The 72,089-nt window shown below is 39.1% G+C and overlaps 2 protein-coding genes across 3 annotated transcripts; both read left to right on the forward strand.

Annotated features, from left to right (window-relative positions):
• The first annotated feature begins 24,670 nt into the window (after nt 1-24,670).
• On the forward strand, nt 24,671-36,424 carry simc1 (SUMO interacting motifs containing 1). The gene is made up of 11 exons (XM_028460539.1): nt 24,671-25,034; nt 27,633-28,538; nt 28,635-28,882; nt 29,007-29,076; nt 30,904-30,969; nt 31,274-31,434; nt 32,295-32,387; nt 32,521-32,652; nt 33,210-33,363; nt 33,500-33,584; nt 35,316-36,424. The coding sequence occupies exons 1-11, from the start codon at nt 24,918-24,920 to the stop codon at nt 35,525-35,527; spliced, it is 2,244 nt and encodes a 747-aa protein (XP_028316340.1). The 5' UTR covers nt 24,671-24,917; the 3' UTR covers nt 35,528-36,424.
• Nucleotides 36,425-44,023: 7,599 nt separating this feature from the next.
• Nucleotides 44,024-64,837, forward strand: LOC114470923 (CCR4-NOT transcription complex subunit 6). Of its 2 annotated transcripts, none has more exons than XM_028459333.1 (12): nt 44,024-44,224; nt 45,195-45,316; nt 48,009-48,195; nt 48,431-48,516; nt 48,602-48,703; nt 48,894-48,962; nt 49,871-50,028; nt 56,789-56,943; nt 58,638-58,792; nt 58,997-59,230; nt 59,989-60,191; nt 60,332-64,837. In XM_028459333.1, the coding sequence occupies exons 2-12, from the start codon at nt 45,205-45,207 to the stop codon at nt 60,545-60,547; spliced, it is 1,677 nt and encodes a 558-aa protein (XP_028315134.1). In that variant the 5' UTR covers nt 44,024-44,224; nt 45,195-45,204; the 3' UTR covers nt 60,548-64,837. The 2 variants fall into 2 exon arrangements, with proteins under 2 accessions (XP_028315134.1, XP_028315133.1); XM_028459332.1 differs by having other exon boundaries at nt 44,025-44,224; nt 48,602-48,706.
• Nucleotides 64,838-72,089: the final 7,252 nt, after the last annotated feature.

Raw genomic sequence — 72,089 nt, forward strand, 5'->3', positions numbered from 1 at the left:
CTCTTCTTCTGTCTAATTAAACAGTGTCTTCTGTTGGTATTTAACGTCTGTGCTTCTGTTCCAGGGGGTCCTGCTGACTGCTCTCTCTGTACATGCCTTTCCATGTATCTTATAAAAGAGTGAGGGGGAGCGCCCTTCGCTTCGGACTTTCCACTCAGCTGCTGGAAGGGCAGAGAGGTGCAGAACAAAGCCTTGCCGCCAAATTTAAACTGCATGGTAATAAACAATTTGACTTAAGTGATCCTGACTGAACTATTGTGTGCACAATTGTCATGCTGCTCCTGGGGGCGGCTAACGCCCCCCTGTAACGGTGCATAACCATATCCCTGATATTTTTTAAGCTTTGAACACTCAGCAACCAACACCCGCAGGCGCAGACATCAGCTGCGTGTGCATCAAGATTGCTTTTGTGAGCGTTTTCTGTCACTCCGACATTTACAAACCACAGCATAAACCAATTAGTATATTTTTCAGGAGATGACAGCTGCTTTCACTCAACAGGTCAACGCAAACTTTAGGCGGCAGGCCTCCAAATCCTCCAATAGCGCAAGACAAGCCATAGTGCTCACATTCCAAGTTTTCTTTTCGGCTTGTCCTGTCACACGCTGTTTTATAACCCGTTAAACCAAATATTCAAATGGTGTAGTAAATTATTAATAAATTCCTTTTAATAATTAGGGGAAAAGAAAACATTCAAGGTTTGTGATTGCTGAAGACTGTAATTTCACTGTTCTACAACTAGATTTTGTGTGTGCGCATGGTCAGAGCTGTGTGTATATTTACACCTGTTTCTATGGTCACCTCTTTGACCACGATTACTTTTTCAATTACATCAAACTCTCGAAGATCAGCGGTTCAGCCAAGCCAGCTGTCACTGTTTAAGTAATTTGCGCTTCCACAGATTTCATTAGCAGACCTGTGGGGTTGATCATAGATTTACTGATCACTGATCAGAGACGTGAGAATGCATGTGTTACAAGTATTAGTTCTACCAGGGGGAGAGCAACTGTCAGTGATCAAAGAAGTGAGACAACAATGGTTACAATTTTACAATCAGTCCAGGGTTTATTAAAACGACACAAGAGAATGTAGCATTAAAAATAATGTCCTAATTTAAAATATCTTTAAAAACTGTTAAAATGGGCTCCCACACACAGTTTAGAAGGGGCAAAAACTATTTAAAAAGGCATATTGAATTGATTAAAAAGACGATTGTGTAGTCCGGATCCAAGTCCTTTGCCTTGTTTGATTGATCTTCTCGAGCTCATCAAAATCCTTGGTATTTGTGTTCCAGTCAAGTCGGTTCACTCCATGCAGCCACACACCTGCCAAAAGATGACCAGCACCTCACAAAAACCTGATTTAAGGTTCAGCGTCAGGACCTACGCCGGGGGCATGCTGTCAACATGACGCGGAGGTTGGCCCTTTTACTTCTATGCTATGTGATTGGCCGTCCTGCCGCTAAGGGGTTTTGTCTGTGTGTGTTGAGTTATAAATGTGTTGTCGTTTCTCTTCCGGGAACATTTCTCACAATGGCGTCCCAGATGCAGTTGTTGTTTTTGCAGTTGGAGCTCGTCGATGTTGAGCAGCAAATTCTTTTATTGTGAAAAGAGACTTCCAGGGACTGGAGTTCAGATCCCTCATGTTGTCGTTGCGGATGCTGCCTTCCCCCTGCACTGAAACATGATGCGTCTCTGTCCAGGTATGTAACAGTATTCCAACTGAAAATGACATTAGTATCTATATGTAGACAGCAGGTGAAAAAAACCCAACTCTTTAACAAACTGCAACATGACAAATTATCAATGGTATAAATGTCATAGTAACATTTTAAGGAGCTATCTTTGACATATTACCACATAAAAACATGAGTTCTATGTTATACCACATTTTCAGGTTGTGCTATGATAAAAATATATTGTAAAAAGATGCTTTTGCTCAAGTTATAATTTTAAACTGGTATTGTAACTTGGGATGTCATTTGTTTGTTGACAACACATTGTGATATGGCTTCACAATCGTCTGTAAGATCTGTGGTACATTCATGTCGTCATTAATTTGCAACTAGTTTAGTGTGTATATGTGTACATTCTGTTTTTTATAGTTTAATCGTTTTCATAGATTTGCACATGTATATATTCTGTGTTTTTTGTTTGTACTGTGCAATTTCCTCTCTTTCAACATGTTTTCCCTCTTTCTATCTGTACTGTGTACATGCCCTACATGTATATATTTATTTCTGTTTTTCTGCTACAGAAACTCAAATTTCCCCTTGTGGGACAAATAAAGGACCTCTCATCTCATCTCATAATATTGTGCTTTCCTAAACAGGAGTCGGCCTGAGCACGGACAAGCAGGTCTACAACTACCGCCATTCTAGGGCCAGACGGGTGAGAGAGAACACGATCAAGAACACGTTTGGCATCATGGCTGCGCAGTGGAGAGTTCCTGCCTGAGAAAGCAGTGGAGGTAGTAAAAGCCTGTGTGATCCTACACAACTACCTTACCTACACAGACGAGACCAGCACCTCAGAGAGCAGAAACCTCCCACTGAATAATTGAAAAACAATTGTTTAGTACTCTTTTCTGTGTGTTCAGCTCCTGAGTTATAGCTGCAAGTTAAATACACACACACACACACACACACACACACACACACACACACACACACACACACACACACACACACACACACACACACACACACACACACACTGCTGCTGATGGGTAAATTACATCAGGCTTCTTGTTTATGTTCAGTACTTGTATAGTTAAATTGTACAAATGTTGCTGCAATATGTGGATTTCCACAATGGGATCAATAATGGTGTTTTGTCTTCTAATAAATTAAAATATATTCTTACTATTGTCAGCACTAATTAAATTTCATATGCATATACTTGTAAAAACAGAAGTTGGGGGGAAAAACTATAAAACAAGATTACAAGCATTAGTTTAACTTAAAAAACGAGCAATATGTTATGTTCATAATACAGGATACAGTATTTGGATCACACCGAGCCACTATTCACTGAATCAAAATCACTCACAATGGCAGAAAGTGTAGCTTTTGAAATAAGGCAAATATCATTTAAAGTACAACAAAAACTTCTCCCCACTGTGTTCATGTTTGAAATATAAAATTACCTAAAATCGAAATGCTGTGAGAGTTTGGAAACAAAACTAAAAAGCATAAAAGCACAAATTTCGGTACATGATTAGCTCTACAAATAAAGTGCACTGTAACAATTTTTTTAGCGCTCCATGTGAGCCCTTTATCACTTTCAGCTCCTGCATTTGTGTATTCGGTAGGAAATAAAGTCAAAACAACTGTTTAAAAACACACACATAAACTTTACTTACATATTTACCTATTGTCCCTGAAAAGGTCCAGTGTTTTGTACATCATTTCGTCTCTCCGGTCTGGGGAATATTTCCTCAACAGCTCCCCAATTGTTTGAAAAAAACGAACACAGTCATTGTTCCCAAAGTAGATTTTTTTCTTGGAAATCTAGCCGGCGCTCCTCCAGGTCCGCGATCTTGAAATCCACCTCTGTGTCGTGCCTCTTACTATTTTTCCCCTGAGCCACGGGGCTTTCACTTGGCCCTGGAGCTGCCGAAGTGAATCGTAGAGGTTGAGGTGTTGCCAGCGGATTCGGTGGACAGAGGAAGGATTGTAAAAATGATCATACTTTCTAACCTCCTCCATCAAATGCTCGTTTAAATCTATCTGCTCCATTGTTGATACAAGTGCTATCTCGCTACAAAGACTTTAAAAATGGTTGTGTCCGGGCGCGAAAGACCGGAAAAACAAACAGCCGAAATTAGGTTTTGAGCTGACCAAGACACCTTTTCGCGTGATGTCAGCACTTGACCCTGCAACGCGCGGCGCCATTTCAAGAGGTATACTTTTGCTTGACAACCGCCATGGACCACTGACAACACGGTGGAGATCTTGCAGTCTGGCAGATTTTTATCGTAGAACGTCCAAATCTTGCGTAGTATTTGACTGTCATAACAATGCCTGGCTGAATGAAAAGACATAATTTTACAGTATACCTATAGAAAAAGGCCAGAAACTGAAATTATGGATTCAAGCACTGAGGCAAACGACTGACGGCAGAACTACATGGAGCCCAAAATCAAAGTTGTCGTATGTTTGCAGCAGACATTTCATTAATGGTAGGATCTTCTGCTTCTTGACAAAGGACCCATGTCCAACCCCCACCATCCCACAAGCTATACTGTGACTGTGTGCTATCTTATGTGTTTTTGTATTCAGTTCATAATCTGTTTTTTTCTGAACAGAGCGTCGGTTGTTGGCATTCGCGTGAGTTGTGCCGTTAATCTTACGCATGGTAACAGGCCAGGGTGGACTGGTTTACGGGGACATCAGGGATTTCCCCGGTGGGCCACTGAGTCGGGCCATTAAAAAGAGAATAAGAAATTGGGAATAAACTAACCTGTCAAGTATCCCGTTTTGGCTGGGAAAATCCCTTAATTTACCCCTCTTTCCCGCCATTGTCCCGTATTAGTATTTTCCCGTAAATATCCTGTATTTTAATGTAATAATAATTAAAAGATTAATGAATAAAAACATTCCTCTGCCTTACTAAACTTAATGCTGTCACTAGCCTCACGAGAACTGCCACCTTAAATGTCCTGAGTGGCAGATCTCGCTAGATTAGTGCCAACAGCAGGACCACCCAGGAAACAATGGATGGATGTAAGAAGACGTTACAGCAAAAAAAACAAAAAATGCTGCTGAAATAATTGTAAGACATTGAGTAAAACCTTTGTGTTGTCCGCAGTAAATAGCGTAAATAGCATTTGTCAAGTGGCGACGGGGGTGTCCCAGATGCTGATGTCACCGCGAAAAGGTGTATCACGGCCCCAGCTGACTACACGTCGAGGAATCGCCTTGACGGATGGTCAGGATTTTTGGGAGGCACACGTAAGGTTATGGGGGAGGGGGTCTACGCCTATGTGCGCCTACGTGCGTCTACGGCAGAGGATTTTACGTAGAACCTTAAATCAGGCTTAACGTGCGGATGATGCTTGACGCTCTCGTTGCCAAGCAACGGAGTGTCACAAAATGAATATCAGGTACTCACACCGCAGGCAGAGCTTCCCACTCTGTCGCTGAGGTTGCTTCAATCTGTGACACTCCTCGCCCATGATCGCTGTTGTGTATATATTATGCCAAAGTCCATGTCTGTGTATATACTATGTCTATGTATCTTTTATTGTCATTGTCTTAAATGTATGACTACAGATGGAAAGTAGCTCATGGCTAAATCTGACACGAAGTATTGCGCTGGTGTTCATTAATGTGCTCTGTCCTCTCCAAATAAACAAATATACAAATAAAGTAAAGTAAAGTAAGAGTATTTATAGGCATAAATGATTCATTGAAAATACGTAAGAGACTGCAATCATGAAAATGGTACAGATTAAACATGTATTCAAGTAATAAGACAATGATTCTATGATTTAAGGTATTAACTATTATACATTCATTTTAAAACCAAGATGTTCCGTTTGATTTCCTTTTAAAAGACAAATGTATAGAGAACAGTTTGTATCAGTCTTTTTTACTCTTTTTTCCATATATTTTTGTTGAGTATTTCAAAGCATCACATATTGGGATTGAATTATTTTAAATTACTTATTTCATAAAAGACGTTGCAGTTTTATATGGGTGAAAACAGAAACAAACAAAGAAAACAGGACTGGGGAATGTGAGATGACAGCTGAGCTATTAAAATTCAATTTTCTCCTCTGCTGTTGTTAGATTCTTTACACGGTGAGATACGTTGAAATCTTCCATTAAGTCATCAAAAGTATTTGAAATCCATTTCTTGTCTTGACTTTGAAGGCAGTTAAAGGCTTAATTACTGTCACAACTTTCCACATGACTCACACATTGATCTGACTGATTAAACATGAGTTTGTTCGATGATAAATACAAGAAAATTGAACAGCGATGTGATGAGGCTTACTCATTTTTGAATGAAGTGTATTTACACAAAAAATAACATAAAATGACTACCACGTCAGTCTTTTAGAGACTAAATCTGCTGACGTAAAACTCTTTAAGAACACAAATCACTGACTGTGCAGGAAGGTTGTTTGTGTCTACAACTACAATGCTTTATACATCAATGTGATACTTATCCAGCAAAGTTTGCACATATGAGTGGGATTCACTGTGGGTGTCAGTGGTGCATCAAAACAAGCAAAGTGAATAGGAATTTCAAAGCAAAATTATTTGACTGTTTCTAGTTTGTTTTGTGTATCACATCCTGATCTGACCTCACGTAGGACTTCTGAACATCAACCCTTGCTCAATCCTCCAACACCTCCACATTCCCACTGCGGTTGCGAGTTGGCTGAAGCCTGAGCTTTTCTTCAAGCAGTGGCTTACCTGACTGAGCCAAAAACAGTTTATGACTGAGATTGTCGAGGTTTGTGATAAAAACAGACTTTTTCCTGTTTTTTTTATGCTCCACGTCTTAAAAACACAAGCCACGGCTCATTGTTTTATCCTACATTTATTTTAAAGCACATAAAACAGGTCATTTCACAATTAAATGTTTCTTATATGAGGCCAAGCACTCAGTTTTTGGGAACCCCTAGTGGCTCACGGACCCTTGTGCAATTGTGTAGTCCGCCTATAGCCAGAAACACTGATATGTCTCACTATTGTAACAGTCCTCTAACTTGTTGGAGCTCTGAATTAGAATTGGGCTTACATTGGTTATTCTCCAACAATATCTTATATTGGATTTGACAGTAAGTAGTATTATTCTAGTTATTCATTAGTTATAAGTACATAAGCTTATTGAAGCAATTATTTTGATTGTGAGTTTATTTATGTGAGCAGTTTTTATATGCGATGCCTTTTTCTTGCTCAGTTTAATATTCGTAGACTTCAAAACAAGAGGAGAGAACATGCTGGACTTGGTGCCTTCAAACTTCCCTCATACAGTACATGCATACAAAGCAACACCCAGCCCCCACCTCGGCCGCTATGATCATCTTTCTGTTATGCTGGTGCCTGCTTTAAAACCCCTATTGAAGCACAGCAGGCCAGTTAAAAAAAACAAGTCAGCATCTGGCCAGAGGGTGCATCCTCAGCACTACAAGACTGTCTTATTAACACTGACTGGGTGGTTTTCCAGACAGCAGCCCCCCAGGGTGATCAGGCTGATGTTGATGAGTATGCTGAGGTGGTAACCAGGTACATTGTAAAGTGAACAGAGGATGTGCACGCTGCACATGGCAACCAAATGCCCCTGATGACTACAGAGGTGCACTAATGGCTGAAGGCCATAGATGATGCTTTCAGGGCTGGAGACAGGGCTCTTTATTCATCCAGATCTGCACTCTTAAAAGGGATCAAGGCCATGAAATGCACCAATACAGAGATAATCCAGGGACACCTCTGTGACACAGGAAACACCAGACAGATGTGGCAGGGAGTCCAAGTGCTGACGAACTACAAGACCATGAGGGCTCAATGAAAATTATCTTCCAGACAGGCTCACCAACTTCTTTGCATGGTTTAAAGCTACAAACCTGACATTCAGAGAGAGGGCTGGTCCTTCTCCTTCATCTGTCGGACCCTGACCAGGGTCAACCCACAAAAAGCAGCAGGTCTGGACAACATCCCAGGATATGTGCTCAGGGACTGTCTTAACAAGCTGGCAGATGAACTGATTGATATTTTCAGCAATTCCCTCAGTCATGCCATTGTTCCCAGATGCTCCAGGACATCCACTATTGTTCCAGTGGCAAAGAAACGAGTTCTGAATTGCTGGACCCCCTTTAATTTGCAAATTGTCCTAACCGCTCCACAGAGGATGCAATATCCGCCACCCTGCACTCAGTCATCTCATGGGATAGTAAGGACACCTACACCAGACTCCTGTACATTGATTTTTAGCTCAGCATTTAAGACAATTATCACCCATTACTAATGGAAAAACTCCTACTACTCGGCCTGGACACCGCAACATGCCTCTGGGTCCTGTATTTTCTGACTGAAAGACCCCAGTCTGTCTGGATTAGAAAGAACATTTCCAACTTCATCAAGCTGAGCACTGGATCACATCAAGGCTGTATGCTCAGTCCACTGTTGTTTACACTACTTACACACAAGGGGATCTAGATCTTCAAGGTCGTAGGATTCATCTGTGGAAACGACGAATCAATGCACAGGGACGAAGTCAAATAATCAGTGACATGTCGTCAGGGTAGGCAAGGTAGGCAGTGCCTACCCAAGGGTGAATTGATATTTTGATTATTTGTTTTAATTATAATTATAATTATAAATTATTAATTTTTCCATTTCCAATAGCCTACAGTACCTATAAGGTTGAAAGTGTCCGCATTTTGTGCGTTTCATAGCCCAAATTACCAAGCGCTATTTCCTGGAACAGCTGCACAGTCTCACTCCGCTGTAAGGCAGAGGGAGACCACGCCCCCTCCCAAAGGCACGTTGCTTCTCTGCCTCCATTCCCATTGCGTGTTTTTATGTGTTTGCGCAGTCAGGTCCCCAAGATGACAACCATTTACGTCCAAAGGTAGCGTAGAGTGCTGCCTTTGGACGTAACCGCGCTATGCTACATGCTATACCTTCACAGTATAAGTTCACAGTACATTAGTGAATAGATGCCATGTGACCGCTGCTGCTACATTCTCTAGCGAGTGGGTGGGATAACACTACAGGCAGGATGACAGCGCCAGAGATGATAAAGAAACTTTTTTTTTGAGGAAAAACAACAGCTTTTAAAAGATGGGAGACCAACACCTGAGCTACCAGAGCTTCAGCAAAGGTAAGGTCAGAACATTGTTGGTATTTTCTACAGTGAATGGAACAAAAGGAAGGATTGGCTTTGTGGATGCTCCTCACTGAGGCTGTTCTGAGTTGTTGTTGTTGACATTTTCTCCGTGTTTCTGTGTTTCCAACACAAACAACGGATGTGCTGCCGTGTCATGAGATATATCTTGTTGGGAGAGTATGGAGGCTATATTAAATAATTGTTTATGTTTCTTTAATGGTGTTTATGATGTTGATTTTGTTCGATGGCTAAATGCTTGTTCACGTGGATTTTGTTGGGTTTTTTCTTTCTTATTATGAATTTTATTTTTTGATAAGCGCATTGAGATGACTTTGTTGGAAATTGCTTTATACAAATAAAATTGATTTGAATTGAATTAACACTTGCCAGCAGAGACATATGAAATTGTCATTGGTGGTCTCGATTTGCAACGTGCCTACCTAGCTGCCTACCTACCTAGTGGTTACGACACGTCACTGCAAATAACTAGAGGGTTAGTGCAGAGAGAACAAGCTGCTACTTAACATGGACAAAACAAAGGAGAGGATCATCGACTTCCGGAGGTCACAACCTAAACATGCTCCCAAAAGCATCAGTTGCTGTGCAGTGGAGAGAGTGGAGAATATTAAGTTCCTCCAGATCTCACAGGACCTGAGCTGGAATAAGAACACCTCAGCAATCGTCAAATGATCCCAGCAGAGGCTGCACATCCTGAGGAAGCTGAAATAAGCCTTTCTCTCCACCAGCATCCTCAGGATTTTCAACAGATTTGTGTGGTCGAGAGCGTCCTGACATACTGTAATTCAACATGGTACTCCAGCTGCAGTATATCAGATTGAAAAGCCCTGCAGAGGATAGTCAGGTGAGCTAAGGGGGTCATCAGAATTATCCTCCCCTCTGTCCAATAACTTTTCCAGAGCCACTGCAGGAGCAGGGCACTGAACATTGTCAGGGACTCCTCACATACTGTCCATAAATTCTTTGAAGTGCTGCCATCAGGCAAACGTTTCCAGAGCATCAAAGGCAGAACCACAAGACTGATCAACAGCTTCATTCCACAAGCTGTCAGAATGCTGATCAAAACGGTGGATCCAGATTTGCACACACTTGTTTTAGTCCGAGTATTTAAATTATTATCCACACATAAGTGTGTGTGTGTGTGTGTGTGTGTGTGTGTGCGTGTGTGTGTGTGTGTGTGTGTGTGTGTGCGTGTGTGTGTGTGCGTGTGTGTGTGTGTTCTCTTAACTAGATCTTGGAGAAACGTTTTCATCTTGTCTGCACTGCTGGTCTTGCCTGACATGATTTGATATGAAATATTAATGAAAGTGAAAATATGAGAGGTCTTTTTTTTTTTTTTCATCTACAGAAATGTCTTTCACTGTTGTTTTGCTTTTGCAGAATTATAAATTTACAGCCAAAAAAAAACTTAAGATTGCAAATCATGAGAACCACGCTTAAAGAATGAGGATCCTGATTAGGTCTGATTACTTCAAACAGTGTTCATTACCTATTTTCGTTGTAATTTAAGTACTTGGAGCCATTTACTTTAAGTCAAAGTTAGAGGTGCCATCTTTTTCTTATTTAGTGGAGAGTTTCTTTTTTTACTACCATCTTCTGTGCACTGCCTGCTGAATGGCCAAAGTTCAATGGATTTAACCAGACAGTCCGTCCTCGACCACTTCATCTGTCACACCTTTCAATGACTCGCTCTGCTCCACCATCAGCCTCCCTTGTCTGTTATTCTGCCCTGTTAGTCAAATGTCTCTGATTAAGGAGATCGAGCAGCTCCACTTGCAGAGAAAAAAAACAATTACATGTGACAAACACACTCCTGGATTTAATGACACTGTGGAGAGACTGAATTAGTGGCAGGCATGGCAAACCGCTACATAACGTGATGTGAGGAGAAAGAGAGGTATGTGAACAGGTGGATGCTGGTTTCAATAACCATCATGTCACTATATATTGTTTTTTTCTGTCTTTTTAGTGTTCTGGTGATCCCAATAGAGTTCCAGTTACTTCTGCTACTGCCCTGCTCTCTCCACGTATTTTAATGAGAGCGCACTCTCTTCACTGGTCATTTGTTGAAGCTTTTCAGGACACACTGAACAGTTAGTGTTTGTCAAGTTACTTGGAAATAGTAATTAGTTAGTGATTAGTGAGTACTCCTCTGAGGAAATTATCCAGTTACTTTACTGCTAGTTATTTTAAGCCCAAGAAGGAGGACTGCTGCAATATATAGTGAAGCGCGTGCACGGTGCAAACTGTTGTCAGTCTTGGACTAACTTTGGACATGCAAGTTGCTGTTTTCCTTCTAGACCGGTAATCTAATGTTCCATTTTCCTATATTTTGTGTGCATCCTTTTGCGTGGCGAAGTGTTTTACCGGGAGTGCACGTTCAGCTCTCGTGTGCGATTTTGTGAGAGAAGGAGACTAGGAGGAGTTATCAGAGTTATCAGAGAATTCAGCCATGCCCCTCTGTGTAGTGCAGCTTTAATTACTTTAATTTATATTATTAAGTTACTTTTCAAAGTAACTTAATAATATAAAGTGCTCCACATTAAAAATTTAATCAAATGAAACAATCTCTTTTAAAATCTTGTTTTATTAAATTTTTAACACTATGCACATTGCATCAAGCCAAAATGAAATGAAATGCAACAGTTTTTGGCTTGAAGAAAATTGTTGAACATTTAAACTTATTTGCTGCACATTCCACCAAATTTCAATAAAAAAAAAACAACTCTTCCTTCTTTTAATTTATATTTCTGACTTTCTCTGTGGCACTTGACACCGTTTTTAGCCAGTATTTTTTCTACAATGCGTCGGAATGATTCAAAGTCTATGGTGAAAATTGGCGACACACTTCGACAGTTTAGCAGCACAAATTCCTGTTGCTCTTAAATCTATTTTCACCTGTTTAGCAGGTGGAGGTGGATAATGTAGCAGCAGCAAGATCTAGGGCTTTCTCAATGACTTTTAAATTCCTGTGCCAGCTTGCTAGATGCTTGCTCAGACTTGAGGTAGAATTCTTTAAGTTATCTTCCCACGGAGAGTGCACAGTGCTAATGTTTTTGTCGTCTATTACGGAGTGAAACTCAACGTAATGACGGTATTTCCAAGCTGCTTCGACATGCTCTCTCTCGTGTTCCATTTTTGAGTGTGTTGTTTACCAATGATGTTGCGCCGCTTACGTCATTGGCTTGAGACTAACCTTAACCCTAAGTAGCTGACTGGGTTATAATGCGCAATAAAATGCGAAACACAACAAACAGTAGCCAGACGGTTTCATTCAGTAACTCAGCCTGCTTCCTGGAAAATAACTGTAATCTATTTATTGTTTCTTCAATTATAATCCCTTACTCATTGATTGGGAAAAATAATGAGATTACAGTAACACTTTACTTCAAACGTGTTACTGGTTATTTGATACTGGACCATCCTCATCGTCTGGCTTCATAACAGGAGTCTTCCAACTCTTCAAAACCGACATTTTTCAATTTAATTCGTCTTCATTTTTATAGCGCCAAATACAACAAGTCATTTCAAAGCACTAATTACAAAATATAGTTATGATGCAAGAACCCAAGATTTTCATAAGCAAGCATCAGCGACAGTAGAGAGGAAAAACTGTTATTTAACAGGAAGAAACCACCAGCAGAACCAAGTTCAGAGGTGGCAGCCATCTGCAGGACTAATAATAATAATAATATATTTAATTTAAACAGCACTTTCCATAACAAAAGACAGTGGACAGAAAGAGGAGAATAGACCAGGATAGAAAGAAAGAACATTGGAGTATCACAGACTGGTTGAGCCACAAACCACAGATCAGAAACCGACAGCGCCAAATATGTGGAACAGAAAGAGTATAGATGTAACAAATGCATGTTTTTGGCATCCCTCTAGATTTTCTTGATTTTAGAGATATTACGGAGGTGGGAGAAGGCTTTCCTTGAAATTTGTCTAACCTGAGAATTAAAGGAAAAGTCTATATCAAAGGTAACACCTAAGCAGACAGGCTTTAGAAGGAAACTGAACGAAATAAATGCAAGCGTAGGGAGAACATGCAATCTTTCTTTGTCTGCACATGCTGTCAAATGTCAACACTACAAGAAGTGTAATCTTTTTTTAGACAGCAATGCATGTTTTGTTATTGCAATTAAATAAATGAATTTATTTTATTGCATTATTGTGACCATCACCAGCCCTCCCTAAGGAAGGGTAAGAAACACTTTATTAAAGGGAGAATATAAAAAGAGAGGGCAGTGTTACACCTGGGTGAGGGGTTGGGAGGGAGGTGGAGGGGGAAGGGAGCAGGGATGAGAGATTCAAGTTAGAAAAATGGAGGGGTGGGGAAGAGTTGATTATTGTAAAGTGAGAGTGAGATGTGAAGTTGTAGGCGTGAGGCGTAGGTATAATGGTGGTGGCTGTGGACAGAGGGAAGGAGTGAGTGGTAATACTTAAAACAGGTATTTGGGATCAATGTGTCTAAAGTTAAGCCCACTAGGAGTTTTATCCCACAGTCCAAGGCATGCCAGTGCATCGTAGACCGATGTATGTGCAACAACCGCCACTGCAAACCCAAGCGCTGCCCCGGACCCGAAGATGCAGCCAGGCTAGCAGAAAGAGCGGTGGTCAGGGAGCCCAGGCAACCCCCCCACGGCCGAGCAGCCCTCCAGACGCCCCCAAGACACCAAGCCAAGAAGCAGCCACTGCCCCCAACATAAACATCCGAGAAAGCAACAAGGAGCCGAGGGCTCAGCGCACCCCACCACCGACCCCAACCCCCAACCCCAAGGCCCCCCACGACATCCACCCCACCCAGAACATGCAATCTTTCAACACAAAGGGACCCAGGTCATGCATGTACAAGTGTATTATACCTAAAGAATGTAGGGAAGGATCTTTGATCTGCATAATAACTTGGACTCTTTCTAGTATTTGGGTTCAAGCACAGTGCTAATGTGACCACTTAATTTTAATCTTCAGTCATTATTGGCAGGAGTTTTTATGTTTATCATTTTTGCTTAGTTTTACTTAGATTAGACAAGGAATCTGCCTGGAGGTATTAACACTGGTTACAGAGTGAAAATAGGGAAAGCTGTTTTTTTAAAGGAGACTCTGGCTTTGAGCCCAGATATTATTTGTCTGACAGTTTGTTCTAAGAATGTTCAAAAAAATGGCTTTTTGTGAAACACATGTGACCTGTGATTCATAGTTTTCTGCTGGACTAATTATTATTTCTTGATCAGCGTCAAAGGCAGCCAGGTCTGCAGATGAACACAGTTATGGTTTAAATTGGTCTTGCAGTCTTGGTTCAGTTTTAAGTGGTGATCGGACTGTTACATTTATTATTTCTATGCGCTGACCTGTGGTTGAAGGATGGCAATTTTGTACCTTAAACCACAATAAAACACACACCCAACCTTTTTCGTCACATTATTTACCTTTCTTTTGCCAAATGGGGCCTACGTGACTTTCAGTGTAATCGAGTTTAAGGTCTGAAGTCATGAAACCTGTAACTTTAAGATGAGACTTATTTTTCAAAATGACAACAAACAGCCAACTGTGTGTGGTTTTGTGTGCTTTTCATTGCAAGACTCATGGTTGATTAGTGTTTCTACAGGTCCTTGTAAACTGCTTATGTCAATTTATTTCCTGTTAGGAACTCTACATACACAAACTAAGGCAAAAAAAAGAAAGAAACTAGGAAGACGTATTTGTGGGTTCAGATGAGCTCTTCTTAAATAGTGGGGCGCACCTTCCTTGGGTGGCGTGGTGCGATGCCAGGTGAATCAACAGAAGAAAGTTCATTTGTAGTTTTAAACATATTTACAAGGTTTTTTCAGCAATTTTTTGTCTCGCCCACAAGGTTATTCCTCTCCTCCAGCATCAATTACAATTAAATGCAAATGGTCAATTATGCATATTAGACAATGACATCATTTAGCAACTTCGAACGCCTTTGTGGGACAGCCAATAGCTACTTTCCTTACTGAGGAGTTGACAACACTGCTCGAGACAAGGTTTGTTTGTTTTTTGTTTCGTACACCATCCACCAAGTTAAATTCCTTATGGTTCGACCAATTAGACCAATTCTGAGTCTGAAAATGTTTATAGTTTATGAAGATTAAATTATTATTTAATTTCAGGCAAATTGATGCACTTTGAATCTTTTCTGTTACAGACTAAAAAATAATGTTAATAAAGTTATTTGATGTAAGTTGATCTATATTTCTTTCCTTTTTAGTTTTGTTTATTGTTAATAAGGATACAATGTTATCCAGAGGTGTACTTACAACAATTTTATAGACAAATGCTACTATTTATAGTCATGGCAGAGAGTAGGGGGGCGCAAAATATTTTCGTCTTCCTTGGGGGGGCCACAGAAAATAATTGAGAAGCACTGGTCCAGATGTAATGGAACTGTTAGATGTCAGATTTGGTGGATTTGAACACGTGGTGGTGTTGGTCTACTCCAGAGGGGTATTCAGAAAGTGGGTTATAGTCAAATGAGGGAAACTCTGAGTATCCCATTCCTGAAAGCGAGGTATGTTTTTCTCTGAGTATGTCACTGTGGTTGCATTCTCCGTGAACTGAACATGTTCGCTGCCAGGTTTTCTCTAAGAAACCCTGGGTTTCTACCTGGCTCCGCCCACCTGAACACCGCTTTTCAAGGAACACTTTAATTCATCTTGACACTCTTCTCTGACACACATTAGTAACATCACACACCACAGACATGCTCACATCATTACAGATGTGCCGCTTTACGTTTTTTTTGCAAACTGTAATTTTCTTTATAACATTGTGGATAGAAGTTTCCTGGATATGCCCCGCCGTCTCAGCACGGTCGTTCGGCTGGTCCAGGAAGTCTCTGATCTCAGCTGCTGCTACGGGTGTGCCCCGAGCGCAGCACACCAGGTCCGGGAGGAAAAAAGAGCAACCGGATTGCTCCTCTCTCCTCCCGTGTCGTGGCTGGAAGCTCCGGGCTCTCCAGCTGTACCTGTCCTGCCCCGCTGTCTCAGCACAGTTGTTCGACTGGTCCAGGAAGCCTTCTGCCAGGTCTGGAAAACAGAGAGGCCTGAAAAATGCGCCTCTCTCCTCTTCTCAGCTGGATGTTCCCATGTTCTCCAGCTCCACCTGTTCTGCTTAGAACATGCACCTCAGGGTTTCCCATGCCCCCGCCTCCCACTGCCACGGCTTGGCCCAAAGGCTACGGGGAGGAACGTTTTCAATGGAGGTTCGGCTGTTGCACCTCTAAAAAGCACCCAAAAGCTAGTATACACACACACACACACATATTTCACCATAAATAAAGTGGACGCAAAAAATGAAACACTGTGCCCCCCCCCCCAAGCAAGGGACACTGGGGTCTGTGCAGTCACGCTGCTCCACGGGGAGAGCGGACGTAATAAAGAAACGCACTCCTCTGGGACGTTGGTACAATTCTAACGCTAGAGGGCGTCACCACACCGCAGATGAGGCACCTCTCAGTGGACAGGCTGCTGCAGGTATCCACTTTCTCCCCCAAGGAGAGAAGATAGGCTGGGAGAGCCAGCTCATGTTTTACAAGAGGAAATCCTCTCATTGTTAAACAAAAGGGCGATTTCTGTATTTCCTCCTGCACTGTCTCAGGGTGGCTTATACTCCAAGTATTTTCTGGTCCCCGAACAGGAAGAAAAAGCCTTGTTTAATGTGCTCTGAACAGATATCTCAGATAATACAGGTTATAGATGCTTGAACAATGCCTTCCTGCTGCGCCGTGTGGCTGAGTGTTTGGTTCACATCCATGGGACGGCGTCTACTTGCTCATGAGCCCGGAGCACACACTCGTTATATTACGTCACCTGTCTGACGGTGTGTTTCTTGATAAAAACAGAATCAATTTGTCCCCAGCAGGGTATAATCATCCTGGGGCTTTCCCTCGGTGCTTTTTACGCTGTGCCTCTTGGGGGGCAGGTGAAAGTTTTTTGGGCATGCCTCACGCTTTTCCAACCGGGAAAATGTGTCTGATTCAGATTATGTCCTCAATTACTCGGGCTGGTGGTGTCTGCCATCCTCGAGAATTCCAGCTGTGGATGACCTCATGGGGATTGATGGTTTGTGATCACACCAGGGAACCTTGTGCGTCATGACGCAAGGAGGGTGATGATCACCATGCGTGAGGGTGCACCTGTGTGAATTGCTTGGAGCTCTCAGCTGTGTTTTCTTTTGCTGAGGTGTTTTCTTTCGTTCCTCACCATGTCCTGGCGAGGACGGACAATACAACCAGGGTAGCGTACATCAACCGTCAGGGCGGATTGCACTCCCGTCAGTTGCACCTGCGAGCATGCAGGCCATGCGCACTACGCTTTCCCTTCCACTGGCCCGGATACCCCCCACTCTCACCTGGGTGAGGAAGCATGGGCACAGTTTGATCCTGGTGGCTCTGCATTGGCCGCCATGCACTGGCTGGGGAGATTTACCGGTTGCTGTGCGCTCCCCCCTGGCGTCTCCCTCTGCGGAGGGACTTACTGTCATAGGCGGGAGGCATGATGTTCCATCCTCATCCAGAGCGCTTGGTGCTATGGGCTTGGCCCCTGAGTGGCGTAATCTGTCAGCCGTGGGTCTCTCATAGCGTGTGATCTCCACAATACAGAGCGCTCAAGTTTCTTCTACCAGGTCTCTGTACTACTGTAAGTGGAGGATGTTTCAGGATTGGTGTCATTTCTGCAGGAGCTGATTGACAAACAGAGGGCTTTCCCCCACGGTGAAAATCTGTCTACCGGCTATTGCTGCCTGTTTTGTGGTTTTTGGGGATGAAATGGCGAGTCAGCATCCGCTGATCGTTTGTTTTATAAAAGGGGCATGCAGGATTCTTGCTGTGTCCAGGCCGCTGGTGCCGCCAGGACTTGGCTGTGGTTCTGGAAGGTCTTAAGCGCCCTCCTTTTGAACCGATGGGATGTGCAAACTTGAAGTTTGTGTCCCTGAAGGCGGTGTTGCTATTGGCTTTATTCAGTGCACACATTGTTTGATCAGTTTTTCCCTTGCAATGCGAGGATGAAATTGAGGCCCAACTTTCGGCCGACTGTGTTTGGCTTGTGTTTTCCTATTGACCTCACGGCTCTCCCTGCCTCAAGGGTGAGCAGGGGCCTCACCATGTGTGGCACGGGCGGTTCTCCTTTCCTGATCGTTATGGTGCTGCCCTGCAAGCTGGTGTAGCGTGCGATAAGCTTGTCTCAATATGGGAGCTACGATATCCCATAGTGAGACATCAAAATGTTGTGAAAAAGAACTTTGTGTAGCAGGACTGTACACTTCCCCAACTTACTGAGGCCAAATGAAAATGGAATACTCCTTGAATACACCTTTTAAATTCTAATTCAATTTTGAGTGAATTCATTCTTTAGAAACTCCGCAAGTTGAGCATTTAAACCGTAAGTACAATTTACCTGTCAATGGAAAGTGTTGTAATCCTATGGCTGTAGAAGAAGTGGTATGCCCTCTCAGTGCAGCAGCCATCCCAGCGATTGAGCCCCGGCTCCACAGACACATTTTATTCATGTAATTCCCGGGTCGTCATGCCACTGGCAAGATGAAGTGATGAAGTGACCAAAAAGAGTGGCTAATCACGGGAGATTAAAGCAACAATAGTCAGTGAAGTGGCATTCTGTGTGAACATACCTTTAGAACAGACTCTTATTCCACAAACGCCGGCTTATTTCACCCATCTGGATGAAATAAATCACTCTCTTCTGGGTGGTTGTCATGGTAGTTTGTGTGATCTTTGCTCAATTGATGATGGCTTTTTATCAAGCTTGTGCATGTAGGTAAACCAAGGTTTACATGCTCAGGGTTGATTGACCCACTTCATACCGGCTGTAATGGAATCAGATACCCAGAGTTTCCCATTGCGTGGTATATTGACCCAGAGTTTATGGATAGACTCAGAGTTTGTCGAACCTCCTTTTTGGAATACCCCTCTGAAGACAACTCTGCCTTGTTTGGAGATATTCACTAATATTATGCATGCGTGCTTTGCAACTATCTAATACTAATACCAAGCAGCTGTGAGGGGATTTAACCACACTAAAATGATTTACTTTAATGAGTATCCAAACAGCAAGGTTTTGACTGATGTGCATCTAAAAATTATTATATTCTTTAACCACTGGCTCAGCATGAGAATTACAAATTTATCAGTGGTGTAATTTATTTATTTTAAACAACACAGCTACAGAACATTATAATGGTATAAGAGGAATACAAGTTAATCTTATAAATGTCATCAATAAAGGTAGAAAATATGCTTTAAAGATGTCTTTCAACTTTTCTTTGGAACTTATTTATATCACTTTTATACACTTCTTTTTCATTTCCACCCTCAATTTACTGTTTTATATCCTGTTTTATTATTGTACAGTCAAACTTTCATTTTCTCATGCCAATGACAACATTCCTAAATATCAGACTGTTGTATCCATTTAGTGCTACATGTTTGCTTTGTGAGGGTTTTTAATGGAATTTTAATGAATTGAGTTGCCTTTCCTTTGTTTAAACTACTTTGTGATGCATTGTGTTCATATAAAAAGCATTGGATTAAAACATATTGGCTAATTACTTGCATGGCGCCAAGAATGGCAGGGAGGGAACAAAGTCATGCTGGTTCTGTATCCAATATAGATTTTATGTAAATTACACAGGGGCCTCCAAATGCTGTGAGGTCCATAAATATACAATACAATGGCTTCCCTTTCTACTTTGTACACCAATGCAAAATATTTGCAAAAAATAAACATAAAGTGCAAATGTTCAATATTGGGAAATAAGGCATTGGTTGAACAATTTGGAATTTTATATGGAATACAAAAAAGAAAAGTAATTGGATGAAACTCCTTAGCCAGGAAGGGGTTATTCCTTCATTTTGAGTGTTCAAATCGCAATATGTCTAAAGAGCTAACAGTTATTGTCAAGCAGCCCATTAATAAAATGCGGCTGTTGCTCGTGCGTGTGTGTGAGAGAAAACCCACGGAGGAGATGGAGAGAGTCCCACGCGGTAACCAGTACAGGTAGCGACACACGCACACACATCTCAAAACACACCCTCACCACACATAAGGTATTTATAATAAAAATATACTAAATGAGTAAAATGAAACAAAACAATAAACAGTTTTTATACAAAAAAATACACAAAACAACAACAGAAATGCACAAAAATGTGCAAAAAGGCTTTAAAAACACACAAAATGACTCTAAAAAACACACATTACAGAAAGATACACCAAATGACAACAAAAATATGAAAATGACTCAAAATACACAAAATGAAATATTTATACAAAAAATACACAAAAGAATAACAGAAATGCACAAAACTACACAAAAAAAGATACGAAAATACACATAATGACTCCAAAATACATACATTACAGAAAAATACACCAAACGAAAAAAAAATATATAAACGCGTAAAAAAAAAAAAAAAACAAGGAAAATGGTCTTGCACCTTTTTTTTTTTTTTAAAAAAAGGCATTTATTGTAGCTTACCATCAACTCTGTAAACATTCCATTTATTATTTCACTGCATTTTTCCTGTTTTAGCTTTTGCATACATTGTATTATTGAAATTATTTGTTTGTTTTAGTTTTTTTTTTTTTTTTTGCTAAAAGGCGTGGAGAGAGTTTTTTTATTTTATCAATGACAGTAAAACCTGTTTGTTTTTTTCTCTGTGATAAGTTCAAACTGCAGACAATTACATCATATACAGTATTTGGCTGGAGCTTGCTCCTTTTAGAGGTGTATGGCATGGTCTAAAGCCAGACCCAATGACTGCTGTAAAATAAGAAATGGACAGAGGTGAAAGTAACAGATTACAAGTACTCATGTTACTTTAATTTAGTTTGAGAATATTTTTAAATCACTAATTTTATTCGTACTTACAGTAAGTACGTTTTAAAAACAAAAGTAAAGTAATTTGATACATTTCTACACCCAACCGTTACTGAGTAAATTGTTATTTTTTGTTTTATAATGATCAACGGACATTGTGAAACTACAAAATGTGTCACATCACAGCTGACTAAGCAGATTAAACGTATAATGCACGGTGCCAAAACAGCATTGAATGGAGATTATTTTCTCAGTTTTAGAGTTCATAAATATAGCTTTAAAGCCTGAGAATTCATTGGTGTTGTCTTCTATAAAAAAAATAATATTTGTACATTTTGACAAACCTTTTTTTTTTATTCAGATGCCTTTGTGGAAAATAAATTTAGTGCAAGATTTCATCTCTTCCTTTTTAAGTTCATACATGAGATGTTTACCGTATGCATGCGAACCGTGGCAAAATGTATTACCAAATATGAACATGGGGGGGTGAAAGTAACGAATAAATTTTACTTTGAGTACGATTTAATTGAGCTACTTTTTACTCACTTGAGTATTTTATATATGACTTAACTGTACTTGTACTTGACTACAATTTCAATCAAATGACAGTACTTCTACCTGAGTAGGATATATCAGTACTCTTTACACCTCTGGTAATGGACTGATGAGCTTAGAAATAGCCACAAAATGCAAAGTGAGAGATGAAAGAAGAATAATTTCCCTTCTCAAGGGAGAACCCTTCACAACTGTTGGGTGGATCATGAACCCTGTCCAGAAGGTGGGCGTATCTGTGTGACAGCTGGAGCAGAGGCCCAGTGCCTGCTGATGTCCATAGGGTCAAGACTTCAGACTGTCATTGTCTGCTGAGCAACTGCAGCTAAATAATTAAAGAGGTAAATAGATTCATCATAAGGTTACGTCTTATCAGTTTTAGTCCTTCAAATAACATAAAATTTGAGGTATGTACAGAATGTGCTCATTTAGGCTTCACATTTCATCCGAAAACCTGCACTTATATCTGTTTTCAGTTCAGTGCTGCCCACAGACTTTCACAGAAGTTTCTAATTAAACTGTCCAGATATCAGCCATACAGCCTCATAATTCATTTAACAACCAGTGAAGCATAGACCTGTGTTTTAAAGCTGGAAACAGCATGTTCTGCTCCTCATGACCATGTATGGAAAGCTGTGTTTCTGCCGGTCCATCTGGGAGTGCACGTCTTTGTTACTTTCCACCTCTGCCTGACTGAACTTGGACAAGGTTTTGTATCTGAATTATTCTCACTGACAAGAAAAATATTTGTGTTTTCAGGACAAATGATTCAAATTGAAATGAAAACACTGAAAAGAAGCTTAAATTATTATTTACCATCTGGCATTTTAAAATTGGTAATAATTTATTCTGATCATTAGAAATAATTTAGTCCTGCTTAGTTTGGAACAACAAAAATGTGCATATGGTCCTGAATTATTTGAAGCCTCAGGAGGAAACTAGGAGTTCTTATTACAGATTTACAATAAAGTACATACAACATTGACTGCATTTAAGTGAACACAATCCTCACGTTGCTGAAACCAGTGTGTGTTTGTTTCAAATGACTCATCCACTCTCATCTCCATTGGTTGGAATAGTTGGACCATGTATTGAACCTCCGTAGTCCCTTTCATCCAATTACACCAGAGTGCAGGGTTAAAATGTACATTTCCTAGGAACCCAAGCACAACATACAAATGAAAATGTTTCCTTTCTCGGAATATCCTGTATCCACAGCATGCATGTTTACCTCAGCAATAATACTGCTCATTAGTTTCAAATGAAATAATAATGTTTATAATAAGGTGGATATAAACAAAATCCATGATGTCACAACATTTGGCTTCAAGCAGCAAATTGTGTATTTCGCTGCAGCAGTGGGTCCCTAATGGGGGCACACTCACCCCTGAAGGTTTCAGAAAACACTCCATGTGGTACATTATATTTAAAATAAGGACAGACATAAATAGGTTCATGACAAATCCTTTGAAATATTTCCATCGTCTATGCCTATAAGCAGAAGCCTATGTGTCATGCAGCTTACACAGAATAGCACTAAAGCAGGACACACTGCAAAGGACATTAGGCGAGATCACTACACTAACAAGCATGGATACAGTTGTATATTAGCCCGAAATGCTTACAAGGTATTTTACAGGGAATACATTATCAAATATCACACAACAGCTTAGCACAGTTCCTATCAACTTAGCATATACTCATCAACTCTACAACAGTCAAACCCTGTCTATCGTAGTGCACTTTGGGATTGTGCTAAATGTTTTTGTTCATTTCTCTGCTATTTGTAAATGTTTTGTCCTTGGAAAATAGATCCTGATCTTAATGAGACTACCTGGTAAACAGAGGTGAAAGTAATGGATTACAAGTACTAATGTTACTTAACTGAGTTTCTTATATGAGTACTTTTTTGAGTATATTTTTAAACCAGTAGTGTCTCTCTCTCTCTCTCTCTCTCTCTCTCTCTCTCTCTCTCTCTCTCTCTCTCTCTCTCTCTCTCTCTCTCTCTCTCTCTCTCTCAAATTCAAATTCAAAGCAGTTTTATTGGCATTAGAAAACAGGTTTACATTGCCAAAGCAAGTGTGAGAACCATGTACGCACGAAAAGATTAAATGTTACAAAATGTGTGCAAAACAATAAGATTAAAATAATAAAATAGGCTTTCACGATATATATCTGTAGAACACAATTTACAATGAAGTTATGAGTGTTATAAAAGGGGAAAGGTTATGTACAGAATTTTACATATACAGTACACACACATATCCCTCCGGTTGCACAAGTACATACATACATCCATAAATACTGTACATGTACACAAACACCTTCATACATGCATGGACTTCCTACGGGCACTGCACTAGTATTACCAAAAATGGAAAAGGTAACTAGTAACTTTTACTTTGAGTACTATTTAATTGAGCTACTTTTTACTTGTGCTTGTACTTAGTACATTTTCAATCAAGTAACAGTACATCTACTTGACGAGGATATATCAGTATTCTTTACAGCTTCTGGTAAAATAAAAATTGAGTTGAAAAAAATGATCAAATAAATACAGGTCTATTTTGTGACTGATTCATATTTACACACAGCAGAATTATTATATTACATGTGACAGACAACGGTCTGTGTTTGGATAACATTTACCGTCATAGCTGTTTAACAGAGCGATGTGCCTCATTTCCTGAGAAAGCACTGACAAATGTTTTCTCATAATAAATCTCCTCCTTGATTATACAAAGGAATGTCTTATTATATCTTGTGGTGTGTCACATGTTTGAATTGTACAAAATGAGTGCTCTCCAGTGGTTGTAAATTATATTGCATCATAAAATATGTTCCATTTATCATTATTATTGTTTTTTTAGTTTACCATGTTTTTACATACCAAAATATCCATCCATCTTTTTACGACTTATTTCACTTCTGATGAATGAATTGACCCACTATTCTGTGAGTAAGATTCATCAGATTCTGGTGAACAACATCACACAATAAAGTACAGAATTGTAACAATTTTTAAAGTTTTTATGGTAAAATAAATAAATAGATTAAATGTTCATGGTTATGCCTAATGCCATTTTTGCGTCAAATGTAAGATAAATGCAGTATTTGTTTTTTGGTCATTCCCTTTGACTTTGCTTTTGGTCAAAATAAGTTGTGACGTTCTCTGCAGAAGCAAACACAAGATTGTCTGTTTACACAAAAAAATAACTGTATTTATGTATTCGTTTATTTATTTATTCATCCATTTATTTATTTATTTAAGCGTTCTGAGGGCTGTTAATTCTCATGGTAAACGTGTTGATTTCTGAGGTCCTCCGGTCCAGCAGGGGGAGACAAAGATCTCTGGCCACATTCTGCTTCACAACAACAACACACACAAAAAAAAAAAAAAAAAAACACAAGACACGGAAAAGTTGACTCCACGATGATCTGGTCTCACGATGATAACCGTACCAAACCCTGGAGCGTTTCTCAGCAGATCACATGACTAGGGGATGACGGTGAAGATAAGGTCAGATCTGAAACCAGTGACTGTGGAAGCTGGTGCTTTCCGCAGGTAATCGACACGTCTGGGAAAAGCCGAAAGTTGCTGTGAAAGACACTGATCACGATGACAGGATACAAGAGTTGAAGATGGATGAGGTGATCGTTCTCAGCTCGGATGACTCCGATGTGGAGGTGGTGGGCTGGGACTCAGGCCCGGGGCGGCCGCCCGTGTCAAACGGGGACCCATTGAATGGTGCACCTGCCGTAAGTCAACCTGGTGGCCGTGAAAACCAAGATTCCAGGCGTTTAATGCTGCACCCAAAAATAAACAATGAAGTCGAGACGTTTCTGGAAGGGGCGCCGATTGTAAAGTTGCACCTGCTAAAATAAACAGCAACTTTTTTTTGGAACATTTAGTAACAAACTACGTTTAAAAGACATATGTGCATTATGTACGTTTCTTTTATACCACATTTGCAGCAATATTTGTAATATTTGTAACATTTGTGATATTTACTTTTCTCCTAAAGATATGTCAATGTAAAATCTAAATGTTGAATCTAAATCTAAATGTTAAATTTAAATATAAATGTTAAATCTAAATCCTAAATGTTAAATCTAAATGTTACATTTAAATCTAAATAATAAATCTAAATGTTACATTTAAATATAAATGTTAAATCTAAATCCTAAATGTTAAATCTACATGTCATATGTTAAATATAAATAATAAATCTAAATGTTACATTTAAATAAAAATGTAAAATCTAAATGTAAAAATATTGCTGTAAATCCGGTCAAATGTAAAGGGAAAAAAAAATCACAAGTTTTTTAAAAACCTGGTTTGTCGCAAAAAAAAAAAATGCTGTTTATTTATTAGTATGCACAGCTCTGCGCCCCATATTTCTGAGCTGCTTTTAGACATAATGCTCTCTAGGAGTTTTTAACTTTATCCTCAAAGCTGAATGAAATGAACTAAACATCGTTCAATCATTTAATTTGATTGTTTCTTTCCTTCATTTAAAAAGCATATGCAACAACAGCATTTAACATATGAATGAAAAGGAGCTGAAAGAAGTCATATCTATCTACAGTGGTGTGAAAAAGTGTTTCCTAATCTCTTACTTTTTGCATTTTTTCACACTTAAGTGTTTCTGATCATCAAACAAATTTTAACATTAGTCAAAGATAATAAGTAAACACAAAATGCAGTTTTTAAATGAAGGGTTTTATTAATGAGGAAGAAAAAAATCCAAAGCTGAACTTTATTTTGGAATTCAAACATATTATTGCAATGTTAAGGAATTCAAGTTTTTTTTTTTAAAGCTCCCATGTAAAGAATCCTTGAAAAAGCTACTTAACCTCCCACTTTTCTATAGCAAGACATACTTCAACTAGTTGTGCTTTATTTAAGTTTGAATGTTTTAAAAACTCGTCAACAAGGAACTTTATTGGTTATTTCGACAGCACTATAAATTATCAATTCTATTTCAAATTGTTTATAAAGTGCTTAGCTACTTTATATTATTATCTACCAAATTCTTTCAGTATTTTTGGTGACAACAGTAGGCTTTTGTTACCAGAGCTGGGCGATATGGACCAAAACTCATATCTCGATATTTTTTTCACAAAATTCCAATATACGATATAAATCTCGTTAATTTTAATTCAAATAGTCTCACCAAAAAGACAATTCAGGGTTACATTTGCTGATGCAAAATGCCACGCAGGCACATTTATTAACAAACACCTGAACAATTTTTTCTTCACTGAAGGACAGCACATGTGAGTGAGTTCTGTAGTATGGCTTGTTTAGGGGAAGGTTTGGTTAGGACGCACTCAGAAAATAATGCTTCTCATGCTGTTCTGAGAAGTCGTGAAAGCAGTGACTCCTAAAACAAGTATTAAGTTATTAAAATATATATATATGTCAATAAAGGGGATATTGTTATTTTCTATATTGCCAAAATAAAACTTGATATATCTCCCAGCTCTAGTTGTTACATGTAAAGACTTTCAATGACATGTTGTTTAATCCTGAGAAAAACAGTATTAAACAATTGTTTGGCTAACATTTTAAACATATTATTTGGGGCTTGTGTGATCTTTCCTACAGTAGGTCCTACACTAGTTTTTGGGATCCAGGGACCCCTTATAGGGATAAAAGTTTTTCAGGGACTTCCTCATAATTGCCACGTCAGGTAAACACAATTGTCTGCCATTTGTAGCCTTAAATACTATAGGAATCAACTTAAATATTTAGGGTCGTACATGTAAAGTAGGGGTGGGAAGCTCTGGGTACCTCACGATACGATACGCGATACAAAGTTCACGATAACGATCATCTCACGATATGACGATACTGTGATTATCGATATATTGGTCAGAAATCAATCTATGACACAAGAAAAAAAGATTAAGTGAAAAAATATCATTTTTATTTTATATCTCTGAAAGACAATACATTGAAAAAGTGTCCTATGAACGGTGACACTATTTTAGTGCAACATTTCTGTAAATAAGTGCCAACATACCAATGTAAATGAATAGGCATCTCCAATAGTGCTTTCTGTAAACAAAAAATATGTACTTTCTTACCGGTGACACCATTATAATGCAATATTCCAGTAAACAATATATTGGTTCCTTCAACAAACTGACAACATTTCTGTGAAGACCTACCTGCACATTTTAGTGAAAAAGCAGAAAAGGTTTTGAAAAAAAAAAGAAATCGATACTTAGCGCGATACTTACACTCCTAATGTAAAGTGTGTTTATCAGTGCATAGTTTTATAAACATGAGATCCTTTTTAGCAAAACCATACTGTACCTACTTCTTTGTCCTATTTTTCCTTTCTGTAGGTTGGAATTACTCTGCACATCAAGCCCCTCAAAATACGAATCCATGACGTCACTAGAAGTGTAACAATTACGGCGGGTGAAGAGATTGAGAATCTGGCACCAAATGACTGTCAATTAAAAACAGAAATTATTAAAATTATTAAAGAAAGCCCCGTCACTGAGCCTGGAAAAGTAACCGGATCTGTGAATTCAACCAAAGTTTGCCCACAGCCATCACCAGCCAACAACAGTGAATCACAGACAGGTTCCAATGCTCTTAGGATTGAACCAATATTGAATGAGTCTCTCTCTATGAATGGAGGCATACATTTAAGTGAACTCAGACAAGACGAGAACTTCAATGAATCTAAGAATGCTCAACAACAAAATGAGGGATCTCACCAACTGCAGAGCCTCATTGACTCCCCTTCCACTCCAACATATCTTTCACCTGAAGAATTTAACTCTGTTGACGGGAATTTGTCGTCATCGATTCCCAAAACTTCTACATCACCAGAAAGGAACACTCATAGCTCTAAAATGGAACAACTGGAATGGGAGAATCCTGAATCCAAGCACTGTTTTCCCTCCTGTGAATCATCTGCTGATTGTCTGAATACAACCCTGAAGTCAGAATGTTTACCACAACAAAGTCTCACATATGCATGTTTGAAGAGTGAATATGAACAAACAACCTCAACTAGATCTACAAAGGACAATACACCTGACTGGCAGATGGACTGTGAGACTTACTCTATTGAAAGTGTAAGCCCAATCTCCTTTCTCGAGCCAGATCACAACACCCACATAGACATGAATGGAGAGAGCAGATTCAACATGGACTTCAGCACAGTCGATCAAGGAAACAAAAAATATGTGTCTCCAGAAGCATACAAAAAAATAGCGACAGGAGCATCTCACTTCCTGGTAAGATCGTTTACTGTAGACTTCAAGCTAAATTTTATGATACCCAGTGTATTCAGTCATACCCACAGTTTCTCCCCTTTTCTGTACTTTTATGAGGTTGATGACAGTGATGTAAGCGTCGGTGCTCCAGAAGAGTTGTGTCGTGAAAGTCTGAGTCTGGTTTACATCACCATCGAGGAGAACTACACCGAGGGGACGCTGCAGCTCTTGTCTGACCTAATTCAGCCTTGGAGTTATTTACCCAAAGACATCACTTCCCACTTACTTTATGGCATCCTGCTCAATCCACAATGTCCCCGTGACCTTTCTGTGATGGCATTTAATCTTCTGATGAAGGCACAAAGGTGAGAGGATGATCACTAACAATGTTAACCTTAACACTTCTGATACACCGTATTCATTTTTTTTTTTCTTTTTTTTTTAATCTTTTCCAATATTTCCCACCCTGATGGTGTTTTCTGAGTGCAGACACCATATGGCTGACAAATATACAATCGTATGGGATTGGGAGTTACTGACCTCAGTCATGGATGATCAGGTACACCACCAAATGCAATGTCTAGTTTTGCCAAGTAATGCTTGCAGGGTAAACTAGATATCTGGAAGTCATTATTTATCTTAACTGTTCAACAGAAATAAACATGTGATTCTGATCAGCTAGTGCCTTTTTTTTCCCTAAAAGATCTGATCCGGTGTCACGTACTGAGATTGTATATGTGCGCATGCGCACTACCGGAAAATGAATTTTTGCTAAAAATAAATAATTCAGTTTTGTTTATTTTTGTTTTCAAAATGACCGGACGTGTGTTTTATTTGTTTATTAGATGAGGTTAGGGTTAGGGTTAGGTTACAATCTCAGTACGGTCACAAACTCAGTACGTGACACCGGATGAAGCTCGATTGTACCATAACTGAGTCAAATTTCAATTATGAACCGAGATATGAGTTTTTTAATTTTGCCAATGACGAGAGAGAGATTTTTAACTATTTCAAACTGATCCAGAGTGATCATATTGATCCGGATCCCCTCCAAAATGTATTTGAATCTTTCTTGAGTTAAGCTCTATCTTAGGTTAAAATTTTGTCAAAATTCTTTACAGCTGCAATATGCAAGTTAGTTTTGGCATCATTTGGTTAGATATTGATGCTAACCTTTCAGCATATTGTAATTCAAAGTGTTTTGAGAGGACATTGGACCTCTGCTCCTTCTCTTTTATCTGAATTCAAGCTTTAGAATACAAGTAGTGTGAGGCTCCTTTTCAGCCAATGAGATAGCCAAAAAGTCCCAGCGTTAGGCACAACGGCTTACATGGCAAAGCAAACGTGGAGAAGCGAGAGTTTAAAGGCTAAAACATACTCGGAGCGGACTTCGTCGAGGTCCACGTGGACATCATCAAGGCCATTGCTCGCAAAGCTCAAATTTTCATATCATGCGGAGTGTGTGCCATACACTGGTGTCAGACGGAGAGTGACAACAGACGGAATACATTGCGTGTAAACTTTGGACAAGCATATCCAAGGTGAAGAGAGTCTGGATGTGGAGTAGTGTGAGTCTCCTCTATTATCTGACCTGCAGCTGGGAGTGCTGCTGTCAACTTGTGAACCTGACCACCTGTGAGTTTTGGGGGAGTAGAGGTGCTCACGACAGCACCCGCTGCTCATTGGGCAAAACATCAGAAAACTGTCCAATAACACAAGAAACAGTTGCTAGATTTATTGCTAGCCGCCTTTGAGAAGGAAGTTGCTAAGAAGAGTTGGAAAGTCCCCAGATTAAGCGACAAAGTCACCAAATTGGCAACACTGCAACGAAGCTCCTTGCACAATATGTCGATTGCTGACTCTTGAGCTGGAGTGTGTGTGCCAGTACTTCTGGTGATTTGATTAAGAGACAACAGTGTTCAGAGAGTTAAATCCGTAGTAGGTATTTTTATAAGACTGATTTTAATTTGACTGAGGGCGCATGAGGAGGCTGTAGAAGGGAACCGTACCTGTTTATTTCACATGGAATGGGTAAAAACTGCCTGTGCGCAGACCGAGCGGGTGGGAATGGCTTCCGCAGATTGAGAGTCCCAGCCATGAGCTACACTGGGACTCCGAGACGGAGACTGAAATGGCTTTGGGTCATGATTACTGTGTGGTCCCTCAAACAGCAGCAAGGGCAAGCAATTTGGTAGACGAGAACAAAGCTCTACGTTGCCAGGTTAAGGAGCTACAACAACAGTTGGAAGTCTTTAAACTTTGGCAGCATTTTGGGATAGAGCGCCTGTTTGCATCAGATGATAATGTGCTATTTTTATGCAAGGTCTGCATCTTACAAAAGTTTCATGGCTTTTTGGACATGAATTGAGCCTGCTTTGATCCACAGACGGTTCACACAACCAGCGCCAAGCCAGCCTCTGTCAGCGTCAGCACAGTCCAGCCCCCACCAACGGTAGGCAACAAATATGGTGACATTTGTTAGTGTGTCCTCACCAAGATCCTCTGTACCCAGCCATGAGTGATGTATATGTCTGAGTATGTGTGGTGGGCAAGTAATGAATATGTCTGCAATTCGAGGTTTGACCTGTTAAGTTCAAGTTTTATCGTTATTCTACATTTAAAAATATAAAGTGCCTATAACTTGCAAAGTCTAAGCCGCGTTTCTCACTCAGTACTTCACATGTTTTTTTATATTATATGTATCTCATTGGAAGTGTTTTTTTTTTTCCTCATTGGGTCTTTTCTTCTGTCATTAGGCTTCCACTATAAGCTATCACTGTCAGGTGGTGCGGATGCTTCTGGAATATGTTGTGCAGACTATAGAAGATGACTTCCGGGCCAAACATTGTACATCTGCGCTCCACCAATCAATTGCAAAGGCAACGTTGTCATGTGATCAGCGGTTCTCACGAGTGCGGTAAGTTTGATAGCCAGATATATATGAATAGAAAAACGTTAGGAACTTTAAGTGCAGGTGAACATTTTCAGTCTTTTTGAGAAATGATGATTATATCAACTGCTAGTGCTCGTCTTTTTAAACGAAGGGGATAAAACCTCAGGTATGTCTTTATTATGGTATTTTTGGAAGACTGAAACGAGTCAGCAACTGAATATTTTGTATCAAAAGCATGTGCATTAGACAATAAATCTGAGTATGCTTAACAGGTGACACAGGGAGAGCAGCCATTGTTCTTCATCTGCTGTGATCAGTATCTCTTAAAAATGGTTGACGGAGGGAAAAGTTCTGATTGAGCTACTGTATAGTGAAAGCTTTTTGATATTACTGCTGGTTCTGAAGGATACTCAATACTCAACAGACACAATTATGTGTGGTCATACCAGCCTGTCATTGTCCGATCTCGTCAGATCTCTGAAGCTAAGCAGATCTGGGTCTGGTTAGTAGTTGGATGGGAGACCACTGAGAATTCCAGGTGCCACAGTGGGGGACAGTCATTCTAGTGGTATCTGTCATTGTGTCCTTGGGCAAGGCACTTCACCCACATTGTCTAGTATGAATGGTTGGTGTGGCCAATGGCGCACTATGGCAGCCTCGCTTTCGTCAGTCTGCCCTCGTAGTAGCTTACCACCACTGTGTGGAGTGAAAGAATAATCCCTTAATTCTGTAAAGCAACTTTGATTGTCCAAAAAGCACTGAAAATTGATGTATTATTAGTTACTGTGTCTATTGCTTTTTAAAGTGAGAAATACGACATGGGTGCATTCATTCACTGATCATTATTCATTGCTTTAAAGCAGTTTGTGTTGTCTGTTTTACAGTGATGTCATCAGGTGGCTGTTGTGCGCTATCACAAAAACGACAGAACCTCAAAGTAGTAAACAAATTACCAAAGAAAGGGATGAACAATTAAGGTAAGCTACAGTGAAAAATCTCCCAACAAAAGGTTTTGAGCTTTAGCAAAAAGAACACTTGTCCATATGTTTTATAACTGTGTGTGCTCTGCTCCGGTTTTTGTAGATGATAATTTCTCAGTCTTTATTGCAGAAAGGTGTCCCTCCTTCAACGGATGCTGTCTATGGCTCTAGAGGTGGATCGTTCTCCAGCTTTAAGTTGTGCCAAACTGTCTGAGGAGCTCTGCCAACGTCTTGCAAGTAAAACTTACCTACGAGCACACAGGTAAAGAGGAGTAAATAAGGAAATGGAAAAAAGTTGTCTTTGGGTTTTAATGTGTTAAAGTTTGAAACAGAAAATGTGTCAATTACGAGTCAGTCGATGTGTGAAATCAGGCAGATAATGTGTGTTAGTTGTGGTCATACCAGCCCGATCCCGTTAGCAGGTGTGGGCCTGGTTAGTAGGTGGATGGGAGACCACTGAGAATTCCAGGTAGTCACTCCAGTTTTATCTGTCATTGTGTCCTTGGGCAAGACACTTCACCCACATTGCCTAGCGTGAATGTAGTGTGTGAGTGAGTGTTGGTGGTGGTCGAAGGGGCCGATGGCGCACTATGGCAGCCTCGCTTCCGTCAGTCTGCCCCAGAGCAGCGGTGGCTACAATAGTAGCTTACCACCACTAAGTGTGGAGTGAAAGAATAATCCCTTAATTCTGTAAAGTGACTTTGAGTGTCCATCTATTATTAGATGTATTTGAATCCTATTATTTCATTGTAATATAAAAAATATAAATGTATTTCATTCAACGAGTGTAAACTTCATCGATTAATCTGTATTACACAGGATGTTGTTGTTGGAGACTGTACAGAGCAAGCTACTGAGATGCAAGATGCTGGAAATTCTGCTTAAATATGCAAGCCCACCCATCTTTGTGCCAATGTCACTTAGTCTGCTGCTTCACTACCTAAAGAACTGTATGCTTCAACAAGACCCAACGGTAAATACATTCCACTTCCCTTACAGCTTTGACCCCTGGCCAGTGTTAATGCAGTGTTTGTGCTAATTCTAAAGTCGATCTGTTTTTGACATTTTCTACTCTTTTATGCAATACCTTGTATTCTTGTACTCTGCAGGATGGCACTGAAAAATGGCAGAAATGGGAAGAGTTGATTCAACTCATCTGGATGTTGCTACACAGCTATGACCATGCAATGAAAAGTAAGATCTCTGTAAATTACATTCAGCATTGGGGTAATTGTCAGTATTTAGATGTGGAAAAATGTTCAACGGTATTATATTTGTACATTAATGCCTCATTTTAACAGAAACCAACCTCCACCAAACTCCATATATCTCTTTGCCAGATATTGGCAGTTATCTGGATCAGTGATCCTGATATTGGTACCAGGATAATTCACCCTTTAATGGATTGAAATAAATGTAAATACCCATTAATAAAAAAAAACAGGTTGAAATGTATGGGAACCCCATTTTTTTTGTAAAATTACAAAGAAATGCGAAACCCGAATCCCATCTGGATGAAACTCAGTGGGATAACTGAGGAACCAACCTGACATAACTGATTTAAATTTCATGAACATCGATCACGTATAAACAGAGACATACATTTTGGAAATTTCACCAATGATGAGAGATAAAGCTGATCCAAAATCACTATATTGATCCAGATCAATAAAGTGATCTGTCTTTGGTCAAAGTTTTGTCAAATACTGAGATGTGTTTTTGATGTAATCCTGCTAACAGACAAACAAACAAATAAAAAATAACTATTTCCTTCTTGGTGGAGGTAAACATATAAATAACACTGCCTGGTTGATGCTTGGATTCCATGAGACTTCTCTAGGTGTGCTGTGGTGTTGTAATCCCCATCAGCTGGTAGGCATGGCCTCCGTGGATTTGTTACTTCCTCAGCACGCCCCACAAATTTAGAGCATGCCTCTAACCCACGTGTGTAAAACTCAAGGCCTGGGGGCCAAATCTGGCCCTTCAGAGCATCTGATTTGGCCCTCAGCAGAAAGTGAAAATGACAGAGAAAACATGAATCATTGTGTAAATTACCAAATAGAATTCAGTTGTAAATTGTTGTTGAAAGAACTCTAAATTCTTCCAAAATCCTGCAACTTTTCTCAAATTCTTCCACATAATCTCCGCAAATTAAATAGAAATTTAAATACATCAAAGGACATTTAAGTATCCTGCACCTATTGCTTCAATATTGTTGATGCCTTCCATACTTTATGTCTGATTTATAACTTTGAAGTGCAGACTTGGGTGCATTAATGTTGAAATTGTTCATATTCGGCCCTCAAACTAAAATGAGTTTGACACCCCTGCTCTAACCCATTTATAGTGTGACCCCCCCCCCCCAGGTGCACCCTCGCTGAAAATTTAAATAAACCAGTATAAATTTTTAAATGTATTCATGGGTTAGACCAGGGGTGTCACACTTTTAGGCGGGAAAACTAACAATTTCAACATTGATGTACCCAAGTTTGCACTTCCAGTTAAAAACAATATCTAATCAAGTGACAGATCCTTAAATGTCCATTGATTTATTTATTTTTTGACCAATTTTCATTTAATTTGGGGAGATTTTGTGGAATCATTTGAGAAAAATTGCAGCATTTTAGAAACATTTTGAGTTCTTTCAACAGCAAATTACAGCTGAATTATTTAGTAATTTACACAATGAATCATGTTTTCACTTTCTCTTGCGGGCCGAATCGGATGCTCTGAAGGGACAGATTTGTCACCCGGACCTTGAGTTTAACACATATGATTTAGATGATACTGTGCTTGATTTAAATTCTTGCTTTTTTCTCAAAACGTACTTAAATGATCAGAGGATTGTCCACAGTACAAAGGACAATTTAACGTCACGTCCGGTGTTTAATGATTCTTCTAATGTCTATTATCTCTTCTCCACAGCCTGCCTTTCCAGCTCTCTCACTCAACCACAGAGCAGTCGACCTCGGACCTTATTTTACAAGCCACATGACAAGATATCAAAGCCTGCCGTTAACGAAGCAGTGGAAGCCTTTCTGTCCAGGTCTCAGGCTGACCTTGGGGAATCATTGCCTCTTCATGTGGAGGAGCTACTAACATATCTCCAGGATCACCTGCTGGATGTCTGTCAGTGATGATTTTCAATTCTGTTGTACATTTTTTTTTTTTAATTCAGGTTTTATGTTTGATGGAACACAAACAATGGAATTATTTATTCCACTCACAGTTGGGGAAAATTTTTAATTTTTACAGGAGCAAGATGAGTTAAAGAAAAATAGAACTTCAAACATTGGGAATAAAATGTTTTTAGTGTGCTTTGCATTCTTCTAAAAAAAACTAAACAATGCACTGCCTATTCCCCAATACATAATGCAGTGTATGTAAAATCTATCTGCTTCCGGTTGGATGATGTTCCTCGTCTTTAGACTTGGAGCTTCTGTGTCGAGCAACCTGATATTATCAACTTAATTATTTCAACTAAGTTTTACCACTGAGCTGTGAGCTCACCTGTGATTTTACTACACCTATTGAAGCCTTTCCTCCAACATCAAAGTCTGCTAAAGACATCACATGTAGGCTCACCATCAACATGATTGTGCTTACACATCTCTGTGCTCTCCCCATACATTTGAAAGTCTAAAGACTATTTTTCCATTTTTACAATAAATACCTTAACATGGAAATGAGAGCAAAGCAGTACCACAGTATTACGTATCAACTGGAGAGCAGATAACAGGAGGAACCTGTTCTGGGAGGTTGAGAACACAGCTGGAGCTGCGCTTTTATTCACGTCCATCTACAGAGTGGGTGAAATGCATCTGCCATGCAAAGCTTTTCTGTGACGCTCACTGTGAATCGAGCATGGAAAAACAAAATGCAAATGTTCCTTATGCAAAACTGTTCCTGCACATTAGGCAAATTGTTATATTTTTGTATGTCAAATGGTACTGTTGGTATCCTTCAAACCTTTTTTGTACTGTGCACGGTTATGTATCGTTGGATGTTTAAACATAAACACACGTCATCGCTAAGTCCTTTATTTTTGTGATATGTACATGACACAAGTCACAATAGAGGGTTTTCATGGCGCGTCATCATCCCGGAAGTCACCACATTGGAGATATTCAGCAGGTAAACAAAGCGAGCGCACACAAGCAAATCCCGAATTTTGAGAGGGAACAGTGAATTATTGCCATGTTTTTGGCTGCACCAATCGGTCAGACCGTGAAATACATTTGGAATTTTGTAGACTTCTAAAACTTGGAACAAATCAGGGAGAACAATGTCAAAAATTATCAGAGGAAAGGAGGCGCTTTTGGCTAGCGAAGCTAAACCAGGCTCTACAAGGCAAAAATCTGAAAAACATCCAAATTCATTCGGCCCATTTCTTGTCAGTTAAGTGAACTTAAACATTGATAGTGATAAGTGCTCTGTAGTATACAGTATATAGAAATGTAGACTGTGGACTAATGCATATCAAACTGGAGGTCCTTGAAATGGAAAATGCTTTGCTAACATATACACCTTGGGTAATCATGATATCATACAGCTAAGGTTAGGTTGATTAAAGACGTATTGCGTTACTTACTTTGGCCTTCACAGCACATCTGTTAACTTGATACTACATCTCCCTCACCCATCCACACACCATCTGGTTATAGGCCTCCAAACTTTTATAAGATTTAGGGTCTTCCACTGTGGATGGACTTGGCGAGAAAACCAGGTAGTTGACCATATTAGGACACTCCGGGTCGTCATTGATCCAAGACGAGTGAGCCGACTCGTATGGATCTGCACCACCAATAAAGCATAACTTTTCCAAATAGTATGCCCTTTCCTGAGGACCAAGTCCTTTCCTGTATACATGCCTTTGCATTTACTGTATAGTGCATTATGAGAAGGTTTTCTGTGGTTTATCCATCGCAGTGTTTACTTCCGAGTGCCTCCAGTATGTATTGTTTACCCCTGAGTGCCGCCAAATTGGCCGCGCATCCGGGTTACTGACGTCAGTGAAAACCCTCTATACTAGTGCCCTTTGTCTGGTTTTTGTGCATGTATGAAAATCATTTTGAACATATGTATTTGGTCATATATGGAGAGGAAAGCTGTGTCATGGCTATCCTGGATTAAGTTATCCCCCAGTCGGTCGAACAAAAGCCGGCAAAGTTTATCCAGGACAAGTAGCCATGGTGATTTAGCCTCTACAGCTAACCCGTTATCCCTGCTTGTGGCTCTGCTGTCAGTGCTGTAAGAAATGAGTGTTTTACAGAATGTCCATGGTGTTTATACATGTTTCTTCACCCAAATATTTTAACTAGTCATTTCATTTGTCCGTTGACTTTTGATTTTAATAATTTTTTTATTGTCATAGTTTATATACAAAGACAAAAAGAATGAAAGTAAGAAGGCAGACAGTTTAATATGATTTATTTATTGAAGTGTGGCTTGAATATAAGAAAATGGATACTGTACTTTTGGATCTGAAGAGTTTCACATTATTTTGACTTCACTTTTGAACTTTACAATGACTATTAATTTCTTTTTTTTTTTTTTTTCTGTCAAGCTTCTGGCTATTTTGTAATACTAATAAATCCTGCTTAATGAATTGCTGTCACAGGTTTGATTTAAACGGATTATTGGAGTTATTTATATTTTTTTTGTTAAATTATGAATGACTGATCCTTTTTAATAACGTATCTATACGTATATGTAATAGTTATGGTTCATTTTAATGCTGGATCAGTGGTAGATTTCTTTCCTCTCATGTGAGAGACCTGAGTTCAAATCTCGGTTCCCAAACTGGGGTACATGTACCCCTAGGGGTACTTGAATACCTCTCAGGGTGGTACACAGATACATTTGTCAGTTTATTCTTTAAAATTATCAATTTTTTTAAATGTGTACACAGACTTTTTTCTCATCAATCAGTGTTAATTTGTGGAACAACTCTTTAAAATACACCAAAAGGTGAAGTTAAAATTCAAAAACGAGCAAAACATCCGAAAGAAATGAATAAAAAGGCATACATTCAAGGTTAATGTTGGATGAGACACAGAGAAGAGCTTAGACGAGCCTGCAGACACAAGATAACAATGTATAACATGAGCGAATGGGTACTTGTGATAAGAAATTAAGGCTAAAGGGTACATGGGGCAATAAAATTTGGGAAACACTGGTCTATTCTATTCTATGCTAAACTTTTCAAAAACAAAACAGCATAAATCTAATAATCAGTGATTTAGAAATGTGATCAGCTCCACCTCCTCTTACTGTAGCTATAGCAGTTCACTTTATTAAGTCTACATGTTTGGGATATTTATGCATTAAGGCAGTCGGCTATTGTCTGCCAGCCTCTCTTTCTTTGTTTTAGCAGCGCTGCTGTTCCATTTTTCCGAATCATGTCTTTTATTTCTTCATCCTGCAGCAGAAGCCTCAGTTGTTTGGCAGGTGTAAACGAAGCTGTGCGTCCGTCATCCATACTTTCATCAGCGATTCTGATTGAATTCATGGTCTTCTTAAGAAAGCTGTGAACGCCCACTTATCTCAAACATCCACAGCCGGCTTCACTAAGCCTCGTCTCTTTATCACTGCCTCTGCAAACGTGCAACCAATTTATCCAAGATAGTGCCGACCAGGCTTTTTTCTAACCACGCATTCTCCTCTATCCTATCCGACTTTTGTGCAATACCCCCTGGATAGTCAAAGAGGAGTTGACTATTCCTTTTTTATCACAACTGTTTGCTACCTAGTACTACTCTCAAGATCAACCATGTGGGAGCAGACCATCATTGCTCAGGAAGTAGATGAGTATGAGGCCTGAGGCATCATGGGACCCAACCGCGGAGCTAGCTCTAGGCACATAGATAATTGGGACACTGACAGCTACGCATACAGATAAGTTTCAACGTTTACATTTATGTTGAAAGAATCAGTTTAACCAAGTGACTCTGTGTACTTGGAATGTTCTTCTCCTTCAGCATTTGTTATGTTGAAAATGTAGCTATAAATCAACACGCATGTTCTATTTTGCTCATTTTAGGACCATCCAGTCAGACAACACATGAGCACTCATATTAGAACGTTATGGGGTCTGTGAAATGTAATCTGACCATGTCAAGCAGTCGATTGCCTTTTAAATGGGGCTTCAGTTCAGACACTTGTACTAGGGATGCACAACATTAGATTTGTGTCCGATATCTGATATGCCGATATTTTAAAACTCATTTGGCTGATACCAATATTTTTCCCCCCACACCGAATTGCAGAGGAATTAATATACAGAATTATTCTGTACACTCTTTACCAAGCTGGCCTGCTGACATAAGATAAAACTGAAAATGACATCATCATTCCTTGTGCAAAATAAGAAAATGACTTTAACTTATGTTATGTAAAACACACCATATTTGATGCACAGAATCTACAGGAGTGACTGTGCAAAGAACGTAGTAAGTCAGAGATGACTTTTCACAATATCACACGAGAGCGATGTTGTGATGAAATATCAGCCCTGGTGTGATTCATTTGTAAGCACAAGGCCGAGTTCCGTTGATAAAAACACCAGTGGTGATATTATTTAGCACAATAGCACAACCTCTCGTGTGATATTGTTTTTTTATACAACAGTTCTACAAGCTCATTTTATTAGTCAACAGTATTGAGCTTCGAGATTATTGATTTGTTTCTTTAATCATTTATTTGGCTTCGCCAAAACAAATACGTCCACAACTGGAAGGGAGAACAGTGATCATGTCTGTAAAAAGTCCCAGTGCCATTGTCACAGAGCCATATAGAGAGAGAGTTGGGACAACTCTGTTCACTCCAACGGTTCGGGTTTTTTTTTACAGTAATGGCGGCTCATGGAGCCTCACATTTTATCCCGGAAGTGAGCAGTTTACTATTGTAGCGCATTGAAGCTACAGCAGATGACAGTTTGTGATACACTTTTGAACTTTAAGATGTTTAAATAGTCATATTGGATATTGTTATTATGATCAGCGTATCTAAACCCATTAACGTGTGGTGTTTTGTAATGACCCCTTTTTTTTTTTTAAAAAAAAAAAAAAAACAACTGAGACAACTTGACTCAAAGAAATTCACAAAATAACAACAGAAACACAGAAAATAACTCCAGAAACACATTAAAAATTAGGAATTACCAAATACACAGAAAATGACTCCAAAAACACACAAATTAACAACAAAAACACAGGAAATGACTCCAAAAACACATAAAAATAAGGAAATACCACATAAACAGACAAAATGACTCACAATTAAAAGAAAATTCAAAGCAATACATACTGTATATAATACATATTAACACTTTTTTTTTTTTTTTTTAACCAAATTATTGTTGGCCTTAACTACGTCTTAAAAGCAGGTAAGTTAGCTGTTTACACTAATCATGAATACGAATTTACGTTAGGGAAAAAAAAAAACTATTTATGGAACTACATAAACATAGATTGTATATACACATACATATGACTGTGTACTGTATAAATATTGTCAATCAATGCAGTTATTTTCAGCAAAATTACCGAAAATCCCAGTTATATCACTAGGAATCAATGGATTCGAATGGCCCGCCAATAACTTCCGGGACAAAATTCAGTCTCAAATGAATCACGTGACGGTCGCAACTCTCTCTCTCTCTCTCTCTCTCTCTCTCTCTCTCTCTCTCTCTCTAAGGGCTCTGCATTGCTACTCACTCATGGAATGTCTTTTGTCCGGAACTATCTGTTGTATAATAAAGTGTAATACTGTATCCTTAAAACACCCCGTAAAGATTGACCAGCAGGTGTCCTCAGTGAGCAATGTTCGTGACTATAGTGATTTTCTTGTAATATTGTAAACTTTAATGAGTAATTTAGTGATATTCCTGAATCAAGTTAGTAAATACTGCTTGTTTGATAATAATAATAATAATAATAATAATAATAATAATAATAATAATAATAATAATAATAATAATAATAATAATAATAATAATAATAATAATACAATCCTAGTGAATGAGCTGATATTGTAAACCACTTTGGAATTGCCTAATTTTGACTACATTTTTGGGCCCACGCCGGTGGTGAAAGGTTAGCATGCCTGCCTCACAGCCGAAGGTCCTGGCTTCTAGGGTCGGACACTTGGGTCCCTTCTGTGTGAAGTTAGCATGTTCTCCCCGTGGTTGTGTGGGTTTTCTCCAGGTACTACAGCTTCCTCCTCCAACCTAACATCACTAGTTGACATGTATATTCATAATAGGCCCTAGCTGGCTAACAGTAAGGACTGTTCTTGTTACTGGTTAACATGTTTTGTACATGTGAACAAGTAACAAGAACAGTCATAAGATGCACTTTAAGTTAACATGCTGCATTTCCTGAGGTAACATGTTTACTATAGAGCAGGGGTTCTCAACTGGTCTCACCCTGGGACCCACATTACGCTACAGTCATTAAATTGCAACCCACTTTTTTTTTAGTAAGTCAACCAACCAAATTTTGTTTTTCAAAAATATCTGTTGAAATCACACACACACATAAATATAATCTTTTTTTTTTAAAAAAAAAAACCATACATTTATATATTTTCCTGTGCAACATGCATTTCACAGCATGCATGCCAAAAGAAAAGTTTCTTTCAAAATAAAAGACAAGTCTAACATGAGAGACATTAAGTATTTATTTATTTTTGACCAGCTGTCCACGACCCACCCAGTACAGGTTCGCGAACCACTTATGGGTCCAGACCCGCCAGTTGGGAATCACTGCTATAGTGAACTATAGTGCAAATGAAGCAGGTGGGTTGACAACAAAATCCTTAGTTTTCATTGGTTGTCATGTTTCATTTTGGACTGGGGAGCCAACAGGAAGCCTAGGTGCATGCTCCTCCCACTATCCCAATAATAATACATTTTATTTAAAAGTGCTTTTTGAGACACTCAAAGACACTTTACAGCATAAAAACAACAACAAGTACAGTGATCATAAAGAAAATATGAATCAGAAAAAAGAAATGAGTGAGTGGCTGGTGAAATGTTAAAAGCTTAGTGAAACAGGTGACTTGGGAGGGAGTTCTAGAAGGTGGGGGCAGCGAGAAAGCTCTGTCCCCCCAGGTTTTGTGTTAGTTAGTACACACTTTTACCATCACCAGTGATGCTGTAAGTGGGTTTACGAGTCAACTACACCATTTCAGCATTTCAGCCTCCACTAACAAAACATACAACTGTAGATAGTTGGTTCTCAACTCGTCTCACCCTCGGGCCCTACCACGGTCATTAAATCCTGGCCCACTTTTTTTTTTCTTTTTTTTTTTTTTAGAATTCAACCAACCAAATTATTTTTTTTTCCAAATAGCTGTTGAAAACACACATATAATATTTTTAAAACATAAATCTATATATATGTATATTATTTTCCTGTGCAACACGCATTTCACAGTATGCCTGTCAAAAGAAAAGTTTATTTCAAAATAAAAAAACATGTCCAACATGAGAGACATTAATTATATATTTATTTTTGACCAGCTGTCCGCGACTCACCCGGCAGGTCCCACTTTTGAGTCCCCACCAGGTGTGAATTGCTGCATTAGTTAACTAGAGGCCTTAATCGTGATTGACTAGTTAACATGTCAGAGTTGTTGCACCGTCAGCCGATAACCGCCGATAATATTGTTTAAAGTTGACTTTATTATAGTTACATGGTTTGGGAAAAAAGAGAAAATATATAGGAAGAACGTTGATAATATGGAAGCCCGTTTCCACCACAAAAGAAATATAGTTTCTGTAGGTTGCCGTACGGACAACCCCTGTTATTGGTACGGTTACCGAAGTACAAGTACGTAGTGTGTTAGGGTTAGGTTATAACCCTATATCGCAATATTTTTTAGGGTTAGGGTTAGAGTAAGGTTTAGTCTTAGTCACGCGACTTAAACTGGCCAATGACTGACCTATCACGTGATCTAAACTGGCCAAATAGGGGCGCATGTGTACAGATAGAATGTCGCTATAGCCACGGATAGCCACTGCCAAAAAATAAAATAAAAATCACTACGGCAAGTCATAATGATAGAAAGTCATAATTATGAATTAGTAAAGTGATAATTATGAGATACAAATTGAGCATTTTGCATCAGTCTCCCAACACTGACTGTTACCATTTGTAATTACATTTTGAATAATAGTTTATTCAAAACATGTTTTCGGCAGTTTATTCACATGGTACATAGTGTAGAAAATAGTAAGTTCATAAATAAAGTTTTGTACTGCAAAATGATTCTGTCACATTATATGTTTGTTTGCAAATTTACATTAAATATAATGTTCTCATAACTATGAGTTTCTATCTCATAATTATGATTTTCCATCTCATAATTATGATTTTCTATCTCATAATTATGATTTTCTATCTCATAATTATGACTTGCCATAATGATTTTTGGCGAAAACTGGCTTCCATAGATACGTATGTTTTTCTTTTTTGTCCATTGTGTTTACGCATGTTTTGATTTTTCATTAAACAGTGTACATATGTATGTATTTGGCCCAAGAAAATGCTTCACAGCGCGTTATTAGCACGCTGCTCGCTTTGTCCATGACTTTTGTTTAATCCAAAGTGCAGCGCTCACAGAGTCATCATTCTCACATAGTGTTTACTGCCTTCAACAGCTGCTCTGACCCTGGTGCTATTGACCAATAGGATCCAGTGCCGTTATCGGCAGAGGAGAAAAAAGCCTGACAGTCGCCATGATACAGCAGCAGCGGAAACGGGGCACAAGTAGCTAGAAAACAAAAGGAGAGCGCGCAGTCGTCCTCGCCATTTGGTATGCTCTTTCAGGTAAAAAAAAAATAAAAACAAAAACAAAAAAACACCCATATCTAGGCTTTGGCATCTGTTTTGTTTAACTGTGGTTTTGGTTCGAGCCCAAAGCGCTGGCGTCATTTTAGCACCCAGAGCTCGTTTGAGAAGGAAGTCGAGTCGCTCCAAATAACTGGGATCTATTAGCTTTTAGCAGGCTAAGCTAGGTAGCTGGCAGCCGTGTTCGCGTCCAGCATTGTGCGGCTTTGTGCGTGTTTATCTCTGATAGTGAGCCAGCGAGCTAGTGACTGCTAACTAACGCGTTGTTTTGCGGCCTGCTGTTTATGCGCAACTCCGTGTTTTGCTGTTCTGCAAACATCGAGTTTTATCAAAACCTGTGACATGTTTGTGTTCTCTTTATTGGTGCGTAGAGTAGAATTTCCAAAACTTAAATTTCCACAACAGGAATCTTCCGTTTCTAGTTAGCAGTCGAGCTAGCCGCGCTTGTTATGTACAGCTACCTATGTAGGTTAAGCTAGGCTAATCAGTTAGCAATAACCAAGGGAAAATCGGCTACTCGTGCTATATTTAAAGGTAATGTGCTAATGTAGCTTCTCTAGTTCTTGGTAAAGCTTTATACAACTGCTCACTGCACTGTTCACGTTTAGCTCAGAAATTCTGCGCTCCAGTGCTGATTTTAGCATATCAACTTATGTAACACCATGTAATCACAGTTCTCCCTCGAAGCTGTGAAGATACTTATGTTTATTGGTTTATTGTAACTCATTCGTGACAAATTTGTCTTTGGGTTGTGCCACATTGACCCTTAACCAACAAGTTTCACTACATGTTGACGAGTTACTTTGTTTAAGTTGTGTACAAATTTGGTTACATAGTGAGCTCAGGACACTGCGATAATTCCCCTTGTCTGACCAGTTTTCATAATTGAATCACGTGTAGTGACTGATGAACTAACATTGGTTGCTGAATGATGTCTTATTCTTTGCAGTGTTATAGGAATGCCCAAGGAAAAATATGACCCGCCGGATCCCAGGCGGATGTACACAATTATGTCCAGCGAAGAGGCAGCCAATGGGAAGAAGTCTTACTGGGCTGAGCTGGAAATCAGTGGTTTGTCCTTTTAGCAAGTTTTTGCTTTTGTAACTATTGCTGGTTTCAGATCTGCACTGTTCAAACATCTCTCATTCATGGCTCAAAGCTAAACTATGTTGGAGACTGAAGATCATCTTAAGCATGTTTGTTTAAGCTCTGTTATTCAAGCATAGTGAATTAATCAAATCATTACTTGTCTCTGCGTTCACACTGCAAGCCTTGATGCTCAATTCTGACTTTTTTGCTCTGATCTGATTTCTCTGTCCGTTCACATTACCATGTAAAATGTGACCTGTATCAGACTCTAGTGTGAATGGTTTGCGGCTCCAAACTGACCCGCATGCGCATTGTCAGAGTTGTACAGTGGAGCCGGAGAATGAATGAGCAGGTGCAGAGGATGAAGAAAAAGAATGAGAGAGACAAATGTTATTTTTGGTGCTGTTTTGCTTTTAAACAGACGATTTATGATATGAACCTTCAAGCTTTGACCCGAACCTGACAAAGCAAAACCGAAACCGTCAGGTTTGACAGCTATTAAGTATATCCGTGCCCGACCAGAAACTTGACAGATAAAATCTATTTTTTTCTTTTACAAATGACATATTTACTTTTGTTTTAGCGGTAAGCATTGCTTTTATTAACAGACAACTGTTAACTCATTCACTGCCAGCCATTTTCAGAACAACTACCCCCCTCACTGCCAGCCATTTTAGAGCATTTTGACTGATTTTTAAAAACCCACAGAATTTTTTGTACTATGTCAATCTGACATCAGAAAACCAGATTCTGAAAGATTAGTCTCTATTTTCATTAAACATTTTTTTTGTTTTTAGCTTGTTTTCGTTCTTCCGTAATCAACAGTTGAATAGAGGCAAGTTTCACACAAATCGCATGTTTCTGAGCAAAAAGCTGAGAAAAAAAAGGCTTTTTCTGAAAAATACTGTCAGTGACTTTGAAGCTAACATTTTTTGCTTTAGTGACACCTCAACATTGATTCCTTTCTACAAAACAACAAAAACACTGAGTCCAGGCTTTTGATAGCAAAATTATTATTATTTTGCTCTCTAGGTCAGGGTTGAATGGTTTTCTTACTGTATTTTGACCTTCATCCAAGTCTCTCCCCTGTCAGTTCCTAAACACGCAACTTCCTCCTCCTCCCGGACATGTGTCACACACCACTTGCCCCGGTTTGATCATTTTCTCTCACGATCACAACAGTCTCAATAGTCCAGTTAGGTCCAAATATGCTCTGTTCAAGTGTGCGTTGCTATGAACTGCTGGTAGCTTCACTGTCTTCTCTCATGGTGCCATTTTTGCCTCGTCGCTGGCATCTACCTTCCCATCAATGGTGGCAATCATGGCTAATCTTTCATCCAAAGGTGCGCTGCTGCCACCTATATGGCACCAGTTGATCACTACATCATAGAACAAGCCTGATAATCGTGAGAACTCCGTCACACTGTCTCCTAGCAACCTCCATCAGAAAAATGTAATTGACTCAGCAGTGGATGCTCCAAGCCTGTCCCAATTCTGTCTCTGTCCCTCTCTGGTTCATGGTGAGCAGAGGACAGCGCACAGCATGCAGCTCACCACTCACTGCTCCAGCTGTTAATGAGAATGTCAACATATCAAACGTCCATTAAATCCGCCTTGATCGTTCACTGTGCAGTTGCATGGCAAAAGATCGGATATGTATCGGATTTAGGATTACATATCCAAGTGACCTGAGTCACATTTGAAAAAATGAGATTTCGGTTGTTCATACTGCCATATAAAGATCAGATACAGTTTGCATTGAGGAAGAAAAATCGGATTTGAGCATTAAGTCCTGCAGTGTGAACATAGCCTTAGTAACTAGTGTTAGTTTCTGGTTTACAGCGTATATTGCATAAGTATCTGGTTGTTTTTTGATTATGCATAATAGGTTACCTGTAGCTTTTAAATGTTTAAATCTTGATTTGGTAATTAAATAAGAGTGTAAACTAAAGATTACAACCATTAGTTTCACTTTAAAAAAATGAGCAATACTTTAAGTTCACAATACAGGATATTTGGACAACACTGAGTCACTATACAATAAATCTACTTACATTAGCAGAAATTGTTGCCAAATAGCATTCAAAGCACAACAAAAACTTACATAAAATATTGAGAAAAATTTTAGAAACTATTTGTTGAAAAAGCCGAGACTTTTAACTCATGAGACAAAGTTAACTTTCGGTCACTGCACTTATGGAGAACAAAAATAAATAAATAAATGTGTATATACTTAACATATGTGAATGTTTGGACAAATAAATGTATAGTGGATTATATGCATTGTATAATTACATATTTAGCAAATTAAATATATATAAATCAATTAATTTATGTATATATATATATTTATAGTTCAAATAGGTGTATATTATAAGATTATATGTGGAGTACTAGAAATTACAAGGTATAGGATCTTGTAAGTTTATACTTCCTCCCACTCTTTCGAGCATGTACAGGCTTCACATGCCGGATTTGGAACCATTTGTTCACTCTTTGCTTTGTTTGATTTATTATTTTTTATTTATCATTATTTTCTCATTGTGGTAGATAAACTGCTGTTATGTTCATGTTCGAAATCAAATGAAATCTATCAAGCTTTAATTTAGTTGTTGAATACTATAATCAAAGGAAGATATTTATCTACAGTATCTTCACTTTTTTGTCATTGTAGGTCGAGTAAGGAGTCTCAGCACAGCCCTGTGGTCTCTCACCCACCTCACTGCCCTGCACCTCAGTGACAACTCCCTGTCACGCATCCCGCCAGACATTGCCAAACTACATAACCTGGTGTACCTGGATTTGTCATCCAATAAGATCAGAAGCCTGCCGGCAGAGCTCGGTAACATGGTGTCTCTCAGGTAAGTCTTAAGATGGGTTCACTTCTAGGAAATCTGGAGTGTTTAAACCGCTCTAGGGTGGGTGGGTGGGGGAGGGCGGGTCATCTCTGTGGTAATGCCATTTTGGGAACTTGTTAGATTTTTATAATAGCTGTAATGCAAGCCTTTATAATAAATACTGTTTTGTTTAGGTTAAATATATTTGGTTTTAATCTGTTAGGTTGCCTTCTAATGACTTATTTCCTTTCATCCTCAGGGAACTGCTGTTAAATAACAACCAGTTGCGGGTTCTGCCATTTGAATTGGGAAAACTGTTTCAGTTACAAACACTGGGGTTGAAAGGTCAGTGACACATTGCTTTTTGTGGCCACCTACACCATTAATTCATTCATTTTTATACCAATTTTTACATGTTTTTCGTCTTTAGGAAACCCACTTGCACAAGAAATTATGAGCCTCTATCAGGAACCCGATGGCACGCGGAGGCTGCTCAGCTACTTGTTAGACAATCTGGCGGGGGCTATCAAACGTAGTGAGTCTTTTTCATTTTGTCTCTTTAGAACATCAAATAAAGTTTTATTTTTTTGCCTGGTTGATGTTTTCTTCGTAATGTAGATTAATTATTTATGAGTACAGGTAATATAATGCATATCATTATTCTCATTACTTCTCTGTTAACCAAACACACTGATATTTTCAAACCTTTTTTTTTTGTATAGTTCCAACAGAGCAGCCACCAGCCAGATCATGGATCTCCCTGCAGGATCCAGATCGAACACGGCCCTCAGGTATGATTGGCTTTCACCAGGCTTTCAATAGAAGAACATAGAAAGGCTTTTCACTGTGACGTCTCCATTTGCCCAATGAAGCATGCAGCTTTGATTAGTCAGTGCAATGAAGTCTTGGTGCAAATTAATTCCCACTGTAACTTGCAGAAAGGTAATGATGTTTACCTAACTTGCTAAGAGAGCACTTCTAACTCTGCTAAATGCATTACTTTTCCAATAATTCCTCACAATAAAAGCTTTCCATCGGCTTAGGGGCGGAAAGCTTTTAATGCAAGACAGGAAACTGCAGGAATGGCTCAGTTTACTTTGCCAGCATCTTAACACAGCTGTAATGCGGCTCATGGCTATTTATAAAAGGCAAGATAGGGCTTACCTGTTAATGTGTAAACAGGAGAGCAAAAGAAAAACTATAGTTTGAGCAACTCTGGTCCAAGCTGGAAAGTACTTGGTGTTAATTGCATCTGTAGTAGACTGGTATGTGAGTAAGATAGCCTCTAGCTTTTAGCATTGGTTAATTTCTTTAACAAAGAAAGTACTTGCAGAAGTTGGATGTCTTCAGATGAGTAGCTAGGACATAATTTATTATTGCATTGGTTTTGGCTATAATAGATCTACTTCTTTAAACTGGTTTTCATCAATTTCTTTTTTGAAAAAGAATCATCTGAATATCTTTCACTTTTTTAAATTAAAAAAAAAAGCAAAATTTGAGGCTAGGCCCGTTCATAGCTACGGATATTTTTTTTACTCCAAATTTAATAAGTAAAGCACCTACTACTTAAGTACTTTGAGACTAGTTCGACATTACTGCAAATTATTTAACCAACTATGAGGAATGCATATCTATTTATTTTGATCTTCCTAATGGGGAAATTTTTATTTAATTTATTTTATCTGCCTTTTCCCTTCAGCACTGTTTTCCGTGATGTGCTACAACGTACTCTGTGACAAATATGCCACGAGACAGTTGTATGGCTACTGCCCCTCTTGGGCCCTAAACTGGGAGTACAGGAAGAAATCCATCATGCAGGAGATCATGAGCTGCAACGCAGACATCATCAGTTTACAGGTGAGTGGCTCACATACACGATTTAAAGTTATAAATTACCTTCACAAAATGTACCAAACATGTATTGGCAAAACTTTATGACCAACAAACTACTCGTTAGTCATAATTTTGGTAGATCTCTTAACTTTTCTATACATAACATACAATAAAAAAGTGGTCTTGGTTAGAAGATATCTGTGAGAGATTTTTGACAAGCTGTTTTAATTTTGCAGTTCTGGCTTCTTTTTAATGTGACCCACATTGAGGTAGTACCAGTGCTAATTTTGATGATGATTTTTCATTTAATTTTTGTCTTAGTCACTGGATCTAGTAAGTCACAAGTTTAACTTTTTAACTAAAATTAAAGAAAACTAAAAGACTTTGGTCTTTGCAACAAGAGCCTGTGCAATATGGTATTTTTAGGGCCGATACAGATATTATGGGGTTTAAAAAAACAAAAAAAAAAACAATATCCGATGTATTTGTTAATAACTGATAAATCGATCGATAGCTGATATATGGACTGATAGATGAAAAAAATATCTGGTAGGCTACAATGTTTAAAAACCAGCTGTGGAAAAGAGCTACTGTATTTTGCAATGCATAGAACCACTGTGCAGAGTGAGCGAGCGTTTGAGACTGGAGCAGATCGATTATAAGCGGTTTGCTGTTTTTAGTGATTGGCAAAATAAACGTTGCAGCTGTTGAATTAAACCGGAGTCCCATGTCATCCTCTGACTGCTGTGAAGCAACTACAAGAGCGTTGGAGATGAAGCTGCGGCGGCAGACCACACTGGAACTACTTGAAGCCTTCATTAGCATTAGGAGCAAATACTTATTTATTGATTGTGGCATCGCAAAACCTGCTGTTGCTTATAGTCCGTATTCACAGGTGCACAGAGGGGGTGGGGTGCGCACACGCTCGTTTCTGTGTCCACCACCACCCTGAAACTAAACAGGAGACATTGCTCTGCTTTAGGACTCTCACTTTTAACATGCTCGGGCTGAATAAACAAAACAAACGTGCACATACATATAAACACACACATGCCCATGCTTTTAGAGCCAGTAGACTGAGGAAGAAGTCCGGTGCTCAGCCGCTTCGCTCCAACCGATCGACATTTTTGCCGTTTGCTCATAGGTTTTCACCTTTGCCTTACATGACACAGCTTTATTTCACTCACGTTTGTGCACAAACAACTCTTTGGTGTAAATGAGACGATAAAAAATGCAATGGGAGTATGCATGTAAATTTCCATCACCTGACCATTTGATAAGCATATCTATACACTACCAGCGATACGATTCATTGAATCCCCTGGCGATACGATTCACCCCTGTCTCCGATTCCATACGATTTGATATTGATTTGATGGCGATTTAATCCTACACAAAGCGATAAAATGCAGTTTTGTACGATGCAATTCAGCATCATTCAAATAAATTATACCAAAAATTAACAACGTAAATAAGCGGCTGCAATTCAGTATAGTACTAAAGGCAGATGATTTGTTGTATGCCATGTAAGCAGCATTTTGCTTATAATCTCTACTAGTACTAAGTATTATGCAACTTCTTTTTGGCCTCTTAAAAATGCACAACGAAAAAACAGGTCTTTCCACAAGTAGGGTTGGGATTTGGAACCAGATTCAACATAACAGGAATGGGTTCCTCACATTTAGAACCTGTTTATCACACTGTCACAACGTAAACAGCAAGACATCACTCTCAATGAGTGACTTTAAGTGACACTTTCAAGAGTCCAATGTCCATATTTCTGTCTGCCAGACAGATACCAATATGAACCGTTCAGCATGTATTAGGCTAATACAGTAGCATTAACATTTATAATATGAATAATACTAACAATGACCTTTCACAATTGTCTTTCACAACAAAAGATGTAAACTGTTATTTAACAGTTTCAGCTGCTGTAAACACACCCTCACTGAGTCAAATTTAATGTCCATAAGACAAACTAATGAATAAAAGTTCTGACGTCAGTTATGGCTTTAATCTTTATCATAGATAGAGGGAGGTGCCAGAGTACCACCTTTGACTAAGTTATTAGAGGTACTAGGGCTGGGCGATATAACGAATATACTCCATATATCGCAGCTTGTAGTCTGTGCGGTGTTGAAAATGACCATACCGTTAAACTCGCGGACTTTTTTTTTTTTTTTTTTTTTTTTTTTTTTTTTAAATATCTTAGTGGCATTATGCACAAAAGGTGCACTTAAATTTAGTGTTGTTTTGAAATGTCATCTTAATGACAACATGCACAAAAGAGCACTATTTGTTTTTAAAATATTGTAGTGGCATTATGTACAAAAAGTGCACTTTAATTTTGTGTTTTGAAATGCCATGTGAGTTGCATCCTGCACTAATGTCTTGTTTTGAAATGTCTCTGTGACAATTTTGCACAGAACGTGCACTTTCTGTTGACAATTTTATGTTTGAGCCACTCACTGTTTAATAAATACAGTTATGTCAACTTTGACTTAGTTGTGATATCCCTTTTTTTGCATGAAAGTTTAAAATTGGCATATATTAATGCAGTATGATCAAGAATGTTTTAATGTAGACATATAGAATCATCATACTGGTGTGATTTTGTGCATCAAAGTGTTAATTCAAGGGTAATGCAAAATATCGAGATATATATCGTGTATCGTGACATGGCCTAAAAATATCGCGGTATTTATAAAAGGCCATATCGCCCAGCCCTAAGAGGTACTTTTCTCACCAGTTTTGCTGGGGCATGGGGAGCAGGAACTCAATACGAGTCAGCATCTCAGTTTGTGTAGGTTTAGCAGCACTGCATTCTTTATAAACCACCTGCATCTGGTCAGGTTTACCATCTTTCTATACCTGATTTAAAGTTTTAGGAGCGTTAAAAAATCTTGTTTATTGCTGCTGCTCTCATGGAGAGCGGTGTTGTGGTAACTTTGTTGCGGTACCAAGGTGCTTCAGTCTGTGTTCAAAACAAAACACGAAGCATGTGGTGCATTCAGTGTGCCTCATAAACAGGATGGAATGACCCTGAAAACAGGAACAAGCGGGTCAGAAAATAGATGCACGCAGTGACCGATACATCTTGATTTCACGCGTAAATTGTACCGATGCACATTCGCATTGCGCATGTTTGTATCTAGATTACCGATTTGCATCGATTAATCTCCACACGCTTAAATGGGAGCATCTCAGTTTGAGTTTATTTTATTTAAAACAGGGACAATACATATTAATGAACAAAAACATGTAAATATGCAAGATTATAGCCTACAGCTAATTTCCATCTTAGTTCCTTTGGCAGGTTGATGTCGACAACATAAGATAATAAATCAATAAAACATTAACAAGTAAAACAGTTTGCCTTCATGGCCAGTATGAGCAGGAGGAGTAATTACAAAGAGAAAAAACGTGTCATTGAAAACACAATAGGACAGAAGAAAAAAAAAACAAGAACAATGAAACAGTATAGTGAATCATGAAACAAATAGGCCAAGGGTCAGGGAGCCATATGTATTTCACTAGTGTTAAATGCTAAAATTAGATATCGAAGAGCTGATTAAAGTGCTAAAGTGTTAGGTGCATGATTTTTTTGCAGATTACCCAATTGCACAGTAAATATAAAATGTTATTTTAAGTGCACAATACTCAATACATATTACATTAGTTAAATACCAACAATGACGATTATGATACTGGGAATACTCTTTATTAAGAACATAGTGCGTCTTGCCTTGCACGTAGCCCCAATACCTAAAAGGTAAATAAAGATATAATAAATAGCAAAAATAGTAACGGGGAAGACGAAGTAATAGTAATTCTACAGAAAGTTTCATCACAACAATGACGGCATTGATTGGATTGGCAAATTAAAACATTACAGCCGATCACATTAATTGCATAAAATGAAAAATATTGGCTAGGGCTGCAACTAACAACTATTTTAATTGTCGACTAGTCATCGATTATTGAAACGATTAGTCGACTAATCGGATGACAAATCATACATTTGTTTGTTTAGCCCAGTCTTATGTGTTGGGTTAGCTTTGCGTTCTTTAGTAGAGCAGTCACCGTGTTTGTGTGAACTTTGGGTGGATCTGACGGAGGAACTTAGACTGGTTCACTGTGTTGGATGGTTGTCTGGTCTTAACTAAGTAGTGGTGCGTGATGTGTTGCTGCTCGTCACAGCTTAAGGTAGACTTTGACGTGCATACAGCTCTGAGCACAGATATATAGAAGGTGAGCTGAGCTACCCTTATGAAAAAACAATGTTCTGCTCCATCCACAGCTTGAAAAAGACAGTGATGACGTAACCGACAATTTTCAACAAATACATTTGTCGGTGACTAATTCTGTTATCGATTTTTGTCACCAATGTCGACTAATCGTTGCACCCTTAATATCGGTCGATCCGATATAGTCGATCAGCTTGATTTCTAGCTTTAAATGCTCCATACTCAGTGGTGTGGTGGTTTCTTATGGTGAATAAAGTAGCGTTTTATTTGCAGCTCCTCCACAACTTATAGGAATTACAAATTGCGATCCTTTGCTCTTTTTGTGTTACTGCTGACATGCTAAGCTAACCGTGTCTCCATGTCCGTGAGTGCTCACATGCAGCTTCAGAGCTTTCACTTGTCTTTTATTCATTTACACCACAACTAGAACCAGAGCTCCACTGTTTACCTTCCTATTTAGAAGTGCAAAGTTGAGAAGGGTCCAGTCTGAAAGCGTAGCGTTCCGAAAGTTGTCATCAAATACACCGGTACGGCAGTGTATTAAAAATTTATATCATAACGAAAATATATACCAGTATTTGGTATGAACCGGTATACCGCCCAGCCCTACATTGGGTCACAAACACATTGGATCAAGCAAAGGCGATACGAGGCGATATAACTCTACTAAAAATGGAACTGCTCAGCGAGTGGAGAAAATCTAGCTCGCCCGTTTAAAGCTGACATCATACAAAATATGAAATAACAAGAGAGGGAGGAAACTTTTTCAACTTTGGTCCTCTATAATGGTTTTCCTACAGTGATATACATCCCTTTAGCATCATTCAAAGTGGTTTTTTCATAATACTGCCCCTTTAACTAAATGTATTCCAATTACCAGTAGTTCTCTCTCTCTCTCCCAAATTTTCAGTAACTTCACACTTTTTGTCATCTGAATCTTTGGCAGATTTGGCCTTAAATGCTGACCAATATCCCTGCCACCTGTAGAGATCCAACCAACCCTATGTTTCTAATTGGCTCATTTATCATGACCCAAACAATTTAGCTCTACCTCTTAAATATAGCAGGTGGCTGAACTGGTTTTTAGGATTTGAAATTTTTTTTACCAAAGTTTCATTCATATTCAGCATAATTGTAATAATTTTGCATTGGTCTACTTCTCCTACAAGTAATAAGTATTATCCTCAGACTATGATGAAAGTTCCGTTTTTGTTATGTTTGTAGAGAACTGTCCACTCTTTCTATGTGCTCAGATCAGCATCTGTTCACAGTCATAAATGGCTCGGTCTACTTTTTGCATTCTTGTGTAGCATGAAATTAGTCGCTGTACCTTTTAAGACATTCCTGAGGTTTTATTTCTCCCCAATTGGCAATTTTTTTTCAGAAATATGGATCAATATATCAATCTGTTTTGTTTTTTTGTAGCTGCAATTTTGCTCACGTTATTAGTGAAATTGTTTAAACATGCATGAGTACGGAGGCTCCTACACTCCCAAGCCACAGATGAGCAATCGAGCATGTGTTCATTTTGTCCTCTAGTACTTAATGTTTCTCAACAGTTGGGATGTAGTCATCGCTACATACAGACATACACACAACTTGTGCTGCACTATTTGTTTCTAATATGCAAACATAAGGGGCATGGGAGAGTGAACCAAAAACAGTTATATCTGTCCCATTCGGGCACTTTCTACATTACTCCCACACAGCTGGAGTGAGAGTACAACATCTCTGGATTCTAGTGCATGCCTGTTGGTATTTTGTGCTTCCGCTTCATTACATTTTTTTCCTCCTTAATGTAGAAACCATGTTTTCGAGAAGTGCTGTGCTCATAAAGCCTCTGTAAATTGAGCTTTTAGCTTTAGCCATAGTATTGTTTGTTTTTTCCTTTTTAAAAAAGAATGTATTTAAGCAGTTTTCTGCATGCTGTATATTGGGGGGAGGGGGGGGTAATATTATAATAGGTAATATTTCCTTTGGATGCACACATGTAAGCCTAGGCTGATTTTGTTTTTTGCTTTGTTTGAAACTGTTTTACTTTTAATTAATTCCGTGTTAATTTTTTTTTTACTGTATGTCTTGAACCCTGCCCAACGCCTGAGATGTGCTTAACAAACCTCTGGGGTTCGATCCAATCCAGGTTTAGATCCACTATCAGACTATCGCCCAAAATTATTTTTTTAGTACATTATAAAATTTGAAGCAACGCTCTTTTACATCTGTGAGAAGTGAAGTAGCATAGTTTCTGGTCTGATGTATCTGTTTGTTTTTATCATATTGGCTTAATTTAATCATGTTATTTTGGTGGTACCTTTTTTTTTTTCACCCCATCATGTAAACAAAGCTAGTGTCCCTAATGATTCTATATGAATGATGTGAATGAATATTAAGCAACAGTTTTGTATTAATGGTTTACCATTTGTGCATTAGATTGTTGTCCTTTTTGTTGCTGTAAGTCCTCTACTTCCAGAACACAGTCTGCCATGTAATGTTTGTCTAAATCAATTTTTCTCAAACTGGTATCTTTTTATTAGGAAGTGGAGACGGAGCAGTACTACAGTTTCTTCTTGCCTGAGCTAAAGGAGCAGGGATATGACGGGTTCTTCAGTCCGAAGTCTCGAGCTAGAACCATGTCGGAGTCGGATCGTAAACATGTGGACGGATGTGCAATTTTCTACAGAACAGAAAAGTATGTGAAGCCTTTTTTTAATTATGTTCTGTAACCCTTGTCATTTTACATTTTTTAATCCGTTGGATAGTTACTCATGCAAGATTTTCCAGGTCAAACTTTTTTTGAGCAACTTTTGGGTAAAATGGTCCCAGTCTTATAGGGATGATGGGCTTCCTGGTTAAACTGCTGCACTAGGTTGTCCTATGTAGAAAACAGGGCTCGACAGGGCAAATTATCCTCTCACATTTGTGCCCTTTGTGCGAGTAAAGATAAATACCAAACATACATTTCATTACCCCGTTAATCATTACACTGTTTACTTTGTGCGGTGACGGAACTGGGGGTCCAATGTATAGCCAAATTTTGATCTTTCAATTACATTATACAATTTAAAGTTGCTCTGAGGTGTTACTCAAAAGAGAAGTCAAATAATTCAGCAGCTGACTGGTGATACTGTACATGGAAAATTAATATTTAGCAATAATCAAAAATGTAATCGATTGATCGAAAATTGGTTTGTAATCCAATTGAGACTTCAATAATTGTGAAATTTGACTCATTAACCACCCTACAAACAGTACCTTTGTGGTTTTTGTGTCTATGAATAGATATTTTCAGTGCTCGCAATTTTTTTTATTTAATCGATATTCCAATTGGTTAGGCATTTGATTTCCAATGCTTTCATTAATTTCAAGTACTAGTGCAGTGCCCATAGAAGTATGTCTTGCTATAGAAAAGTGGGAGGTTAAGTAGCTTTTTCATGGATGGTTTATATGGGAGCTTTAATTCCTCTTTAATTCAGAATAAAAGTTAAATCCTTTTTAAACTGACCTTGTAAACTCTTGATTCCTAATGCAAATATAATTCTGAATTAAAAACACATACACACACACGGTTCACCCAAAGCGAGCAAAAAGTGTAGCTAGTCCAGCGGGACGCCTTGGGTTGATCGTGTAGCATCGTTCCCTTAGAATAGGCTGTTTCTGAGTGTACTTCTGGGTATGTGAATGAGCTTTGTTTGGCCACGCCCACTACACAGCCTGCTCTGGGAGAGGTTACGGCTATCGTTAGCGGTACCAAGTCCATATTTACACATCTTATGTTGAATGTCAAATGATCATTTTCTTGTGTGTTAATGGACACAACGATAGCAGCAGTAACTGTGCAGTGTTAACTTCCATGCTAACGTTACACGGATATATTAACAACTAGCAGCTTATCACGGTAGTTAGGCTTATGCAGTGAAAGAAACACATAATGATTTGAATTTACATCTTCTACATTTATGTAGCCCGGTGATGCCTATTATTGTTAGAAAACCAATAAAGTTAAATTTGTGTAATATTGGATGTTTATTAAAGACACTAATAACATGTTTTAAAATTAGTATGCAGAAGTGTATTATTAATCATCTAATGACAATACATTTGATTTGTACTGTACTTTACATTTAGGATGCTCCAGAGCAGAAAATTATAACAGATAGCATCACACATTTTTTTTTTTTTCAATTTTCATTGACAGTCAAAATGTGTTAAGAAGAACCTGTAAAAGACATTGAGTAGAATTTTTTCATAGAAAAACATCTGTGGTCTGTAGGAACCTGTTTGGTCAGGGAGGGGGTTCCACAGCCTTGGAGTGGCTGAGTAAAGAGCAAAGTGATCCATGAACAGTTCTTTTAAGGCCTCATTATTGTGTTTGTGTGCATTCAGGTTCAGTGCAGTGCAGAAACACACGGTGGAGTTCAACCAGCTGGCCATGGCTAACTCAGAGGGCTCAGAGGCCATGCTCAACAGGGTGATGACAAAGGACAATATCGGGGTAGCAGTACTGCTTGAAGTCCGCAAAGAGATGATGGAGCTCTCCTGTAAGTATAATGTTTAATTAACAAACATTATCAGCTTTGCTTTACTGTTTTATATAGAATTTAGTGTGAAAGATTATTTTAACCTTTATTTAACCAATGTTAGAACTTTAGGTTCATTGACTACCTGTATATCAATTTATGGTTATTTCTTGTGGATATATCTGGCGTGATATCCACTGACAGAATGTTTCTCTGCCCTTTAAGCTGGAAAGTCGCTCCTTGGCATGGAGAAGCAGCTACTTTTGGTAGCCAATGCTCACATGCATTGGGACCCAGAGTACTCTGACGTCAAGCTGGTCCAGACGATGATGTTCTTGTCGGAAGTGAAGAACATAGTGGACAAGGCCACACGCAGCCTCAAGTTGTCCTCTGTTTCTGGAGAGACCAACGCCATTCCACTGGTGCTCTGTGCTGACCTCAACTCATTGCCCGACTCTGGTAAGAAGGCAAAATGCACAAAATAATTGTAATAACTTGTCATGTTATAAAATATGCTATTCAGTAAAAGCAGCAAATAAACATGTGGTTTATAATCCTTATACCAGTGGTTCTCAACTGGCCAGACCAACTGACTTAAGTCTTGAGTTGCTTTAGTAATTAATGCACTGTATTTAGATTAAAAGCAGTTTTTTCCAGAAATTCATAACAAAGTATAGCTATATATTTCATATAGTACATTAGCACAACTTACTGTTGGTAGGAATAGTTATCACCACTACATATAAAGGGAACCAACTTGTCTCTGATCTGCTTTTAGGTTTCAACCACTAGATAACCCTTTACTGTTTTTATTGACATGGCATAGAGATCAGAGGTCTACTGTATTTATGCAATAACACACACAATCAACATTTCACTTTCCAATATTGGCATTTGAGATCCATCTCCCCAACCTTCCTGTTCTGTGGAAAACCGAATGCTAGCCCAGAACAGTGAGTGGTGTGGAAACCCTTGGCCACACCATGAATTTTGCTCAGTCAAATTAATATAACTGGCAATGTTGGCTCGCTCACATGCAAGAAATCCACTTTTTGAAAGTGATGGCGAGCATAACAAACTGGACAATGCACAACCTTCTTTGTGTTAAATGTTATTAATGTGTGTCTGGAATAAAGATGGTCAGGTCTTGCGCTGGCTCTACAGACTGAACTCAGAAGTTGTTTTTTTTTTTTTTTTTTTTTTTTTCTCTCTTCCAGGCGTAGTGGAGTACCTGAGTACTGGTGGAGTAGACTGCACCCACAAGGACTTCAAGGAACTTCGTTACAGCGACAGTCTGACCAAATTCAACTGTAATGGCAAGAACAGCACGTCCAATGGCAGGATAACCCACGGCTTCAAGCTCAAGAGCGCCTATGAGAACGGCCTGATGCCTTATACCAACTACACTTTTGACTTCAAGGTGATTTGGCTATCTTTTGTTTTTGTTATTTGTGTCTGTGGGTGTTTTAAACTGCATGGGTCATATAAATCCAGTTTGCATAAATTAGCCTGTTTTTCTTGGAAGTTCGGCTAAAGCTGCTTGTTTTCTTTTCTCCTCAGGGTGTCATCGACTACATTTTCCTATCGAAGCCTCACCTGAACGTGCTGGGTATCTTGGGCCCACTTGACCCCCACTGGCTTGTAGAGAACAATGTCAGCGGATGTCCACACCCCCACATCCCGTCTGACCACTTCTCCCTCTTTGCTCAGCTGGAGTTGCTCCTGCCCAATCTGCCCCCCCAGGTCAATGGGCTGCACCTGCCTACGCGCAGGTAGTGAGACCCTGCTGCACCACCAGAGGGAGCCACAACCTCCCCATCTCAACCTCTCTCCCTCCCACTACCAGCTCTTCCCTCCACACACTGGAGGAGGGAGACATAAAACAACCTGTAAGATAGTCGTACAGTGAGGTCAGGCTGACAGGGATTTCGTAAAATGTTATAGATATTCTATATTCATTTTTTTTCTTTTTATGTTTTTTAACTGCTTGATTGACTCATTTGTGTATCATTTTTGCTTTTTGGACCCAATACACCTTTCAAATCTGTGATCCCCACCCACATTGCTTCTGATTTTTAACCTACAGCGGATGGTGGCTCATTCACATTTATCACAAAGGCACTGCTTGGTTTAACAGGAAACTTAGAGGTGGCTGAAGAGCAGAAGTTCCTCACGCTACCCCAGTCTGTCTGTCCTGTATAAATCTTAAACCAGCAAAGACAGCAGACTTGTCAGTGTCAGACCTCCATTGTTGGCAGCCGGCTGACTTTCTCCATCAGTTTAAGAGAGACACAGTCACATGTGATGGGGTCAAGGCAGCTGTTTGTTAATCCCTGGAAGGGAGTCAAGCGCAGGTCGTATAAAAGGAGATTTCGCACTGTTATGTGGTGCTGAGGCCTTCTATATGATCACGGCCTCCTGTGGTGCTACACAATAGTCTACATCTCTGACTCTGGTTCAGGAGCATCAGCTACCAAACCCTCAGATGCCTTGAGAACCAGAATATCCGAGCCTATAATTCATCTAATTCCACACCCAGGCAGTTTGCACAGTTTTGCTGTCGATAAACGATGTGAGAAAGTGAGAGCAGCTACCATCCAGTCTGCAGACTGTTCCACATCAGCTTGTATAGTCGTTAGGCTTGTCTTGTGCTTTAGAGTCCATGTGGCCCATGTGTCACCAGTTTTGAGCAAGGGAACAAGGGATCATTAGGCAAAGTAACAGAGGGGCAGGGCTATGGCAAATTCATTTCGTAGTTGGGATTGTTTTTTTTTTTTTTTTAGACAGAGAGGGCGAGTGTTGGCCCGATACATGTTTAAAACCAGCATTCCTCTCACTGTTAGGAGTCATCATCCAACTCAGAAAATGCAAGCTTGTTCACGATCTTGTGCACACTCACAAACAGGTAATTTGCAGGCAGATCTGTAGCACTGTCTCTGAGGCCAGTAGTGACTTTCCCCAGCCATAAAACCCATACACAAAAGCAGTGGTTTTGTTTTCACAAGTGTTTGTACAGAATAGAAACCTAGACTCAGTCTTTACATGATTGTATATGAACCACAAAAGACCTGTTTTCTGGCGTTTTTTGTACGAAGAGTAAATTATAATCAGATTTGAAAAAAGATTGTATTGTAAACTATGGCTAAATTTTTATCCAGTTAATGTTCGGATGAATTGATATTACCAGCTTGTACAAAAGACGTATAGAAAAGGTTGTTCGAGGCGTTCGCTGTCACAAGTTTGCACTCCCTAGAGATGATCTGTAATTAATGTATCAGTATTGTTTGATCTGTACTCCCTCCTTGATTGGCCATTGGTTCAGTTTGCCGTCATTTTCTTGTGCTGTAAATAGACACAGTAATCTCTGCCTCTGCTTCTTGCTCATTATCAAAGCCATCGATGCATCTTGATGCCATCAGCTCTGACAAAGACATGCATGGATGAGTCTCATCCATTCATCCCCATTCCTCACTTAGTATTGATCTATGACTGTCGCACCCTTTATCAGCCCCACATGTACATCGTGTCTCACTGTAGCAGTTGTTGTCTTGCACTATTTACACACAGTGAACGCCTGAACAACCTTTTCTTGTATTTTTTAAATACTGTCGGGGACATTTGTGAAGATTTTATGTCCATTTCTTTGGGGATAATGTTTTTTTTTTCCTTTTTATGAGCTGTGACAATGTTGTGTGTGTATATCCTTTCTATTCATTGAAGTGCTCTAGTAATCGGGTATGCTTTCTCCACACCGACCCTTTACTCCCTACTGATGCATCCAGGGTTTGGGTGTTATTTGGTCTTTATGAATCCACATATGAATTGTTTTGCTCCCTCCCTGTACTTTTGGCACAGCTTCATGTCCAGGCCCAAGAAACCCAAAGCCCTTAACTCACTCCCTGGCCATGAATTTTAAGCTTCCCCCATTCGCCCCAGAGCTTGTCCATCATCAGAATAAGTCCCACCTTCAAACCGCTTCACCTATCTACTATATAACTAAAGCTGTGTCTTTTAAAAGCCTTCTGATTAACCACTTTGTATAGTTCTCCTCCCCTCGTCACTCCAGCCTTAGTGCCATTTGTGGACACCCCCTCTAAAGTGGAAAGGGTGGAAGGCCCACGGTTTTTCTCTGCTTCTGGATGAATAAGGGATGAGGGTCACTGAGCTTGGTTGTTTCCTCACGGACGGCCAGGCCCATGTGTTGAAATGAATCCAACCTGTTGCATCTCAAACAGACAAATGAAGTCTGACAGCAGCCAGAGGACTGCTTCAGCAGTCATGCTTTTACTCAGATGTTGAGCACTTAATGGTATCAGAAGCAGCTCCCCTCACACTCTTTCTTATCAGTGAATGAAGATCTCATTACAATAATGTACATGTTGAAATTTTAAAACAAGAGGGAGACAAATATAGGAAGTATGACCTAGTCCTAAGAATAAGCAGGCTCTTTTTTTCCTGCAGCCTACATGTTTTTAAACATTTATTTTCCTTGAATGGCATTAGTAATGTAGTAGATTTAAAGGGTAGCTTTTTTTGTAAAGTGTGAATAAAAGATGTATCTCATGTTTCCTTTCTAAAAAGATATTGTGTTGTGTAAATCATGAATTCCATGGTGGCGTTATGTTTGCTACGTTGTATTTCTGTTTTTTTTATTTTTCATTTTATTTTAACCCTTTCATCACAAAAACCAAAATCTTCTGTAGAAATCACGATTCTGTCTGGAGAAACGGAATGTCCCTGTGGATACCTCACAGACTGACTGGTTATTCGTGGCAAATAATCTATAGTGTAGGTGTTTTTAAACTTCACAGAGGGATATTCGGTTTCTCTCTTTTCTGAAGTCTTCAGCTTTATTTTTGGATGTTGCGTGCACTAGCCAGGGAGTGCTAGTGCCTATAGGTTAGGACAGCTGAGCTGTCTTCCTAGTAGGTGCAGATCAGTGCTCGAGAGCGTCGTTTAAACTGGTGTGAAACGTCTGTGAGACTAAGCTAATGATGTGCCGCTAGACTCCTGTGGTTTTTTCCTTTTCTTTACTAGTCCATCTCATTTTGTTCTTGTGCTCCACAGTGGGTATATCTATTGATCTAGCTACTATTGATCATCACTGATTGGAATCATTTAGTTTGTTCTCCTCTTCCATCCCTCTCCTGTTGAACTACAGACGGCTCAGATCTGAGCTCCAGTGACGGCTCACGTTGGCTTTGTACTTTGTCACTGTGCATCATGTTTGGTAGTTTGCTTGTTAGGCATAGTCATTTCTCCCAGGCTGCATCACTTTGTGAGGGTGTACACCAAAGCTGCTTGTAGTTCAATTCTGTCGTAGAGCGACTTCTTACATTCACTGTTCTCCCATTCAGTCGTCATTAAACGTTGGGCTGTAAGGAACGCAAGGTACTTTGAACCCCTCTGACTCTCATAAACACGTCACATTTACACTTGCCATTGCTAATTCACTTTAGTTTCTCAGTCATCTGGTGCTTCAAATGCACCCCTTTACCCCTCAAAATGTGGCAATAACCAGAAACATTCAGATTTAAGAAAACAAACCGTCTGGAACATTAGGCTTGTTCATCTTCCACTGTTTCCAACTGTTTAGTTCTTCACCTTCTTTCTCATTTTATCAGCCATCCTGTATATTAACTCCTCTGCCCTGCCAGTTTAGTGGTAGTAGTTCAATGATCAGGATTGTCTATTTGTAGTCAGCTGAGTACATACATTGATCTGTGTCACTGTGTTTATGCACTGGACCAACTATTGTTTACCATTCATGAAATACCAGCAAAGAAAGAAAAACTTAATGATTTAAACACTTGCACAAATGTTGTAGAATGTCCATTAACCCAGATGAGAAATCAAGGCAGCTGTTTTCAAATCGACGTATACTGTTTTCACATGAATGGTAAACAATGCTTTCTGTTGTACCCTCTTAACCGTCCTCTGATTTCTCTTTGGACTAGTTTTATTCTCAATTTCTTTTTGGCTACAGGTTCTGCTTGTTTCCTTTACACCTACCTATGTATTTTCCTACTTCTGGTTGAAAATAAATTCTGTATTATCTGTTTCAAACTGTGTCACATCTTATTCTTTACAATGGATATTGGAGCTAATCTGATATCTGTTCTCATTTTGCCTGCCTCGTCTTCACTGAACATATCCCCCCATATTCACTTTATACTTTTTAACAACACTGTCCACATGGCTGAAACTAGACCAACATTAATGCAAACAAATGCAGAGCCAAAATTGGGCAATTCAAGGAAATGCTAAATTGCTCATTGGTTCACGGCTCAACTAGTCTGGGACATTTGGATGGCCTTTCCTTCTATCCTATTCTGTTTGCCCTTCTCTTCACTAACCCAACCAGTCGAAACGGATGACTGCCACCTCTGAACCTGGTTCTGCTGGAGATTGTTTCCCATAAATAAGAGGGAGTTTTTTCTTCCCACTGTTGCTAAATGCTTGTTCGTGTGGATCTTGTCCTTTCTTTCTTACTTTCTTTCTTACTATAGAGCATATACTTTGTTGTAATTTGCGCTATATAAATAAAGTTGAGGTGAGTTGAGTTACATGTAAATCAAACCGCTCTTTTTTTTTTTTTTTAAGATTTGCTGTAGTGCATTTTAGACACAAGGCAGTTAGATTAGAATTTTAATCTGAAAATTAATGCATAAACATGCTTGTCTGTATCTGGTTTAGGACGAAAACAGTGGGGGGCGGAGGGTTGAGGTAAAAATCAACTGAGTCAACGATTATGCACAGATTTCTCACTTGATTTGTAGACGTTGAGATTATGTGAGCACTGGATGTGCAGTGAGGCCAATGACGAAACATCTACTCATTGATGTGGGTGAATGTACTTAAAGAAAGTAAGAGACTATTTGTGAGATGACCCTGAAATATAGTCATGGGTCATTTTCATTCTGTGAGATTCTATTACGTGAGCAGTTGAAGTTGAAAACCAGATTGGAATTCATTAAATATATTGTTTTGCTTTTCAAGATGGAATTTGTTGAAAAAAAACCATTTCTGTGATTTGGGAATGGGAGGTCTGATACATGCCTAGTTACTGATTGCAGAAGTGGTTTAATATCTGCACGCTTTATAAGGCCTAAAGAAACACCCACATTGAATAGTTATTGATTATCAGATGTACATCTGGAACAAAGTGGTTAAAGAGGCTAAAATAAATGATTGTAGTCAGTATGACATGGTGGAAACATACTTGAAATAATGTAGTTGATGTGCTGCAGTTTGTTTTTCTGCTGTTCTGTAGTAACTCTCAAAAGTTAAAATGACAAAAGGACTGCATTTAATGATCAGAACCATGAGTAGATCACAATTTGGTGTCAGAATTTAACCTTAATCTGCACATGCTGTAGTGGATGGTTAACATTAAAACAAAAAAAGTCATGTCAACGTTGTAGTTAAAATTCAGTGTGTGACACCAGATTCCTTTCCAACTGTTTTATTTATGGCAGCTTTGCTAAGATTATGTAAATACCAATGTCTTTACTTTCATTTTAAATGTGCACACATGACTCTCAGTGACTACGGCCATGTTCTAAGTCAGCGCTAGGTATTTTCTCTTCGCTGTATTGTCCTTGAGGAAGACATTAAAGCTTTATCAGCATCGTGGGGGCAGTGCTGTAGCAGTGGCTGACATTTGGTTTTCATCCCAAACTGCAGATTAAACTAAAATCTTCCATTGGGGAGCCATAAAATCTAAGATTTAATGTGTTAAACAGGCTGTAGATGACAGTTTATCTATTTTCATTTAGGCACATGGTGGCGCCAAAGTATCACACTTTCTTCAACCCCTAAAAACAACACTAGAGGACTTTAGAAGAATACTTTTAACTGGAGGACTGCATTCCTTCGAATTAGTAAGGTGGTCATTTAAGGACATTGGGTTAAAATGTAACCCAATACCTTGGATTATGACAGCCTTCTTTAGTTGAATGAGTTAATTCAGGTTAACCAGATTCATTGCACCAATGAGTCTTCTCATGAACAAATTAGGTGAAAACAATCAGCTAAATGGCTCCAGTTGTAATGTTTTCCTACCTGTGCAGCATCAGTTCATACATGGCATACGCCTCATTGTTTGCATATGACCAACTATATTAATACATTTTATTTAAAAGCGCTTTCCAGACACTCAGACATTTTACAGGTATAGGTTAAAATAACAACAGTGATGAAAACATAGAAATGAAAATCAGAAAAAAGAACATCAGTTAAAAAAAATAAAAAAAAGCAACACACATGAAAGAGTGGATGTTGCATGTTCAAAGCAGAGTGAAACAGGTGTGTTTTGAGAAGTGATTTGAAAGATGGGAGGTCAGTGCAGTTACGGATGTGTCTTGGGAGGGAGTTTCAGAGGGTGGGGGCAGTGACAGAGACTGCGGAAGGGAGTGTATGGGTGGGGCAGGTATATGAGGTAGGAGGGGGCCTGGTTGTGAAGGGCTTAATGGATGAGAAGGAGAAGTTTGAATTGGATGCGTTGGGAAACGGGGAGCCAGTGGAGGTGTTGGAAGACAGGGGTGATACAGTATGGTCACAGGTGTGGGTGAGGAGGCGAATTGGGGTGTTTTGGATGTATTGGAGTTTATTGAGAAGTATGGAGGTCGTACCAAAGAGGAGCTATTGCAGTAGTCGAGGCAGGATGTGATAAAGGCATGAATGAGAGTTTTGGCGGCAGGGAAAGAAAATGAGGCGCAGAGACGAGAGATGGTTTTGAGGTGGAAAAAAAGCTGTTTTCATGATTTGTTTGATCTGGTGGTCGAAGGAGAGGTTATTATCAATGATGATACCAAGGTTACGGCAGTGAGAGGTGGGATAGAGGGTAGAGTTATCAATGGTGAGTTGGAAGTCTGAGGCTGTTTGGGTGAAAGAGTTTGGACCAATGAAGACCATGTCAGATTTGTCACAGTTAAGAATAATTAAGCTTTCTTGCAGCCATGCTTTGATATCACAGACAGTTAGACAGAGTGGAGTGGGTTTGAGGGGTGATAGATTTGGTGGAGATGCACAATTGGATGTCCTTGGCATAGCAGTGAAATCAGAGACCTTGACAATGAATGATTTGAGGGAGGGGGAGGAGGTAGATGGTGAAGAGGAGAAGACCAAGCACAGAACCTTGGGGGGCTCCTTGGGAAAGGGGAACAGTGAAGGAAGAGCAGTTAGAATAGAGAGTAGGCAGGAGTCAAATGAAAGGAAATTGTTTGAAAAGTAGATTATTGTTTAGATTAAATGTGATTTGTAAGATACGACACGTTCCAGAACTTTTGACAGAAAGAGGAGGTTGGAAATGGGTCTGAAGTTGCTCATGATGTTGAGACCAGGTTTTTTGATGACGGGGGTTACAGGAGCTAGTTTTAGTGATGAAGGGACAGAGGGGGAGGAGTTGACAATTTTGGAGATGGGATGGGAGATATATTATCAGTGTTGGGAGTAACGCATTACAAAAGTAACACGTTACTGTAATATATTCCTTTTTTAAGTAACGCAGTACTATAACGCATTATTGAAACAAAAATCAGCAATATATTACTTGTTACTAATCTCAGTAATGGAAGTTACTGTACATGAGGACTTTGAGGAATTCCACTGACATTCCAATGAAAATAAAAAAAAAAGTGTTGAAAACACTACTGTAAATTCTGCCCCTTTCTGTGGCATAGAAGAAGAACCTCCGTCCGGACTTTTTTCCTGCAAAGCGAACTGTTGCAAATCATAACGCATGGCCATTTAAACGGACTACACACTTTGTAAGGTGGAATTACTCTCAAGATTTCAAAGTCATTCAATCATTCCAAATGATACCTGAACATTAAGGCTTTCTTTTGTTTTTGTTTAATAGATACATTTTTGTTTGTATATTTTTAATTTAAAAGGAAAAGGAAAGCCTTTTGTGGCATCACATTTGTAGACATTAATCTGTAAAGGTATCAATATAATAGGATTAGTATTTTAAAATGGTTTCACATAATATAAATGTGCAAAAGTAACTTAAAGTAGTGTAACTCAGTTACATTTTGGAGGTGGTAATATTGTATTACAAATATGTTCCATTTTTATGCCTGTAACTAATATAAAATGTATTACAATTTTAGAGTAACTTGCCCAACGCTGCATATTATACATACTAGTATTGTGCTCATCGGAAGTATGTATTCATATAGTGGGAGCTTAAGTAGAGTTGGCAATTATGGCCAAATGAGTATGTGTTTGAAGGTTGGATGTTAAAGAGGTGTATATACACTACACTGTAGTGTTATAAAGCGGTTTATTAGCGAGTGCAAAGTCAAATAGTGTGTGCGATTTCCCTGATTTTATTCTATGGGACATGCGCATGATCAATTGATAAATAAAGTTTGTATAAATGCGGCGGTTTAGGTGGAATCTGATAAAAGAAAAAATTATTTAGCATTTAATATTCACTCCAATCGATCGACATTTTCGCCGTTAGCACGTAGATTTTCACGTTTGTGCACAGATGCAAGTGAAACAAAGCCATGTCACATAAAGCAAACAACTCATCGGTGAAAATGAGATGATAAAACGGGAGCATCTAACGCAATGGGAGCATCTACAGTATACCAGTGGTCCATGTCTGCTTGGCTGTGTGCGCGCACTTCTTGTGCGTGCTCGCGTAGCTTCAAGCTCTGGCCGCACACGTGACTCTAGCGCACCACTGTGTAGCTCTGGAAAGCACCGGAGGAGAGCTGTGCAGTGATTGGCTATGCTTCGCTCACGGTAGACAATTTTATGAAATCAGTGATTAAATATACTATTACAGTCCAAACAAATCCGATGTTGCACAGTTTTGAACCAAGCAGCAGGCATGTTCAAAGTATTAGCTCTGTCTGTCCCTGAACAGCAGATATATTTGAGCCACAGACACACACAGACAGATTCCTTGCTTTTATAGAGATATTATTTGACTTCAAAAAGGAAACAGTAGTCTATACTTTGGGAATTGTATTGCTTATGTACTATTTTGGCTAGCCTTTGTCAGATGTTTCAATTTTTTATTTATTTTTTTGGTTTGTGGTTAAAAATTCTTCTGATTTTGTTTGAACAAATTTTGAGACATGCTTGAGTCAAATCATAAGCAAACTTTTCCTATTCAAACGGCGCTACCATGTGTTCTTTTCTATTCAAGCTATCTTTGTATATTGATGTAATTTTTCCTGAATAAACCACACTTAAATGAAAATGTATGACCCAGCTTAACTGTTAAAATGTGGCCAAAGGATAATATAATAAAATCCCTGGAGCAGAAAAGACTGGCTTCAATTTTGGTTCATCCTAAAGTGAGCGTTAAAAAGTTTCTAAAATAGTTTAATTACCGAACAATTGAGATATTTTACCCCCAACAGTTGATCTGTGTGATGGACAAATGTTATCAAAAAAAAAAAAAAAAAAAAGTTATATGTTAACCTGAAAAGTCTTTTTCCTACAAAATCAGCTGCCATCCCATCTCTGTGCCATTAACAACATTGCACAAAGTAGGTGAAAAGGCTTCTGCTAATAGCATTATATTGGTTTGTAAATTCATTTATAAATCAGCTTTGTGTGCAAATATGTTGTAAGAGATACAAACTAGCCAGTATCTCAATGATGAACTAACCTAAGCTAAAAACCATTTCCACCCTCTGGCCCACATTTCCATTAAAGTCCACTTTAGCCACTGCGATTGAAAGTTCTCCATTCCTTCTTTTTTATGCTGAGAAAAGACACACATGCACTCGTTATAACTTAGTGGAGGCATCTCTTTAAACATTTCATTTTATGACACCTGGCTGGGCATGTGACTTATAGTGGGCATAAAGATGATTGTCAACGTCTAAAAAAAGAAAAGGCAGGCCTGCCTTGCCTTTACCTCAACGGCTCTCTCTCTCTCTCTCTCTCTCTCTCTCTCTCTCGTTGACGTGGCAGTTGACAGCATCGCCTGTGGATTTCTCTGCAGATGTGGTTTCTCTCTCTCTCCCGTGTCTTTTTATTTTGTTGCTTCCATCCTCGCCTGTCCCTCCCCCCACACTGTCTCTTTCTTAATCTTTTTCCTCTGATATTCTCACTTGTGTGCCTAATCATGTGTGTGTTTTTTGTTTCTCGTGTGCGTGTGTGTGTGTGCAAATTTGTAAAGGACTTCTAAGCCAACTGCCTGTGTGATGTTCAGCCAGCTCTTCCTGACACACTCTCCGAATACTTCTTTGGCTCTATTGCTGTGGATAAAAGTTGTGGAGCTGCAGAAATACAGCTGCATGCGTGTCCCTGACTGAGGCTGGATCTGCCAGCACCGTCACAGAGCTCACAGAGCCAGGCCTCAGCTCAGACCTTTGAGTTTTAGGGAGTTTTTACAGAGCTAAAAACAGCTCGAGCTGATCCTGACCTGTAGAGACGGAACCAATCCAGCCGTGTGCAGTTTAACTGTGGATGGAACGACACCTGTGCATTTGTGCCACATGCACATGTGTCTTTTATTGTCCCGTTAAACTGCAGGATGGACTCTGTCCTGTTGGAGTGGAAAGGGAGAAAGTCAGCACTTAACCTTACTTCAAATGTGGAAAAACAATGAAATCATTGTAACTTGGAAAGGTGGCTGGTTGGTTTCTCTCCTGCAGTCATGAAGCATGTATTTTAGTTCCATTGGATTGCTTAGAATTGGCACCCTGTCTGGTTTGTTTCCTGTTTTTCTCCTCCTAGTCTCTACATAATAAATATGTATGCATGCAATGATTTAATACAGGACACATGCTTACCTGAATAGAAAGTTTTTAGCTTCTCTGCATCGATAATATGTGACCCAGTCTTTTAATGACCACCATCATGCAATGGTGTTCAAAAGTTCATGTTCATATAATTTACCACTAACGCTTTATTTGAAGGGGTATACATACGGCTGGCATTACGCTGTCATTATTCTAACATGAAACCTGTCATTACCATTAATTAGGTGTTATGTCCAGGTATAAATTATATATTAGGTAAGTCAGGCAACAACATTTTACAAGCAATAAGTGGCAAGTGAGATCCCTGCAGAATCTTTGCTTTCCTTTATTTATTTTTTTTAACCAATATTTATTTACTGTCATTTGGGCACTTTTTGTGGAGCAATCAGGAAAATCACAGAATTTGGTAAAAAATTTAGAGTTATTTTATCAATTTCATATATATATATATATAACAACTGCCATCATGTGATATAAGCATGGGAAAGCTGTTAACCCTGCAGCAATAGTGACATTTTATTCAATTTGTGTTTTTGGAGGGTCTAAGATATCTGTAACCAAATTAGTTGGTCATTTACACA

The sequence above is a fragment of the Gouania willdenowi genome, chromosome 10 (assembly GCF_900634775.1).
Source record: "Gouania willdenowi chromosome 10, fGouWil2.1, whole genome shotgun sequence".
NCBI lineage: Eukaryota > Metazoa > Chordata > Actinopteri > Blenniiformes > Gobiesocidae > Gouania > Gouania willdenowi.

Excerpts from the sequence above, each read along its gene's own strand:
- LOC114470923 (XM_028459332.1), top strand. The coding sequence starts at position 45,205 with ATGCCCAAGGAAAAATATGACCCGCCGGATCCCAGGCGGATGTACACA. Across the intron at positions 48,963-49,870 it reads AGATCGAACACGGCCCTCAG|CACTGTTTTCCGTGATGTGC; the intron begins GTATGATTGGCT and ends TTTTCCCTTCAG. Across the intron at positions 60,192-60,331 it reads ACTACACTTTTGACTTCAAG|GGTGTCATCGACTACATTTT; the intron begins GTGATTTGGCTA and ends TTTTCTCCTCAG.
- simc1 (XM_028460539.1), top strand. The coding sequence starts at position 24,918 with ATGGATGAGGTGATCGTTCTCAGCTCGGATGACTCCGATGTGGAGGTG. Across the intron at positions 25,035-27,632 it reads CATTGAATGGTGCACCTGCC|GTTGGAATTACTCTGCACAT; the intron begins GTAAGTCAACCT and ends TCCTTTCTGTAG. Across the intron at positions 28,539-28,634 it reads CAGGAGCATCTCACTTCCTG|GTTGATGACAGTGATGTAAG; the intron begins GTAAGATCGTTT and ends TACTTTTATGAG.